General features: G+C 38.3%; 5 protein-coding genes across 5 annotated transcripts; 2 read left to right on the top strand and 3 right to left on the bottom strand.

Moving 5' to 3' along the window:
- Positions 1-17827: 17827 nt before the first annotated feature.
- map2k1 (mitogen-activated protein kinase kinase 1) lies at positions 17828-27438 on the top strand (the record flags this gene model as incomplete). Its single annotated transcript, XM_079247877.1, has 11 exons — positions 17828-17910; positions 23040-23250; positions 24306-24452; positions 24558-24635; positions 24783-24834; positions 26224-26348; positions 26455-26662; positions 26742-26806; positions 26890-26948; positions 27045-27090; positions 27165-27438. 11 exons carry the CDS (start codon positions 17828-17830, stop codon positions 27276-27278), a joined length of 1188 nt encoding a protein of 395 aa, XP_079104003.1. The 3' UTR covers positions 27279-27438.
- A 188-nt stretch (positions 27439-27626) lies between these two features.
- Positions 27627-31386, bottom strand: rpl4 (ribosomal protein L4). The gene is made up of 10 exons (XM_079247645.1): positions 31323-31386; positions 30512-30683; positions 30291-30397; positions 29929-30067; positions 29565-29689; positions 29130-29259; positions 28453-28609; positions 28164-28247; positions 27859-27979; positions 27627-27765 (listed from the first exon to the last, which is right to left on the bottom strand). The coding sequence occupies exons 1-10, from the start codon at positions 31323-31325 to the stop codon at positions 27694-27696; spliced, it is 1110 nt and encodes a 369-aa protein (XP_079103771.1). The 5' UTR covers positions 31326-31386; the 3' UTR covers positions 27627-27693.
- A 573-nt stretch (positions 31387-31959) lies between these two features.
- zwilch (zwilch kinetochore protein) lies at positions 31960-37502 on the top strand (the record flags this gene model as incomplete). Its single annotated transcript, XM_079257485.1, has 18 exons — positions 31960-32006; positions 32181-32220; positions 32316-32405; positions 33475-33608; positions 33705-33895; positions 34005-34084; positions 34163-34318; positions 34524-34595; positions 34681-34774; positions 34862-34914; positions 34946-35105; positions 35224-35303; positions 35393-35549; positions 35697-35725; positions 35811-35947; positions 36051-36146; positions 37186-37301; positions 37414-37502. Exons 1-18 carry the CDS (start codon positions 31969-31971, stop codon positions 37500-37502), a joined length of 1812 nt encoding a protein of 603 aa, XP_079113611.1. The 5' UTR covers positions 31960-31968.
- A 2765-nt stretch (positions 37503-40267) lies between these two features.
- On the bottom strand, positions 40268-44636 carry lctlb (lactase-like b; the record flags this gene model as incomplete). Its single annotated transcript, XM_079248657.1, has 13 exons — positions 44540-44636; positions 44265-44425; positions 44094-44181; positions 43894-44003; positions 43678-43806; positions 42914-43009; positions 42780-42834; positions 42529-42690; positions 42162-42445; positions 41938-42064; positions 41649-41848; positions 41505-41568; positions 40268-40383 (listed from the first exon to the last, which is right to left on the bottom strand). The coding sequence occupies exons 1-13, from the start codon at positions 44625-44627 to the stop codon at positions 40268-40270; spliced, it is 1680 nt and encodes a 559-aa protein (XP_079104783.1). The 5' UTR covers positions 44628-44636.
- A 1220-nt stretch (positions 44637-45856) lies between these two features.
- On the bottom strand, positions 45857-48055 carry snapc5 (small nuclear RNA activating complex, polypeptide 5). The gene is made up of 4 exons (XM_079255175.1): positions 47915-48055; positions 47411-47532; positions 47253-47333; positions 45857-46441 (listed from the first exon to the last, which is right to left on the bottom strand). Exons 2-4 carry the CDS (start codon positions 47498-47500, stop codon positions 46250-46252), a joined length of 363 nt encoding a protein of 120 aa, XP_079111301.1. The 5' UTR covers positions 47501-47532; positions 47915-48055; the 3' UTR covers positions 45857-46249.
- Positions 48056-72089: the final 24034 nt, after the last annotated feature.

Here is a 72089-nt window from a genome sequence, read left to right as displayed (position 1 = left end):
CAAGAGTGTACCTGAGGGAGGGGGGATTAACGTAGATCTGCGCTGGAGCTCCTGTATCTGAAATCTGCCTGAGCTCATCGTTTCTGCTCCTTGCTAAGAAGCTGTGGCTGGATATCAAGCTCAGGCAATCTATTCCCCCCACAGAGCATTGGCTGACCAGCATCAATGCCTTGCATTGTCGAATTATTAATTAAATGCATGCAAGCATAATCAGATGCAGACATGGCCAGACCTCTGGGACAGCAATTGAAGCTAAATCTAAATTGCAAACATCCTCTGGTTTTTCAATGCCAGCCAGCTAGGCTGTTTTAGGAGCAAAATCTTGTGGCCTTAAAAATTTAGCATCACCTCGCACTTATTCAACTTTGTTGCGATGCAGAAATGCACAAACACAGCTTTGCTTTGCTAAGTCAAACATAACACTTACAGCTGCCACATAAATATGTCTACCCTGGACAGACGAGACGTGGATATATGCTGGGGTATATATTGTTTTCATTCCTTCGCCACGGTTCAAAATGGAAATGGAACAGCTTTTAAAAGTAAAGCAAGCCTGGATCATGCCTCCATCTCTTTCATTAACTTTTGTTAATGTAGTTGCTATGGCTCTGGGGTATTTGCTGAATGCTCAGTGTACTTTTGCTGAAATAATAAGATCTATCAGTCATTGCAGGGCAAAAACAGCTTCATTTGCAGAATAAAGGTCAGTGAGCTGTTACTTGTGAGGGACTCTGACAGAAAGCAGTGTTTCAACACAGCCAGCTCTGAAAGGGACCTTGCCGAAATCTTACATCATACTGTTCACGAGCAGTCTTTAAAATCAGTGTCAAATTTCCAAGATGGATTTCTGATGTGCCCCTGTAATCTGGACAATCCACTCATTATCCCAGGGCACGCTGCACAGTCATTCTGCAAATCCAGACACACTGCAGAAGAAACTGCTAATGGCATATCAGACCCATGAGGGAAAACATTGCTAAACATATGCGCTGGCAAGTGTTTCCAAATCCTTTAATTCATGAGAGATTAAAAGATTATTGAGTGTGCATGAGTCCAAACCAGCAGAAGATTGAGTGCTAATTGTATTTAAAAAAGGAACAATAAACAGAAATGGCAATGTATAGACAGATATCTCATAAATATGTGTCTAATCTACCATTTGAATGGCTATATAAGATCCAATTCCTACCGTGGAAGGTAATCTCTCTCTGTTTTCCAATAGCATGTGTCCTTGTGAAGTGAGAAAGCTGTCAGCTATTCACAGATGCACTCTTTCATTAATCAGCACTAATTAAACATATTGATTGAGCCTAACACAGGGATTTCTAGTTAAAAGGGGTTTATTAGACTGTAAAATGCACACAACAAAAATTCCATAAAATGCACAAGCTACTTAACAGGTACATGCCCTCAAAGGATGCATTCCTTAGAAAGAGCAAAAGAAAAAAAAAGTAAGACAAAGAGGTGTTTGCTCCCATCTCATTATATAATGTCCCACCTTCTCAATGGCAAGCGCTGTCCTTGGCTCTGCTGAGAGCTGGAGTCACTGAAGCTGAACTCAGTATCAATTTTTCAGCATCAGTGGAAAAAAATGCTTGAAATCACAGTCCTAACCCTGAAGGACCATCAGGTGGTTTATAGCGACCACCTCCAGATCACGTGGTTTAATGAAAACCCATTTCACCTGAGAGGGAAAATAACTTTAACATTAACTGGCTTATGAGGAATTTCTAAGTTCATGTTACAGACTAAAAACAATTAATTGCAAAGCCGTATGTGGGTCTGAAATTAAAATGATTCTACAAAATAAAGACCAAAATGTTTGTCACAACTATTTCATTCTACGGTGCATTTAAATTTGTATGTAACTTTCAGCATCATCTAAATCAAGAAAAAATGTCAATGTGATCATGATCAAAATGACTTTTTTGTCTCAGTTTTTGTCTCGCTGCACTGATGATGAATCTTTGAACGCTGATCTTGAAAGACAAAAATGTCTTCAAATCTTTTGCCAAAGTATTAATTGATTTATTCTCAAGAAGCCGAAGAAAATTATATTTTTCTGTAACAGTATTTATAAGCATGACATTTCTTGAGATTTTTCACAGGAAAGAAAACAAATTTAAAATGAAAATTTGTGCTTTGTGGCAGCTTATTTGGCAACCTATAATACAGACAAACTAAAATCGCAATGGAGGGTAAATTAGATTGATTTCCATCCACACTATTTTTTGAGGAGTAGCCTAATGAAAGTCCAAAAATAACAGACCTTGTTTGTTGCTTTACTGGATTCAAAATGGTTTTGATGATGCGACTGCTCATTAGCTTTTTAATACAAAGGCAAATAATATTTGCAAGTTAAACATTAGTTTGGATTATGTGAATTATTTATTTGCAAATGTGGATGTGTTGTGTTTGTATATTCTCTGGTATGGGGGGCAATAAAATAGTGAATTGATTAAAATCTGAACATGTGTCCATTATACTTGACAATTATGGGTAATTGAATTGGCAAATGTAACTTTTTGAAAGACATACACAAAGTGTGAGTCTCAGGCTGAATACAAAACCTGCACTGCTGTGGTGCTAAGGTGCATTTGTGATAAATGACTTTGTGACAAATTGCGTTAATGCGGAGAACCCATGCAGAGCATGTGCCACAATGTATGCAGCTCCAACAGGGCAAAACAACAGCAGCTACACCTCAAAGCCAGGGGGGTCTGGCTTGTGAATTGTATGCATTTTCCAGTGATTTAATAAAAATCCTGGATTTTACAAAGGCCATCTTGGTCTGCTTATTTTTTTTCCACAAAGGAAATCAGTAACTGTAATGATTTCATTATCACACAATGGTGCATATCTGCTCACTGTAGACTAATGCAAGTTTAAACAGCTGCTTCAGCTTGCACTCTGTTGTCATCTAGTGGCTCAAAAATGTCATAACATATGTCATCTTTATGCTTCACGACCAAAGATGCTCACGGAATTACTCCCAGTTCTTGATTTTTTTTCCCCCAAAGGCAATGCATATTCTTATATCAGATAAACAGGTCTAAGACAGAGAAATGCGTTTTATTTGCACATGTGCCACTTTTATAGTGGTATAGGCAGTAAAGGTGTCATATGAAATTGAGCCAAAAGATGAATTGCGATGACCAGCCACAGACACCAAACTTATGAGAAACGGGAAAAGCTTGGCGTGAACAGTGAAACACACACACTGAAGCTGTTCATATCAATTACTGATGCCTCCTGCTGCTCACGTGAGAAAAAAGTGAGTATCAACTGAAGATTTTATCGTCGCTGTCCTCCAGCTAAAATGTAGTTTTCAAGGCAGACTGTAAAAACAGCACATTGCTGTTCATGCAGCAATAGCCAGATTTTAAGACCTTCCTGGATGATATAGCCCCCCTTTTTCCCCGTTGGCACACAGCACACATTTCCAATGAACACACTTGCCAATAGCCTAATTAAATAGAAAGCACTATTTGTCACATAAACCAACAGCAGCGCTCTCCACACGGCAAAAGACTGCGCTGCAACTTCTTGTGGACTGCTTCCAGAATATAAACAAAATATATACACATGTATTTATTTCAACAAACGTCTGTAAAACTGTCTATCGGGACAGAAAGCGTCCGGTGGTGGACTTGACAAGACTGCGACAGCATCATCAGACAGCGCGCGCGCTGCACATTTATTCTACATGTTCGGGGAAATGCATTTGAACTCACCCTTCGGAAAAACCTGACAATGAAAGTTGTTGCCCGCAAGTCAGGAGAGTTCAACGGGTTCCACTATGCAACACGGTCTTCCACTTTTAGAAAAACATGAAACTCTGGACGCAGGTAGTTTGTGGAGTTTAAATCGTCGTGCAGAAGTCAGGTGAGAAAAACCGACGCTGCTTCTTCCCTCTTCTCTCTCCTCTCCACCGGGCGAAGCGCGGCCCACTTTAAACTCTGGTGACGTCATGGGTACTGATGCTGTCCCCTCCTTACCCCCCACCCACATCAACAACTATATCACCTAACCTAACACATCCATTGGCTTCTCCTGTGACGGGGGTCGGGGGGTCCAGATAAACAACCTGTAGGAAACAACACACCAATCCTATTTTCTAACTCCATGAAGGGTTATTGCTTTATTTTTTTATCCATGGCTGAAACATTCAAAATGATATGAGGTAAATTGCCTGGAATAGCGTAATTATTATAATTAAATCCTATGTATTTCTGCAAGGATGCACTCTTCAGTTCTCCTGTCAGCCATAAAGGAAGATCATGTCACATCCAAAGGGATGAGGTTGCTCTTCAGTGTGCAAATGTTTGATCACCCGTTCTGACAGTTACAAAAGATTTTTTTTTTTCTAAAGTTTAGAGAGGACCTAAACTGAGTTAATTGCCAAAAGTGCTTTTGTATAGTTTTCCAACTCATACAGAGCACTGTTTTGTAAAAATATCACACGGCATTCCTGGTGACAGACAGAATGTTTAAGCTAAAAGCGTCTTTTTAACACAACAGTAACCTGAAAAAAATCTTATGGAAATTAAATCTGTAGTGGAATTGTGACAGCAAACACATTTAATTCACAAAACCGAAAACAAAACACATAAAAAGCAGCACTTTGAACCAACATTTAAGCTGTCAAATATTTAGCAACGAGAGCCGTTGAACAGGTCTTCTTTTACATCACCAGTAAGAAATATATGTGAGTACCACTGTAATTTTGTTGCTGCCCTCATTACAGCTCTGCTGATACTGTTGTGCCTCTTGGATGGATCAAAAACCACAAAGTCTTGACAAACTATAATTACCAAGATGTCAGGAGTTCTTTCTCAGCCCATATGTATTGATGCTAACAATCTTGGCTTTGATCCCTTTGAGTCTCAAATGGAAGCTCAGTCAGGAGGACTTTCGTCAACTACTTTATTATAATGTGCAATTAGTAGATCACGTTTGATATCGTGGTTCTGTTCTGGGACTTCCTTGCTCTCCCACATGCAAACATGGAAAGCCTGAGGCTGAAACAGCTTATATGGAGCGCCCTATATCAGATTTACCAATTGAATGTGCAGAAGAGAACCAGCTTATTGATCAGCTGATGTGGGTTGGTGTTGAGATCAGCTGATGTGTGGGATGAGCATGACTAAGTAGTCAGCTATGCTTGATTGTTTTATTTTTCTTCTGTTTCTTTTTGGATTTTTATTTCACGATTGATTTTCAACATTTTCTTGCTTAGTTGACTATAAACCACGTTAAGCCTTTGCCTCCATGGACAGAAACAAGAGCCAGTTTTAGACTCCAGACGATAGATCCAGCACACTTAACACAATTATAGGAATTTCACTCTTCAGAAGAGAAAACAACACCAGCACTTGTGTTGCAAGCAGTGACCTTGTGTATGGATTTAGGCTAGAATCATATTCTATAAATGACATTTAACTGTCCAAGTAAATAAATAAAATTAAACGTTGCTCCAGTGTGCGAATCTCCACTATTCCCATTGCAGCTGTCCCTTAGTTTGCTTGAATTTCTGCCCCTGACAAATTTACATGTTTGAGTCCCCAACTTTTGGTCTTTCTTGCTCTTGATGCAGCAAGCGGCTGCTGTTATGTGCTGCCTCAGGAGCTGCCTTTGTGTCCTGCTGTAATCTCAGATCATGAATCTCCAACTCCCCAAACAAAGTATAGTGGATGAGGCAACAAATCCACACCATCAAACAGAAGACACAGTATTCTGGTTTTGTAGCAGTGCTGCATATCCTCCATCAGTGCATTTGGGCCCGCTCCTTTTTTTATGTCTTGTCCGCAGTTCCCTCATGGACTGGCAATGTTTAATAAATAAATAGGTATCATATTATAAAAGGGTTTCTTTTGATATCACATGACAGGTTGGTGTCTTTAGTTTGCATGATGTGGGATTTGTCAGTTCCAAGATCGTCAATTAGATCCTTAATTTCTCCTCCACCCACAGACGCTGAGCGTTTTAATGTGTAAATCAGTTTCAGATTTATACAAAATTTGAGAACCACATTCAGAACCACAGCTCATTAACATAGTTTCTATATGCAGTGCAAAAGTGAGCCATAAGGACCTCAGGAATCAGCATGTCTGTTACTCTGGATAATACACAGACCACACTGTCAACACTTTTTACGTTGGAGACCTCCTAAGATATGGCTCTCATTAAAAATCTGTTCATCAAGGCCTGTGAATTATCTTGAGTATCAGGGACACTGACTTTGGCAAGAAATGTTGCTGATGAATTTTTTAAAGATGCCCCCTGGACGTTTTTAGTTATCCACCAATATTCTGTTTTGAATAACTTGTGTCTGATGTGCTTTTTTTTTTTTTAAGTGTTCAATGATTTTCTTTCAAGAACTTTGAAAATATTTAGACAAAAAACAATGTATAAATACTGCATTTGCTGCTGGACGCTAGCCGTCTCCTGCTCCACAAAAATCCTTTTATTAATGTAGCTACACCAAAGACCAAGACCAAGTTGCTGTGTTACACTACACATCTCAAAATTGGAGTCATGTTGAGCAGAGAGGCATTTTCCCCCTTCTGAAGATCATGGAGTGTGTTTAAGTATGACTTTTATCCTTTTTCTGGAGACTTAAATGTTTGCTTGTTCTAATAAGTCACATTTAAAATTTGTGTAATCTAAATGATTTTATTAACACGAACATCAACAACAACACAAGGCTTTCAACGCTGTAAAATCAGACACTAACATTTGGTTCAGAACCTGTAGCATAAACAACAGTCTCTAAGCCATGTAGGAGTTCAGTGTTTCTGTCTGCTGCTCCTCCACTGCTGTGTTTATAAGCTTTTTCAAGCTCCAGGAGTCCTTTACCACTGGCAGATGTAAGCTCTCACCTAAAGTTCTCCAAAGGACTTATTACTCTTCAATTCTAAACCATCCATCTTTTACTTTTCTAATCTTTCTGTTTTTTGGTTGATGTTGACCTTCATCTCAAACTTTTTTCTCTCAGCTTAACGGATGTACCTATGAGATTAGATAGATTTAGACTTAGGCTTTATTTAATTTCACATAGGAGAAATTCACTTGTTACTGCCGCTCTTGGTGCAATAAGGTCCAGGAAGCAGTAGGTAAGAAATAAACGTGCATCACTGCAAATGTAAGTATAAATACAAATACAACACACAAATATTCACATAAGTACAAATAAAAGTGTAAATAAAGGTGTAAATAGGTGTTTGGCAAACTGATACTACTTCACAATATTGGTGCAGTTTCATCAGAGAAGACTTGAAAGCTATTAGATTCATTTAAACAGTCAGTTGCAAACATCTTCACTTCTTGGTACCTCTCATCACAGGTGATTAATTTGTAATTCTAAACTAATATAGAAAATCTATTTATTCCCAAGACGATAAAATGGGTATATATATATATATATATATATATATATATATATATATATATATATATATATATATATATATATATATATATATATAATTTTTTTTTTGTTTTGTTTTTTTTTTTGTTTACCACAATTTGTTCATATGATTCAAATCCTGAATTTGTGTCATGTCCTTAGAAAGGAAAACTGCTAGTGTGGTGCTTTCATGCACCAGTGCTGTAGTAAAATCTTACAATTCACAAGTCCCTGTCCATATGCTAGAGTTTAAGACACAACCAATCTTGCTTTCTGTCAATCCTGGTTTATGAAGAAACAGATAATTTTGGCAGGAAGATGCTTTTGGTAAACCAGGCACGGTTCCATGGCCTTGTGTCTGTCAGGAGACACCGAGGAGACTGCAGAACAGATTGTAAAAATCGCAGCTGTTCTCACGTTCAGTTTGATATCTAAACTGCATGATACTGCCAGGCTGACAGCTGACAAATCATTCACTACAAGCGGTCTTCTGTAGGGGTAGCATTCAGATGTAGTTCGGTGTATCATCTTTTTCAGGAGGAAAAAGTGTTCGAGTAATCACGTACCCTCCTCAGCATTCTTATTTTCCAAGAACTCTAGACTACATTCAGCCATAAAAAATGAAGACTGTGATCATTTACTGCTCTATTCTCTGTTCCTCTTCCTCCAGATGATGTGCTGGTGGTCTTGCCTCAAAGTTCTCAATATTATTTTCTAAATGTTGACTAAAAAGTTAAATACAGCCAATGCTTCTGCATTACTTAGCGAAAAAACTCAGTTAGCTCAGTTAAAGTTACCATAACAAGCAGAGTGTAAATGAAGCCTGGGGATTTTTGTTGTACTTCTTAATACTTCTTTGCACCATCTCTAATGTCATCTATACATTTTCTTAACCGCTTATTCCATTTAAGAGTTACGGGGAAGCTGAAGTCTGTCCTAGCAATCATTTAGCGAGAGGCAGATTACACCCTGGACAAGTCGCCAGTCCATGACAGCCATCTGTAATGCTTTTAGTGTTTTGTGTAAAGTTCTTTTAATGGTCCTGTACATGAAATGTGCTATACAAATAAGCTTGCCTTGCCTTGACTAAAGTAGAGGCAGAGGTGTTGACCATGGACAAATTAGAAGAGGATATCACATTTCTGCAGTCATTCAGTACAGTATTCACACTGTTTCAATTACAAATGGATTTAGCTAGAAATTAAGTTTCGGAGCCGTATATGTTCTGTGTGTGTGTGTTTGATCCTGTGTAACTTGTGTTGCAGTATCGTGTGTTCAGACAGACTGTGGGGACAAAACACAAGTCCTATTTTTAAACTTAAATTTGAAGACTAAGCTTGATGTGAACATTAAGTTTATGTCGCTTGAGAAGCTTACTTAAAGATGGAAAGTACCAGAAAGCAAAAGCTTTGAAATACTTGACAGGTGATGACAAATCATAGGTTAGAGCAGTGAGATAATTACACGTTATGCGTTTCTAAAAATAAAAAAAAATAAAAAAAAGGAAACTGAAAAATCTCTTAATGAGAGTGTGTACCAAGGGCTGTATTAAAGGAAAAAATAATTTGCAAATAATTTCTGAAAATTTTGCATCATTATGAAAGTAGCCCAAATGAAACACAGTGAGTGTAAAATTCCTGCTTAGATCCAAGTCAACTACTTTCACTACGACTTTTATATTTCCTCTGTGTAACACTGTCATAAATTACTTTTCATGAGAGTGATCTACTGTCAACCTGTCTGCTAAATATCAAGAATATCAAGAATAAAACATCAAAAACTACTGCAGATGTAGACTGTCTCTGAATTTTTAGAAGCATTTCTGTTGTTGACTATTAACATTTAAAGGTATGCAATAAAAATGAAACTGCAACAAAGTTTACAGATGAGGAAAAAATAGCTGATACATAATATATTTAAATCAGGAGCATAGTACCAAACTCTGGGTCTAAATATTATATAAAAATATATAAATGCCAACATCATGGTCTCTAATCTGACCTAAAATAGTTTTCACAACATACTTTTTGGCCTTGTGATAGACTGGCGAGCTGTCCACGGTGTACCCTGCCTTTTGCCCAAAGATAGATGGGATAGGCTCCAGTTTCCCCACAACCTCTAATCAGACTAAGTGGTTAGGGTAATGAATGAATGAATGAATGAACATACTTTTTGATGTAATAAGACAAAAATAATAAATACAATATTAGTTTAACATCTAAATAGCAAAAATAATTATAAATAAGCAAAATAAAAGTGTCCAGATTTTACTGATCTTGATTTATGTTTAAAGAAAAAGAGAATCATCGTGTCTGAACAACATCTCTCTGTTGACCAGTGAGTTTCTCCCCACTTTGTTCTGGGTTCTCTGGCAGCCTCTCTCTGTACTCCTGTCCATTCCCTTTCTCAACTTCACTGCGATCAAAGCAACATTCACTTCCTCTTTTTTCACTTACATCCTTAATCTCTCCCCATCCAAGCAAATTAGATACAAGATTTTCTTAACTTGCTTATAGCATAACATACAATCAAATAAAAGCTGCTTGATGTAGGTTTTATTAAGATTCTGTCAGCTGTATTGGCTGCAGATAATTGTAAACTGACTGACTTAACTGCCTCCATGAGCTCATCATGTCTCCCATCCCCAGTGATCATTTGGGCATGATGATGCTGTTTCTGAAACTGAGGGCCATGCCATTCATGATGTTAACCTTTAATACTGATTTACCACAATGTTTCAGTAAAGGGGCAGCAACAGTATATGAGTCATGTTTTCTTTTGTAGTTCCTGTCTGACTGTGTGCTTATTTCTTATCACATGTAGGCTTCTGATGTTTGGCACTCTTCCTGATATTTTTTAGTAAGTGCGCTGGATTAAGCAATTCAGTGATAATTAGGACAAACCTTTATCGAAGTCAGATTTGTTTCATAATCTTACTCAGATTTATTAACAGTAGAAGTTATTATAATAATAATAATAATAATAATAATAATAATACTGCTTTATTAATCATGCGTTCTGATATTACAATTAGAATATTCTCCTACTATATTTTCATTTTATTCATTTAAAAATGTTGTTGTCAGCATTACAGTTCTGGGTGTTTGGTGCATCACATTTTCCAGATAACATGATGTCAGCAGACAAAGTGCAAGTAATCCATTGATCGTAAATATGTTTGAATAGATCACTGGCAGAAGGTTGCGATATCAATACAAAAGTGTTTTTTTATTACCACGGGGCCTATTAAAGTCAAAAGACTGTCTGTAATAACTGATTGATTTCTTATAATAATTATTGTGTGTTGTCCCTTAAAGAAAAGCCTTTGCTCTGAGAATAATGCTGCTGACTTCAGACTGTGTGTTAACTCAGGTGAAAGAGCTGCTTTCCCTAACTTCACATTTTCTCTCTCTCTTTTCTGTCTTTCCTTTTCTGGTATCCAAACTTCACTCTCTGAGAAAGACATATCTTTTTCCTCTGGCTGTCTAGCTGCTAGTGATGTGTCATGCACAAGAGATGTGGGTCTGAGAGCCGATGCTTTGTAGTGAATCAGAAGAGCCCGCTTCCAGTGCTCCCGTTTCTTTCTTTTCACTGCTTAGCTCTCACAGTGGGGCTGGCAGGATGGATCCAAATATCGATACTATCTTATCGTCCGATACCAGTGTGATGAGATCAATAGTTTTCTTACAGAGTGCTTTGAAGAGAAAAAGCCAAAGAATGAATGGGAGGCAGCCGATGGAAGGTTTTGTTTTTGTTTTGCTAATTTTCATTTTTAACGTAATTTTTCTCAAGAGTCATGCCGAATAAAAGGGAACAACATAGTTGCATCATTGGTTTGTTACATGCTTGATGTTGTTATTTCATATTGTTTACAAACAAAACAGCTTCAATTTAAGTTTAAGCAACTTTGTTACAACTATTCTTAAAATATTAAGGACCGTTTTCTCATGGTAAAGGTTTAAATGGTCTTTGTTTCTCCAGAAAACAAAGTTTGTTTTCTAGTTATCTTGAGAAAACAAACTTCTCCGAGATAACAAGATGATTGCAGTGGGCTAGAAAAGTCAGGGGTGTTACACTGATTTCATTGATCAAAATAATTATTGGAAGTTCAAGTCAAGTCCCAAGTCTCATGGCTCCAGTTCAAAGCCAGCTGGAGCCTATCCCAGCTGGCTTTGGGCGACAGGCAGGGTACACCCTGGATAGCTTGCCAGTCCATCGCAGAGCCACATAGAGAGACGAACAACCACTCACGCTCACACTCATTCCTATGGGCAATTTTTGAGTAACCAATTAACCTAACATACATGTCTTTGGATGGTGGGAGGAAGCCGGCGTACCCGGAGAGAACCCATGGGGAGAACATGCAGACTCCACACAGAAAGGCTACTGACCAAACCCCTCCCCAGCCAAGGATCAAACCAGTGACCCTCTTGCTGTTATGCCACAGTGCTAACCACTGTGCCACCGTGCAGCCTTTTTATTTATCATAACTGTATTGTTTAGTTTTTTTCATCATAAATTCAAATATAAAAAACTCAAGCAAATTCCAAATTTTAATTCTTTATAAATAATCAAGTTTAAATGCAACAATTGTCTACTGCTCTCTTGCTATGACCAACATGCTCACACTTTACTGACCATGCAGGTGAGGACTAAAACATCTTGCATAATTTTAAGGGGATTATGGGACCCTCAAAGAACATTTTTTATTGTTAATGCAGAATTCAGTCTCTCAGCCCCGTTATTCAGACAGACTTGAACACACAAACACACACAAAACTCTTTTTATTCCAGGATTTTCAAGGTGCCCCACCTTATAAAAAGGCCTGGATAAACAGCATTTACCGTGCCAGAGATCTGATTGCCCAATGTTTTTTTGTTTTGTTTTGTTTTTTGTTTTTTTTATTTGTTTTTTTAAATGACATCATTCTGATTAAAAAATGTTCGTGAATAACCACACTGGATAAATATGATACTGATTTGGTTTTCTGCTGCCATATGATGTTGATCCAAAACCAGCTGCAGACTCCAGGCCTATTTATTTTATATAGTTAATAAAAATGGTGTCTTTCCTGAAAAAAATGAAGGAGGCTAAGATTGTTCCACTTTTTAAATCTGGCAACAGCCATAGTCTCACAAATTACAGGCCTATATCTTTGCCTTCTCCGTTTCAAAAAGTTATGGAGAAGCTTTTGGTCAAAAAATTGGATTTTTTTCTTAAAAATATTGCTTGATAAATGATAATCAGTTTGGTTTTCATAGCAGTTGATCAACAGCATTGGCATTAATGAAAATTTCAGAGGACATAACAACATAATTGGAAAATTATCATAAAGTGGGAGTTTTTATTGATCTTGAAAAACCCTTTGATACTTTGGACCATTGCATATTGATTACAAAATTATAACCATATGGAATCAGAGATATAGTGTTAAACTGGATCACCAGCTATTTAGAAAATAGACAATAATATTTGGAGTGTGTAGATCACAAATCTGAGTTGAGAACAATTCTTTGAGGAGTTTTTCATTGCTCTTTACGTGGGCAAATATGATTGAATTTATATATTAACGACCTTTGTGAGGTATAAAAAATTTTACGTTTTGTTCTAAGTGCAGATGAGACCATTTTTTTCTGTTGGTGAAAATTTTAAATTCACTCGTGAAAACAACTGAACAGGAAATGGTCAAACTTCAGAAATGGTTTAACAAAAATAAATTGTCTTAAAATTTAAGTAAAACAAAGTTTGTTTTGTTTTCAAATAAAAAATGCCCTGAAAATGTTAAGTTAAGTTTGAATGGAATTAGTATTGAAAGGGTGTCTGAATTGAGGTTTTTAGGACTTATCATTGATGATGCTAAATATAGCATTTGTTAAAAAGAAAATTTGTAGGAATATTGCTATGTTGAGTAAAGTTAAGCATCTCTTTATTGTGCTTTCATTTTGTCATACTTGATGTATTGTTTGGAGGTATGGGATAATTCCTATACTACTAATTTAAGGCCTTTATTTTACAAAAGAGTGCAATGAGAATACTTAATAAAACTGCTCCTAAAGAGCATACAACAGAATTGTTTTGAAAGTTGGGACTGCTAAAATTGCAAGACTTGGATGTGATGAAAATGTTAATAATTATGCACAGAGCAAAAGATTTCTCACTGCTACCCGGACTGCAAATCCTTTTTATTGAAAATTCTATTCTGTTCTATTCTACAGTCATTTAGCAGATGCTTTTATCCAGAGCGACTTATATGAGAGTGAAAACAACACAAGCACAAAATCAAACAGTCGAGGACATCATAGGAAGGTGCTAGTGGACTGCTGGAGTCCAGTTGGACGCCAGTCTTGACATGTAGTGCTACAGGGGTTTTTTTCTTCTTTTTTTCTGCCCCATCCCGCAATATGACCTATGTTAAAATAGAAAGAATGAAGTCCATAATATTTGTCACAAGAACTGGGCTAAGTTCTCCAACCCTTCCAACAAATATAACTAAACTGGTGTGGAAGTGCTCCTTAAAGAGCTGAGTCTTCAACTTGCTCTTAAAAGTAGACAAGGACTGCAGAGCAGACAGCGTTTGGGAGGTCATTCCACCATTCTGGCACGACATGGCTTGTGATTTGGTCCCAAGTAGTGGTGGTAACACAAGGAGTCTTTCACTGGTAGAACATAGTTGTCCAGAAGGAGTGTAGGTCTGGATTAAGGAATGAAGGTGGACAGGAGCCGTTTGAGTTATTGTTTTGTAAGCCAGAAACAAAATGAATGAATAAACAAGTAGACAAAGTTGTGATTTTAAACACCCTTTTGCAAGAACTGCACTCAAACAAATGAGTGGTTGGTGTAAAACAATGGAACGCACACTTAGTGATTTTAAAAGTTGTTCAGATCCTTTTCAATTTAAATTCAAATATAAAGGGTGCATACTAAAAATGTAAGAAAGGAATTGTTAAAAGTGTAAAAAAAAAAAAAAAAAAAAGTATTTCTTTCCTGTGTATTGTTCTTAGTGTTTGCTGTAGATGAGGCCATTCAGTTGGTTTACTTTAAATGAGGATGGAATAGCGGTAATAACATTAATTCTTCTTCCAACTCCAATTTTCTTTTCTTTTCTTTGACATAAAATTTACAACAATTGTTGTGTTGTAGTTGTTGTAACTCTGGAGTATATTTTCTGTTTTCCCTTTTTTATTCATATCATGGAGAAGAGAAGAGAATGAAAAAAGTTCAAATGAAAGGAAAATGTAAAGGTTTTATTAAGATAAAATACAATAACCAGTTTATACCAGGAGTCTTGAAATAAGATTTCACTGATGAAGACAGTCTGAAAATACACAAAGAAACCTCACAGAGTGTAATTAGCTTGATTTGCATCAAATATTCATTTACTTAAATATTTTAGAAGAATAAACAAGACAAGTGGTCCAAATGTTATCAATCTTACATATCAAGGTCTCAGAGGTTTCCACTAGATGAGGAGCAAGTCAAGATAAACATGATCAGAAAGAAAGAGATATTTTCAAAAACAAACAAACAAAAAAAGTCCAATGATGAATTTTCTTTATTATTATTTTATTTTAGAAAGATATACTCAGGCTCATTTAGACACAATCATTTTAACACAATGAAGTATGCAAATGCTGAAGAAAAAAGATAAATTTGCAGTGACAGGAGCAACTTTTCTTTTCTTTTACATGGACTTCAGAATTATGGCAAACAGATTCTGTTTGCCATAAGTCTTAGATCCTGGAAGAAATCATTACTCTTGTATCCATATGAAGAGGAATCATCAGCAACTCCTTTTATTCCCTCTGAATGACCACAGAGAGTGAACAATAATAAAGATACTGCAAGTACAAAGGGAAGTATTAAAGAGGGAAGGGTATTGCCATAGATGGAATCAGATACTGAACCCTTGGTGATTTGGGGCTGAAATGAATAAAACAGAAGCGGCTCAGGTCCAGAAACGTGGTTAACTGAGAAGCTGATGATGGAATAAAATGGTGAAATAATTTTAAGGAGTTATCATATCAGGCCATTGATCAGTCTGTCAGAGAGAAAAGATCTAAGTGTTAGAGTGATGTGAAAGCACAACAAATACTGGAGTAGTTTGAACTGTTAAAGGATACCAGATAGTATTTTAAATTCATAATCAATGTAAAAATCTCTACCATATTGGCTTTTTAGGTCTGCATTTTGTTATTATATCACTTATAAAGTATTCCATTGTTATTCAGCATTAATGACATTCTTGTGATTGTTTTTTTAAATGAGTTTTCAACAAAAAAAGATTATTACTTGCATATTAATCACAAACTGATTACATGAAAATTATTTTATAATAACCAAAATGGCTATTTATAATTTATGAATTAATTATTTTTGACAATAGATTTGAAGCGACAAGTATTTTGGTATGTAGAATTAGATATCACCAGAATTTTTGCATTAAATTAAGCAAAATGTAAAATTTCAGTAAGGATAAAGGATGAGGATCGAATCAATGGGGCTCATTTCACCTCACATCCGCCTTTGTGATCTGCTCTTTGTTTTTTTCTTACTGCTATGCTTTATTACTTCCGCTTTGATCACTCTCCAACTCACCACATTCGTAACCTATTAAGACCTGATGTCTCCCAGTAGGGTAGGGGTGGTCAAGTCCAATCCCAGAGAAATGTGACGCTGGAGGTCTTATGTGTTTCTCTGCTCTAACACACCTGATTCAAATGAATTAGATTCAACAGCTTATCAAGTTCTGCTCAGTGCGTCATCATTCCATAGTGATATTCATATTCATCCCAGTGTTTGGTTTATTAAGGCAAACCTGAAACTCTTTTCATTTGTGCTGCATGCTATTTTTATTTATTCTTCACCAGTAAACACATGGACTGATATTTACAGGAATGGAAAGGAATCTCCCCTTTCTATGACTCAGTAGTAAAACAGATCTCATGGTTGCAATTTCCTTATGGGTATTCATGTTTTTACCTGATGCCTAAATAACACAAGGGTTTCATTTCTATCCCCTTCCTTCATCATTCGTCCACCAAGACGATGTTTCTTAACGTCATTGTTTCTAATTAATCTTTGCTCGATCGTTAATATCTGTTAATTCTATCAAATTAATCTCTCTTTATTGAAATTGTACAAGAATGTACAATTGTCCTTGAAAACATGTGACCTCATGCTTTTTAAATGTTACTTTTTAACTACAGCATAATTAGAGATCATAGTGATTATTTCAGCTGGCTGGGTCCTAGAACGTGTCCCTCTTACTTCACTTTCCAACTTAGCAAGCCAGGAGCTTGACTCTACTCAGGACTAGCCTTTTATGTGTGATCAAGGTCTTGTACACTTAAAAATGATGACAAACAAAATTAAAATCCTCAACCCTTTTCTCAGGTTATTTTAGGGGCCTCTTTACAGAACAGGAATAACATTATGGAGTGAAATATTGAATCTTTTATTAAACCAATTTCAATTTATTCACACTGTTTATTTCTCCCCCCCCCCCCCCCCCCCCCCCCCCGAAGTCTGCTTATGCAGTCTGTAAAAACGGTGGAAAGTAGCTCAAACACAGCTTCTGTCATTATATTCATTTCACATTCCAAGTTACTTTTTTCTTTCCAAGTATACTATAATCATTTTTTACTTTAATTTATGTGACAGCTTCACAGCTGTCATATAAAAAAAAGGAAAGGAAATGTTTAATAAAATTATAAATTGCATAATGTTGGACATGAGTCCACAGGTGTTTGATGTTTATCTGTCATTATACTCTATAGAATAAACAGTCACCCTCTGAGCTTTTCAGTTTTAATTTGAAGTATAAAAAAAAGAAAAATGCTACTAGGCTGAGCATTTTAAGTTATTAAAAGACTCTCTCTTTTTTAATTGTTACTACTTTAATAGATTTGTAATTGAACTAAGGACTTGAAACCACAGGAGAGAGAGAAAAGAAAAATACTTTTACATGGAAACACCAGAATTAATAAGTCCATTATTATCATATGATAATGCGCAGGGTGGGGCCACACTGCAAGCGAATAGTGATTTTTTAAATTATTATTATTATTATTATCTTAAAATATTTAAGACTCTATAAGCAATTCAACAGATCCCATAATGGTAATGTTTTTCACTTTGGTCTGGATTCAACTTTACAGTTATTTTGGTTACAGCGCGGTAATGTCAGACATGACCAGCAGAGGGCGCGCTGCACTAAACCCCACCATGCTGTCCGGAAGACCACTGTAAATATTTTTGTGACGTTTCACACACATCCACCCATTGAGGACAACATCAGCAGCTCTGCTCCTTCAGCTCGTGACAGTACTGCTCAGAGTGTCAATCTGACAAAATAGCTCCTACGTTTTCTCTTCTGCCCAGACTTGCGAGTTTCGTTTAGCTCGGTTCTTGCCACTAACATGCACAAAAGGAAGAAGCCAGAACCGATCCAGCTGAACCCGATTCCTGATGGAAACACATTCAACGGCTCCGGAGCCTCAGAGTGAGTGTGGATAATGATCTGATCTTTAAATTGATTATCATAATTTGTAATTATATTAGATTACTGACAGCCACAAACGAAAAAGAAAGTGTGCCTACCAACTCTAAGACATTCTGTACCAGGTGTGTGTTTCAAGCGCATATGTGATTTTGCAGAACCTCAGAGCTTCAACTAATAATAATTGTCGTCATTGATTCATATGCCAAGTAGTTAATAGAAAACATAATTTCGATTTAACGTTGAAGAAGAGAAATGCGCATGAAAAGGTTCCCAGAGCCAATGACTGCATACTTTGTATTTAATGTCTATAGTTGCTTTTGTCTATAGATACTTTGTTTAAAAAGTAGGGATTTGTTTTATTTTAGTAGGCATTGATAAATGGATTGGTTGGTAAAATGTCCCAAATTTTGAATAAAATTTGATGCTGAAGATTTTTTAAATGACTGAACATTAGAAAAGAAGCACACAGTCTGTCTGCACATGTAAGAAGCTGGATCCTAAATACTTGGCATTAAGCCTGGTAAAACTGCTTAACCGGTTGCCAGAACCGCTCCTGGCAGTGGGCTTAAACGACTGTTTTTCTTTTTCCTTTTACCTTCATGTGGTCATCAGAAATAGGGTTAATCTGGGAAAGTATACATTTTTCAAAAATCAGCTAATCCTGCTATTTTATAGTTCTTACCTAAAAAAATGGATCAGTTGTCAAGAAATCATAGATAATCATTTTGTCTTTAGCAAATGACTACAAGTACTCAGTATTAGGGCAGCTACTATTCTTGGGTTTGGAGTATATTCACATTTATTTCCATAATTTCTGTCAGATTTGTGGGCCTAAGTCACAAATTTCCTTACTGAAATGCTTACCTCCACCATTTTAGCATTGTAATGGAGATATAAAACTATTGTGACACCACGCTCAAGTCTAGTTCAGAGCAAAGAGAAGATCTCAGTCAATCGTACAACGGGCTGGATCAGCTGAGATGAGAATTACATAATATATCGCCTGCTGCAAGGGGTCCCTCTCCAATGTGCTGGAGATGCAGAATGGTTCATAGTTTAACCAGGCTCCCAAATCCACCCCTAAAAAGCTATCCTGCAACTATTAGAGGCATCCCATCTCAAACACACCAGATTCAAACGAGTTGACTCATGTGCATGACATTCAGCTATGCAGAGGCCTGAAAACCAGCCATTCATTTGATTCAGGTGTGTTGGAGAAGGGGTGCCTCTAAAAACTGCAGGACAGTAGATCTCAAAGGCTGGACTTGGGCACACCTGACTAAAATAGTACATCTGAAGACCACCCTTTATCCCTTACCCCCTCCCTACACACACAAGCGCTTGTGCATTGTGTGTGCATTTCTTCGTGCACACACGAAGAAAAAGCTTTGAAAATTGGTATTGTTTGGAATTTATTTTGAAAGAGAGTATTTAGGACTTACCAGGACTTTACCTGGTAGACAAAGTCATGACACGATGTTTGGCAATTTACATTCCTGCTGTTGCTGCTGCAGGGCAAGCTGTAATGCGAAGAGGAGCAATACGTTTGGGTGAGGCAGCACTCAGGAAGTCTGAAACAGATATTTGGAATCCATTTGTGTGTGTGTGTGTGTGTGTGTGTGTGCGTGCAAATGTGTGTCTAAAAGTACTTCTGTGTTGTACACTCTGACAGCATTGTGTTTCATCCGACATGTTTTGCTGATTAACACAACATATACAGTATATCATATAATAAATCTAAAACTCATCAATAAAAAGAAGATATGTATCAGATTAGCTTTAATCTTGTATGACAGAGGCAAAAAGATCGCTGACTGATGAATCCAGCCTGAGACTCAGTAAACCTAAGCAGAGTATGTTTTACAGTATTATATGCAAATACAGTCTGTGTTGCTTATTTACTTTCCTATATAATGTTGATAGAAGGGATGTGGAGTCATTTTGGAGGTCTGAATTTGTGATGGTGTGAATTGTACTGTTAAATTTGCAGGTTTGTTTTTGTGTGTGTGTGTGTGTGTGTTTTCCTCCACCCCCTTAATATCAACATGGGCTAGCCAAATTGCAGAAAAACCTGCATATAGCATAACACCATAACAACAGCACAGTAAGCTGCAGCAGGAAAATGATTTCAGCAGATGAAGCAACACTTCCAAAATGAAACAGTTTACAGCCTTCATGAATCTACAGAAGGATTTAATGCAGCAATTTTAACCTTTCAGGCGGTGTTATGTTATGTTGGTTTGCTAAATGAAGGTTTCTGTGACGGTGGCTTTAATGGTCCATTAAAAGTCTGGAGTTTTTAAATAACTACTGATTGATGAGCACGAGCAAATTTCATACATTGTATCACTTCATCTAGTATCAACACTTATCAGCCACAGCAGATTTAAAATGTGTTATAATCAAGTTATGAGCTAACCTGTATTTAAGCTTGTAAGAGTTACTGAAAAGTAATACTAAAAAAGGAATACTGCCACCCTGGTAAAGTTATCTGACAATAGATAAAAAGCGTAATTCACACCAGACAGATTCTTAAAGGAGGAAAAATGTCTTTTTGGCAGCAGTAGAGCAAGTCATGATGTAACTATGGACTTTACCTGAATGAATGTTTGGTGGTGCTTTTAAGGACTTAGTTTGGCAGCCATGTTTCTGTTAGTCTGCCCCCTGGCAGCTTTGGCTACACATGTAGCTACATGTAGCTGCTCATCCCTTTTGCGAATGAATGATGGAGTCAATGCAAGGTACTATATCCAATCTAGTATTAGTATTAATATTAGTATTAACTGCACAGCTAAACTGACATAGATTACTTGTGTCGGTTTGGTAAACCATAAATTAATTTCTTTTATACAGATACAATCAAATCTATAGTATTCTTAATAACCTTGTATTGCAAGTAGAACAGTGTGTGGCTGTACTCTCTTTCGTTGCCGACGGCTGTTTTTTACACCTGGGTGTAAGGTTCTCATTCAAGGTGTACCTTGTTATGAGACAGTGAGAAACCAGAGTTAAACCTCCTGGGAGAGGTCCTGCTTTGTATCCATCTGTTTTCCATACCAACTTATTCATGCAGACTCCTGGGGAGGCTGGACCCTGTTGCAAATACCAGGTGAGAGGCAGAGTACGCCATGTACAGGTCGAATACAGTTATGAGTTTTCAGTTTACGTTGTTTGTCCTCTTAGACTCTGCAGGCTTTTCTTATATTAGCCATTTTTCCTACTGTTCTGGTTTTTCACAGCAGAAAAGTGCCACTGTTAAGGTATTTATGGAAGCAATGATGACTCACATCCTTAAAATCTTCAGTCAATCAAAGGAAACGTGTATGAACAGTCACAGGACTGTCCCTAACTGGAATCCTGCCATCATTAGTACACCTACGCTTTTGTTGTTGGAAATACATGATTATCTTTAAAATAAAAACTTCATGTACTGGTACTCTTTGTTTGATGACCTCATGTAGCATGGCATCACCCCTGTGGCCAAATGACATTGATGAGGAGTTCCAGTTTAATACCCTAATAAGCAGTCGTGGAGGAATTCAGGTATCAATTTTTTCACTATTCACATGAAATGTTTTACAAGGACAGTTGATGGCTAAAAGTATGTTCAGTTTTTAAAAAGGTAGTGATATTATTGCTCATGTTTTTCAAACAAGTTTGGATAAGCAACCTGTTTGGAGTAAATCTGTACCACTATGACTGGATGCTGACACTTCCTGGCAAACGTGCTACATAATGGTTGTAGATGAGCCTAATCCAATCAACAAGCCTCTTACTGATCCCAGACTGCTGTAGTGTGGTGCAAGAGAATTGCCTGTTCAGTTTGTCAAATGCTTTTGCAGTGTGAAATGGCTGTCGGCCTTTGGAGAAGTCCACAAAGTGGACTACATAATTCCAGCTAAATACCATAGATATAAGAGCAAATAAAAAGAATGTGATCTAAATACACTTTTGTACATCAGTATGTCTTGCTTTAATATTGTTAGATTAGTGGATGAATATTTTCCTCTTTTGTATATATTTTTTAGGCACAAGGTACAAGTGCATATTTGTTTCCATTCCAATCCATTTTAACACATATACATAGAAATGTCTGCAACATTCCGAATCAAAAACTCATGTGTGGCTTTATTCTGTTAAACATGCCGTTCACAAACATGCATGCTTCCTTCTCTGAGGTGCTCAGAAGCAAGCTGCATAGATTTTATCTTGGTATCATCATATTCTGCTGCATGTGTCCTTGTATATTGTGTGGATGGAGCACAAAAGGCCAACGTCGTGCTCACTTCCTCTTGCACCTGAAGGGGGGCTGCAGTTGGCAGCTCCTGCAGTCCTTTCCACATTTTGTACGGTGTGTGTTTTAGGCTGCTCCTCTTCTAAGTATCTCCTGCCTCCTCCACCTCCAGCTCATGTCAACAAAACACCCACGCCACCCACATCAAGCTGAAACTCAGTCCTTCGTCTCCATGGATATGCAGGCCTGCCGTCAAAAATAAAACCACTTAACCCTCTCTTTGCTGTGTGAAGATGAGTGGAGAGGATAGCGTGCTGCCCTGCTCCAGTTGCTCCTCAGTGAATCGTGATTAAGTGCCAAGAAAAAAAATAAAAGACAGTACCACTAAGCTTGATGAAAGCCATAATATCAACTGGTAATTTTATGATAATGCAAGCTTAGCAGAATATGCTAATTTCATAGAGCAGCTAATTGCTGGAGGAGAGATGGGGAGTGTGTTTTCATGTCTCTTTTCTGGGATGTCTTAATAAAGGTGCAGACTGGTTTTGTGATTCTGTGTGGTCTGTACTGCAGAGGGTTGACAAAAGGCAAGAAGGTCAGCAGAAGTTGCTCCGGTATTCTCTATAAAATGCATTGCCATGACAACTGTTCATTTCAGATACGTTCTGCCTGTTCTGTCTTTCTGCTGTCACTCCAAGTTTTTATCTCTTCTCCTACAGAATGTAATATCTTCTGTAAATCTGGATTGCACTGGATGCCTCCTCAGAGGAGCAATTTTGTAAATAACATCTGCCAACTGCTTGATTCAGATCCCTTTTTATTTGGGGGGAACTAGATTAAAGATACAGAAATTGCTGATCGTTCTCTTTTTTTTTTTTATCACTTTCTGTGTAAGAACAAACTTGGAGGCGTTGCAGAAAAAGCTCGAGGAGCTGGAGTTGGATGAACAGCAGCGGAAGCGCTTGGAGGCCTTTCTGACCCAGAAGCAGAAGGTAGGGGAGCTGAAGGACGATGACTTCGAGAAGATCTGTGAGCTTGGGGCAGGCAACGGAGGCGTCGTCTTTAAGGTCTCACATCGACCCTCTGGTCTGATAATGGCCAGGAAGGTAAGCTGTGTGTGCAGTTTTCAGGATAAAAAACATCTCTGTCCAGCAGAGCGTGTTTAAGCTCCAGTTAGATGTTGTCATACAAACAGCTAGTTGATGAATGTCATGTAGCGATATTGAGATTTCTGTAGTTTCTTGGATATTTTTTCATACTGGGACAGAAAAATTTTACAACCTACTTCATCTTGAAAGAAAAAAATCCCAAATGAAAATGAAGAGCACCTGCTTCAGCTGTCACTCAGAGAGTTATGCTTTAGTTTTCAGATACCACTGACAAACTTCTAGCAAATTTCAGACTGATTACTTGCAGAAATCTTGCAGATGGTCCTCCTATCTCCGCATTCAACTTTTCACTATCTGTCATTTGTTCAAAGGAAATCTGTCGAAACAAATACAACCCCCCCACCCCCTCAGATCTTTCATAACACTTACTTTTCATCTTCTCTGGCTGAGATGTTGATTCTGTCATGCTGCAGTTTTATGAGTCTTGTACTGTGAAGTGATCCATGTTATAAAGGTTTGGTTGGAAAGCAAACAAACATACAAAACAACGTATTGATGTCTCTCAAATGCAAGGCTGAAGCACATGAATAATTCTGTAACTGACAAACCTGGAGCTGGATCTGTTGCTTTTTATTCTCATAAATGCGTACCTCTGTGAAAAGCTGCAGAGAATTTTTTTTTTTTTTACCTCTGTGTTCTGATGGCCTTGGGCACTGTGAAGATAAAGCACAACAGACTTGTGTTGTGCTCATACTGCACCTTTGGAGGAGGCTCTCTGAGTTATAAGCTATTAGCTGCACCATGATCATTAACAGCAGGCATTTGCAAGTAAAAAGATGTAATTTTTTTATGTTTGATGCCTGTTTTGTATCAAGTGCCTAACGTTCTAAAGATTCAGTTCTTCTGTTGCTTTAGATGTCCTTGCTTTGCTCAAAGGTTTAAAGTAAATTAGAAAAGAAAAGCCAACATGTCTACTAGATTGCATCATCTGACATTTTTACCAAGTTTATAATTATTATATGGATAAAAAGTGGAAGTGTCCTGTGTTCCAGCTAATCCACCTGGAGATTAAACCAGCCATCAGGAATCAGATCATTCGGGAGCTGCAGGTGCTACATGAGTGTAACTCCCCATACATTGTGGGTTTCTATGGGGCTTTTTACAGTGATGGAGAAATCAGCATCTGCATGGAGCATATGGTACAGCTCTTTGTTATGATATACCTATCAGTGTTTTCCCATCTGCATTCACATTTTGTCAGGAAATTTAAAAAAAAACTTTATTTCTTTCTGTTCTGGATGCAGGATGGAGGCTCTCTGGACCAGTCACTGAAGAAAGCAGGCAAGATCCCTGAGCAGATCCTCGGCAAAGTCAGCATCGCTGTGCGTAATTCCAAGACATCTCTCACCTATCTAATACTGTTGCAGTCACAATAGCCGGATGTGGTGGAATAGTTCTGTTGCAGTGTCAACTAATCTGTCATCACTCTTCTGATCACTCTTCTCACAAATACTTATTTGTTTTAACAGGTAATTAAAGGACTTTCCTACCTGCGGGAGAAACACAAGATCATGCACAGAGGTCAGTCACTATCCAATTTAACAATAAATTCCATAAATAAGAGGGAGAAATGGCACACAGAGAACACTGAATGATGGCATTTATTTCAAAAAATACTTTTTTGACATTGATTCTAATTTGATGACAAAAACACATTTTTAAAAATACTGATGCAACTGTTATGTATGTAAACACACATACACACCTGTTAGACCTCATAACTTATTTTATTTGGAAAGAAGCTAATGTCATCCAAGAGGTACTGAGTTTCTAAGACTTTCATAATCTACAGTTCATGATTTATTATATAAACTCATACAACAAACTGACATGAAAAACCAAGAGAATATTGTGTCATCACCAGTTTCTGGAGGAAAAACACAATATAAACAAAATCATACCACAAGGATGTATGAACTGTACCTGCATCTGACGGCATAACTGAAGTGAAGGAGTCAATAGTTAATACATTATTCACTTTAAACGCTGCAATGTTTGAACTAAACCATCATTAGTCCAGTTCTGTTTTCCCCCAGTCATAATGCAGGTTTTTAAATAAGTCAGTACTTCTCAAAAATGTCAGAATTTCAATTAATGTCATTTTTACAAAAAGAGCTCATTCAGCACACACAACAGCCAATGATCTCCACCACTGACAGACCCAGCACCAGTTCAACATGTTGAATGGGCTGAAAGAACATCGATGGGGTCATCTGAGCTGACTGTGTGGTACACACCAAAACAAAGTGATTCAGAGTACCATCATCTTCAGGTGGCACTACATCTTCAGCAGTATGCACAGCATACTGGCAACTGCTGTTCAGATGGCATCCTTCATTTGGAAGACCTTTATTGAAGCAAATGACACTAAACCATAACTTCCAATGCATAAAAAAACATAGACAGAGGAATATTGCTGATGTGGCCTGCCTGCAGTCCAAAACCTGTCACTAGTCGAAACATTTACATAATGATATCAAAACTACTACAAGCAGGACTTTATCAAGCACGATTTGGAAACCTATGGCAATCAAATCTATTGCAGTTTTTGTCCTCTGTTTTAAAAATGCTTGTGTTTAAGTGAATGAGAAAAAAAACAATTGAAGTTTAAACCCTTGTTATATTAAAACTTCATTTTGTCATTTAAGCAGGGTGTGAATCTTCGCATAATCCTAACCCTTTTTGGAAAGGGGTATCTTGAAAAGCTATCGATTATAAGATTTGGCCATTGAACAAGTTCATTCAGACAGACCCCCAACATATAACTATTTACATCATGAGATGCATGTAAATCTATGTTGCTAGTAATAAAATGTCAACAGACAAAATTTAATTTGCTCGGTGGTGCTTATTACCCCCCATGACACATTTACTGAGTGTTCTTCATAACAGTGCATGCTCATTTTTCAGATGTCAAGCCTTCTAACATCCTGGTGAATTCCCGTGGTGAGATCAAGCTGTGTGACTTTGGAGTGAGCGGACAGCTCATAGACTCCATGGCCAATTCCTTTGTGGGTACTCGGTCTTACATGTCGGTGAGTTTAAAAAAATCCATAAAGGTTTTTGTATTTCTGCAACAACCAAATCTCTGGTCTGCACTTTTTTGCTGTTGCAGCATCTGATAAAATCTGTGTTGTGCAGCCAGAGCGTTTACAGGGAACCCACTACTCAGTTCAGTCAGACATCTGGAGTATGGGTCTGTCTCTAGTTGAAATGGCCATCGGACGCTTCCCCATTCCCCCACCTGATTCTAAAGAGCTTGAACAGATCTTTGGATCTCCAGTGGAAGGGGAGGCCACCTCAGGCGAGTCTTCCCCCAAACCGCGGCCACCTGGACGACCTGCCAGTTGTGAGTCTCTGATGGCATTTTTAACCTAGATTATTTTTAACAGATTGAACACTAATACATAATTGCATCATTCCTGCAGCATACGGACCAGACAGCAGACCTCCAATGGCTATATTTGAGCTGCTTGATTACATTGTGAATGAAGTAGGTTTGGCAAGCATGTTTGTATTTTTTTACTCAGCTGTGCATGTGCTACACTCGGTGCTGACCCAATAATTTATTTTCAGCCTCCACCAAAGCTGCCTGCCATGTTCAGCACTGAATTCCAAGACTTTGTTAATAAATGGTAAGAACTATTTTAACAAACACTGGCAAAAAAAAATCCAATTCCACTTAATGTCATCTACTGTGTGAATGTTCAATAATTTTGTTTCTGCTGCAGCTTGATTAAGAATCCTGCAGAAAGGGCCGATTTGAAGCAGCTGATTGTGAGTGTGTTCATCTTACTGCATTTATACCATCTGAATTCCTTGTTTTAATCATAGTGAGCTTTCCTTCTCAGGTGCACCCTTTTATCAAACAGTCTGAAGCTGAGGAGGTGGATTTTGCTGGCTGGCTATGCAGCACCATCGGACTCAGTCAACCTGCAACACCCACTCATGGTACCACAATGTGAGATCCCTCGTCTACAGCAAAGCTCATATCACAAGGTCCACTGAAGACCCATTTTGTATCGTTCTTAAAATATTTATATAGTCATACGTTTTAAACTGTGCAACCTATAGTTGTACCTTTAGTTTACAAACTCACATGCCAAGTTAAATTATATCAAACTATTCTTTGGGCCTTCTCACAGGCCTACCTAAAAAGCCATCTTTTTCTAAAAGATCAGATTTTAAGAAATGCTGCTAAACTTGTGTGCTTGATGTTTTTTGTCCTCTGCCCTCAAATGCTTTTAAATTGCCAATGTTTCATCTTTGTTAATGTGATAATATTGTGAATTAAAAGTTTGAATGACACCAACTCATATTTGAAAGAACTGTTTTATTGAAATCCAGTCTGTTTCTGATTTACGCCTTGCATATATAGATTTATGCCTTGGGTTTAGCAGGTGCCGCCTTCTTTACAGGCCTTTTCTTGGGTTTCAGCATCTTGGCCTTGATCTATGAAAAAAGCAAATATGAAATCAGTGTCAATATAATCACATGTAGTTTTACATTTTTCTCCTGACATGTATCTGGACTCAAGCTACTTACAGCAGGGTCATGTTTCAGGATGGCAAGACGTCTTGCTGTCTTGGCGTAAGGGTTCAGCTTGAGCATTATCTTCAGATTCTTCAGAGGATTCTTCTTCAGTACTCTGCGGTTGATCTTCTTGCTGTAGTGACAAAGCGTGAAGGTTTAACAACAGAGACATTTCCTAAACAGTCTCAGAAGCGACTAACTTTATGCAATGCTCAGAACTTCCATTAAGATCAGGGTTCAGAAACACGGACCTGAAGTGGAAAATCATCATAGTTGATATGTTAAAATTCCTTTATATAATAAAGGATGAAACATACTTGGGTGCACGAAGTGCTTTCTGGATCTCCTCACTCTTCAAAATCCTGCTCAGGTCTGTGTTGGTCATCTTGTGCATTGGAAGGCTGAAAAGAGCATCAATAATTTAAATTAATTCTGAATGATGAAAACAAAGACAGTAGGAAATAATCCAGTATTGATCATGCTCAGAACTTCGTTAAATATCATGTAGTTCAAAAACACGGACCATGAAGTGGAAGCTCATCACTGTGATATACATATGAAGCATGCTGTGTATTGTCCATGAACTACACTGTACATAATACTCACTTGTAGCCGATCTTCATAGTGGAAGGTTTACGCCAAGTGCCGTACAGTTCATCCAGTTTGCGGAAAGCACTCTCAGTCCAGATACAGAACCGTCCAACATGACCACCAGGGGCGAGCCTCAGGAGGTTCAGTTTGTTAACGTTCTGAAGAGTGATGCCTGAACAACACCGTGCAACAAATAACATTTAAAAAGCAGAAGATAAAAACCATTTATATTAAACTGGACTGAATTGTAACAGTGAGCCATGAGATTTCTGGACACCAATGAGATTTACAAAAAAAAAGCTGGGACCTGCATAAACAGGACACTTTGCCAACTGAAATGTGTCTTCAGAAAACAAAAGACAAAAACACCATCTCTACAACAGGAATGACCAAAGTAAGTCCTTGAAGGCCGCAGTACTGTACTTCAATGCATCCCTGTTCCAACACACTTGTCTTTCATTAAAAGGATCCAACAGCCAACAAAGTTCTGCACAATGAGTGGTTTGAGTCAGGTGTGTTAGAACAGGGATACATGGAAAACCTCCAGGATTGTGGCCCTTGAGGACCAGAGCTGGGCACCACTGCTCTACTGTGACCCATTATCTTTTAACTCTGTGCAAAATATGCACGTGCTGTAAGAAAAGATCATTTGCCCTCCAAATGACTAGATTTAATGTGAGCTGGTGATTCACCTGGAATATTCCTGAAAGCTTTGGTTAAACCAGCATCCTGGTTGTAGACGATGCATGGACCTTTACGTTGGATGCGTCTACGGTTCCTCATCTTACCCTTGCCGGCACGCATGCGTTGAGAGGCGTAGACCTGAGAAAACATTTATATATCAATGTTATTCCACAAGACATTGTATTAACAAACTGGTACTTACAATGTTTTAGTTAGTCATACAGGTGGGGACAAGAGCTGAAGTTTGTAATTTCTTGAACGTATCCATTACAAATTTCCCTTCAGAGAATTTTTTTTTTTTTTACCCAGTTTCCTTTATTCATTAAATTTCAAAACTGTAGAAAAGTACATAAGCCTGAGCTAGCATGGACACTGAAGTTTCACTGTATCAAGGTCCAAGGGCTTGAGTGTTGTCACACACATTTTAGACCCACTTAAATCACCTTTTTGATGTCATTCCAGGCTTTAAGCTTCTTCAGAAGGAGGACTGCTTCCTTGGTCCTCTTGTAGCCCTCAACTTTGTCTTCAACCACCAATGGGACCTCTGGGATTTCCTCAATGCGGTGTCCTGAAAGACACCTTGACATCACCCACTGATATCTGCACACAAACTGAGTATATGCCTAATACTCAAGCCTGCTCAGAATTTCATGCACATCAATTCTCTACGACAGCTTCATGACAGCAGGCAACTGTCACTGTGCATAGAATCAGACGCAAATTACACCATCATGGCAAGACAAACTTTGAATAAAATTAAGAACATGAATACACATTTTGCCATGTATATGTATTTGCAGAGCTTACCTTTGGACATCACAAGAGCAGGAATGGCAGAGGCAGCCAGGGCAGAGCAGATGGCATAACGCTTCTGGGGTGTGTTGATCCTGCGGTGCCAACGGCGCCAGGTTTTAGTGGGGGCGAACATGCGACCACCACGACACATCTAAACTTAAGTCAAGGAAGTCTGACAGTGAAGCACATATATAGAGACAGTCTTGATACCTGCTCAGACTCAATGTTCAGCAACCAACTGTGCCAGTATATGACAGCAGGCAGTCTGTCACTAGTCACAGAGTCAGACGCAAATTACACCATCACAGCAAGCCTACTTGTTTACTTTCTTGCAGCATCAAAATGTGAAGCTTCAACTATGACCAAGAGGATACATTTCCAAAAGCACCCTGGCCAGAGCGGTGAGTGCCACCACCTCTCACACGAGGGATACGGGCCACAGCTCTTCCTGTTCCCCAGGACTCTGCACTTGTCTGGTGGCCTGAGATTCACACAATAATACGCCCAAATTACAATTATCACAAACTATAAAAACATACAAATGCAGAAATCACTTGTTAATCACTGATCAATTAGGCTAGATGAATGTACCCACCTGCCAGCTCACTGACTGCATATGGCTGGCGACTGTTTTTGCGCATGTTGGTATGCACAAAATTCACAACATCAGGGCGAATTGGGGCCCTGAACACAGCAGGCATGACTACATTTTTGCCTGAAGATTCTCCTTTCTCGGAATAAACCGAGATCAGGGGTCGGGCACAGGCCTAAGGAAAAAAACAAACATTAACCTTTCTGCACATTGCATTTCATTGAGTTTAAGATAACATGCAATTACTAGGTCTGTGACGATTTTTTTTTTTTTTACAAAATGTACTTATAGCACTTATATGTAAACCCATAAAAACAAATAAATGCCAGGCTTCAGTGAAATGTTTTCATTTGTTAAGACTTGTGACCCAGAATGTTTTCAACTATATAAATCACAAAATATGTGAATGCTGGCATTAGCTTCGTGTGTTTCAAACAAGACTTCGCTACCCCTTAGCTCATTAAAATTCCTAAAAACCTGCGGGGAAAAAAAAAACTAAATGAATTCCAAGATTTAAAAAAAAAAAGGGTGAGCCCCGAATACAACTTAGCCATTATTATAAGACACTACTAAAGTTTTGTGTTGAAAAAGGAACTACAGCGGCCGCTACACGTGTAACATCTAGACAACACTACTCGTCCAAAATGGCTCCTCGTGTTAGCTTCGCCAGCTAGGAGCGTTCCTTTCAAAGCTCAACTGAATTTAGACATCTAGAGAAAGAAAAACTAAAGAAACAACTGTGAACTAGATGGGTTGCTGTTATTTCTTATACGTTACAAAGTATGTGAACTACGATCGATGTGTGATTTCTCACCATTATCGGTACTTAGTTTTCGGCTCGCCGGGAACCACGCTCCACACGCTATGGCGGCCACAGTGAAAAGGAAGTTGGTGGGTCACCCGTAATGCTTTATGCCTCCGCCTCAGAGGAGATCACTTCCGTCATAGACATACTTTTCTCGATTCTTTTGTTTGTAATCTTCTAAGTAAAGATTATTTGACTGTAATTTATGTAAAATTGTAATTCCTGATTATTGGTGATAAACAGCCATGACACAGATAAAAATGTAAACCTGGTTGCTGCTATTGGTACTATTTCTTCACTCCATGATAACGCATTATACATGAAAGAAAGACCGAACTACTTTTACTCATTTTATAATATTTTTATATTTAATATATATTTTATAAATATATCTTGTTATTGTGATCAACATTACTCATACAACTTTGATTATTATTATTATTTTTTTTTTTTTAAATCATATTTGATTTGATGGCTATATGCAACGACCTGTGACCTGGTGTCGTCATCATTTAAGTGAGCGCGCGACTGTCAAAACGCAACAGTAGCACACATCTAACTCAGTTAACTAATACTGGATCTTTTATGCTATTTGCTCTACATACTTTGATCTGTAATTGAGTGTCTTGCATCTGAATTCGTCATGATCTCAAAGATGATATCAAATGCAAGGGAGTTTGTCAATATTCTTCGGTAAGTCATACACAGCGTTTGTATATAAACTAATGTTAGCCTCTTTAGCTTATGTATGCATCAGGTTAATGTGGGTAAAAGTCAATAAGGGAGGAAATTAGTTCATCATTTGACCCATTTTCCTAAAGTTGAGTTATCGTACTCTGCATTGTTGATCTTTTTTTTTTTTCCCAGATGTTTACAAGAGGAAAGCAGGGATTCATACACATTTGAGGTTATTTCATTTTCCATAAACTAATGTGTTTCAAGCATTTATATGTGTCTTAGTTTTATCCTAACATTATGGACTCGACGACTTTTATCTTATAGGAGGACATCCAAATCTTAAAGATGAGCGGAGACAAACTCACTGCGGTGAATATGTATTCCAGCAGCCAGACTATCTTCATCTGTGAAAAAGCTGAGTAACGATCCAACATTAACACATTTAGGATGTCTAAATATGCTAGACAATCATAAGCTTGAACAAAAATGGCTTTTACTTATTTTTGTCATATGTTAAAATGACACCAGTCACATATTAATGTGTTTAGTGAACAATCAATTTTATATACTGATGTGTCAGTATATTTCAAAACCAAACTCAAAGCTATTTTCAAAGGCAAAATTTGTGCTTTTATGGCAATTTACAAAAACGGAATCCCATCCTAATAATAGGTATTGTATAATGAATTAATAAATGTAGACTTTATGTAAAATTTTCCATCCAAATTAGAAGCGTAGTTTAGTCACTAATAATCATTACAGAATGAAGATCCTTCTTTTATATGGATTTAGATTTAGTAAACTAATGGACATTTATTCATTCATTCATTATCCTAACCACTTAGTTCGATGAAGGGTCTCAGGAAAGCTGGAGCCTATCCCAGCAGTCTTTGGGCAGACGGCAGGGTACACCCTGGACAGCTCGCCAGTCCATTGCAGAACTAGGAGATTGCTAAAGAATGGCATTCTTCTTTGTGTTGCTTTGCTGAAATTTTGGTGTTGATCTTCTGCAGATGAAATACCTGAGATCAAGTTGAGATCAAACAGTTAGCCTGAACATTGCAAAATATGCCACTTCGTAAACTTAAAAAAATCACTGGATTATTATAAGTCATCATAAGTACTACACATATGTGGAACCATTATCTTTTTTTTTTTTTTTAATAAACCCCAGATTGTTACGGGCCACATTGATGAAGAGATTAAAATAAAAAAGAGAGAATTAACCAACAACTGTTCAATAAATAGCTTTTGAAAAGGTTGAACAACATTCTTAAAGAGCCTCCACTTTAAATTACTGCAATGGTGATATGACAATAACTTGAAACGTTTAGTTAACCTTAAAAAATAACAAACACTATGACAGTTGTTTGAATTTCATATGAACATATTTGTGAATAGGAATAGGACACAATGTCTCTGATTTATTATTTTAGTTGTTACCCTCTTTTCTGCTGACCACTGTGATACGTTTTCATTTTAGGTTCCACAAATAATTCAACCAGATGATCAGCCAGCGACTGATAGATCAAACTGTTCAGCAAGTGAGGCCGATAATAGTACTTATATTCTGCAAGCAGAACTGGGACCACAGCCCCTGGCAGTGAACAAAGCAAGGTGATCAATAATGAGATGTTTTTATCCAAATAAAGCACATGCTAACAGGAATATACCAGAAATGTGTCAAATAACCATTATTTTGTCTTTGCATAGGGAATTGCTGTCTTTATATACATTATCTCAAAATGCTGGTGTGTCAGATGTGGACAGCAGTTCATTTTTACACCCTCTGTGGGTGCGATGTGACATGTCTGATCCAGCTGGAACCACTTGGTTTGGAGCTGAGCCAGTGTGTGTGGGCCATAAAAAAACTGGTGTCAAATTGTATTCCATTATCTGTAAAGGTATCATCTAGATACTTTATTCTTCTTTGCCTCTTTATGGTTATTTTCACGAGTAATGATTAATAATTTTTTATTTCACATTTGTCTTTACTAATCTTTATTGTATTAGGCTCAACTATAGACAAAAAGTCTCTCATAACCTTAGAGGAACTGAAACATGAGCATAAGAAAAGACACCACATATCCCCAGTAAGTGAGTGTGTGTCTCCTCTTGTGTGTTTGTATTGATGAATAATTTTGTGCACTTACATATTTTGATAATTCCAGATGGGGATTAAAGGAAGTGCTCAATTCAACTTGTTTGGTTCCACTGTTGTTGAAAACACCATCATTGAGTCTCAGAGCAGTGTGATAGCTGATTTCAAGTGGAGTCATGTGGAGAGCATCCTTGAGATACCACCCCTGTCCTCTACAGCAATGCTTGTATGTCAATTCATTCACATTTAATCTTTCTTTCCCACACAATGTTAACCACCTCAAATATGTCTAAAATGAGTATTTAATCTAAAATAAAACAGTGAACGCTTATGAATTCTAATGCAATTATAGCGCAATTATTCACAGACTAGAGGCTGTTTAATTTGCATTAGGTGAAACTATGATTCTGTTTTTCTCTGGTCACAAACAGAATATCAAAGTTGCCAGTGGAGACATGAGAAGTCCAATGTTTGAGATGTACAGGGAGCTAGAGTTTCTTCAGGTTTGTATTTTACTGGAAACAAGCATTACAGCAACAGTCAGTACTAGAATGATCAGCTAAATATATCAGATTCCTGTCATTTCAGACTCTCGCTGATGGTTTGAGAACTGGTGAGACTGAATGGATGGAACCACTGGAAAGTGCATCAGCTGTACATCTGACGAAGGCCTATCTCGAAGGTATCAGCATTCAGTAAAATCAGTACACCTTAGACAACCTTCAAATTGAACTATTTTAGTTAACATCTTGTTCTCTTTTTCTTTCAGAACTACAAAAGAGGACAAAAACATCACCGGACCAAGAGGCAAAAATAGCTGAGGTATGATGTTTTAAACGAGATTTATCACAAGTCCATTCATTTTACGATATGTGGCACAGACGCCTTGTGCTCTGATTTGTCTTGGAAGACACAAAAGGTGAAGCCCGAGTCTGAGACTGCAATTTTCAACGCTTTCTTGGAAAGGGGGGATTTGGATTTTGTGGAACAGCTGTGGGTTCGAATGAGAAAAAGTGAGTCAGGGTTTCTGTTTAAAAAAAAAAAAATAATAATAATAATAATAATAAAACAGCTTAAATTGGTTTGTTTTGGCATAATGAGTAGAGACAATGATTTTTCTTTCCGTTACAGGTGTGACTTCATACCAGGACATCGCAGACTGCCTGAAGTTGGTCATAGAAGCCATACGATATGGTCACATCAAGCCCTGGGTATGGAATGATTTGGCTTTGGATAACTATCAGAAATAAAACAACTTTTTTTTTGTCACTTGGTTTTTGTTTTGATTCATTTCCTCCAGATTCACAGAGACAGCTGCAGCGCTCTCAGCAAACTCATTCTGCAGTCTTACCACCAGCAGATGGAGCATGTGTCTCTTACTGGTGTCACCCCCATCAACATGCTGCTAGAAATGGGTCTGGACAAGATGAGAAAAGACTATATTAACTACCTCATTGGTAACTTTTTATTTGATTCTGCGAAGCTGTATTTAACTATGAATGGCTTTCTATCTAACACTCGACCTCTGATTAATGAGTACAAAGCCTGACATGAACAGCCAGCCATCTGCATTTTATAGACTTTTTGCAATGTTTCTTTCTCAGGTGAGGAATTGACAACCATAAACCATTTGGTGAGTATTTTTTATGGTATTTTATAACTATCACTCAATAACATTTTTCAACAAAGCACTTAGTTTGAGGGATTTCACTCCACAGCGTTACTACCTGAGCACTGAGGTTGATCTGCAGGAGCAAGTGATCCGACTGAGAAAACTGCACCATCTGCTGGAAGTAATTGTGACCTGCAGTACATACCTGGGTTTACCCTACGAACGGCTCTTCTTTCTCACTCAGTACGTTGCTTGCCCTTTTTTCAGTTATTTGAACAATTAAAATGCAGTTCCTCAAAATAACTTTGATGGAATTGAAAACCGTTTTTTCAATTTTATTTTATAGATCATGTTTGCAGCACTACAAAACATCCTCATATGACGAAGGGCATGAATTCAAACTCCAGATCAAGCCTGCTCTGATCAGCCATTTCTATCAAAAGTAAGGAATACCAGCTTTTTTTTTTCCTGTTTCATTATCTTAAAGACATAAACTGCAAGTGTTGCATTGATGTTTAGGTATTTTATAATAGATTTATCCAAAGTGAAGTTGGCTTTTATATTAGGTTCTAAATCTACTGAAATCTTTTTTTAATGAAGGTGTGACTAATCTACATTTGCATCTGCTATGTCATACCATTTGCCACCACTTGGGGAGCAGTCTCAGAAATATTTGGAACAATCTTAGCTGTGTTGGTCATTATTGTTACAATCATAGACTGCAGGTGACAAAAGCCATGGAAAAGACTTAGGTCAAGTTGACAAATGTTCTCTTTGCAGTGGAGTGAAACTTGCTGAAATAATAAACTATGTCCAGTGCAGCCATTTCTCTGCTTTTTCATCTCTGCACTTTGATCAACACAAGTATCACAAAAGTGAAGCAGAAAGTAAGAGTTAGTCAGATTTTCTTCTCAGCACTAAAATGAGGTTTTACTCGATACAAAAAATTCCAGTAAAACCTCATTTTAGTGCTGACAATACCCAACAATTATGTTGGGTACTTTGTCACTCCCATCCAGCCAGGTTATATAATTGGAAGTCTAATGTTTAATAAGTTGTTGTCATTAATTGTGTGGATTTGGTTTCATACCTTCATTTTTCTTGTGACCCTGCATCTTTCCTTGTCTTTTAAAATGGCAAAAGTAATTCAGACCCCTCATGTCTCTTTTTTCATTGCAGCAATGTGTAGTTTGACTTGTAATCAGATAATATAAATACAGTTGCAGTAATAATGTGTGTCCACAAGGAGCCACATGGACCTCATACGCTCAAAGAACAGCATCTGCAACCATTAAAATAAAAAAGTACTAACTCAGTCATTTATTTTTTTTAAATTTCTTAAGTTTCTGATGATTCTATTAGATGGTGATTTTGAGGTTGAATAATTTTGCTTCAGGCTTTTATTTGCTTTCAGTATATTCTGGTTACATCAAAATAATTTGTGCGTGTGTGTTTTTTTTTTAAATTTCTTTTTCCTACAGAGAACATCCGGTGCTGTGGGGGGTTGAGTTATCCAGTGGCCACGGTCCTCGTGAAGTGAGGACAACCTTACAGCTCAGTGACAGGCCATTGGTGGATCATGTCATCTTTGAAACAGGTTACCTTTTTTCTTTTAAAAAAAAAAAAATAAATAAATGAATAAATAAAAAATAATTTTCTCAATACTATATAAAAGACTTTTTTTCCACGTTCCTGCTTTTCTCGTTTAGATTACCCAAATGAAACAGTCAATGGGGACAGTGAGGAGCCTGCTTTCTTCTCCACTATGGTATACTGCAGCCTTGTCAGCTTTGCATGAATTTATAATCCATATCAACAAAGGAGTGTTGTTTGTTCCATTAATAATCAACAAACCCAAAGGACTTTTCTGCTTTACCTACAGATACCAGATTTTCTATTAAAATATTTCTGTTCTGTGAATTTCAGCCTTTGTGTTACTGAAAATAAAAGAATGTTAAGTTTCAGCAATTTATTGTCCTCAATGGGAAACTTGATTTCCAGACCGGTCCTTCCAAACACCACACAATAAAATCCAGTCACTCACAACAACCATAATTTATACAATTTAAAAACCATTTTTAAAAAAATATATACCGGTACTTAACAACACTTGAATGATTAATAAAAAAAATGCTACAAAGGGGATAAAAACACTACAAGAAATAGTTCACAATGAAAAAGCTTAAAATGAGTAAAATTATCTGAGGCTATTTAAAAATGTTATGGCACGGGGGATAAATGAGTTTTTCTGTCTGTTGTCTTCAGTCTTGGGGTTCTAAATCTAAAACCTGAGGGAAGCAGTCTTTGTGTACAGGGTGGTTCTGGTTTCCCACAATGCATCTGGCCTTCCTCACTACCTGCTGCTCATATACAGCAGACAGTGAGGACTGTGGGAGGCCTGTTAATTTGCTGGCCACCTTCACCACCCTTTTTAGCTTGGTGGAATCTTTTGTTGTGACACCTCCAAGCAAGAACAAGAAATAAGAAGAATGTTTAAAAAAGATTCAATAAAAGACTTATATATAAAAAAAAAAAATTAAAAAAAAGTCTTTTTTTTTTTTTTCTCAACATAAAACCTGTAGCTTCCTCAGGAAGTACAGGTGTTGACGGCTCTTCTTCATCACTGCTTCCACATTTGTATCAAATTTCAGTTTGTTGTCTAAAGCCATACTAAGCTATTTATATACTGTTCCACCTGTTCAACAACTTTATTATTTATTATGGTCTGTTGTGTAGACTGAAATGACCTGCTAACATTGAAAAGCACATCTTTGGTTTTCTCAGTGTTTAGGTGCAGATGGGCTTCATTGCACCTTCTAGCAAAGTCTACCACCACCGGCCCATGTCCATCCTCCTCACCATGAAGCAGACTCACAATAACCTTGTCATCTGTAAAATTCAGGAAGTGCCTGTTTACATACTGACTTCTGCAGATGTTGATATACAGAATGTACAGCAGAGGTGACGGGACACATCCCTGAGGAGATCCAGTGGATGAGAACAGCCTTTCTGACATTGTGACATTGAGGCCTGTCTGTCAAAAAATCTGAAATCCACTTAGTTAATATTAATTTTACAATCATTAAGCAAATTCTGCGTTAAACTACTAGGTCAGATGGTATTAAAAGCAGATGAAAAGTCTACAAATAAAAGTCTAGCGTGTGTCCCAGGACTCAAGATGTCTCAACAGCAGGTGAAGTAGAGCAGGGATCCTCAATCCTGGTCCTCAAGGCCCAGTGTCCTGCAGGTTTTCCTCGTGTCCCTGCTAGAACAGACTCCGACTCAGACAAGCTTTGCATACGTCTGTGAATACACACCGATTTGAATCAGGTGTGTTGCAAGTGGGACACTTGGAATACCTGCAGGACACTGGTCCTCAAAGACCTGGATTGAGGATCCCTAAAGTACAGGGATCCCAGCATCATCCCCTGCCAGGTCTGTAAGAAAATTGCAGTGGTCTAAAAAAGCCTGGACCTGGTTTAAAAGATCAAATTTGACCAATTTTTCAAATGATTTCATCACCAGAGGTTAAAGCTACTGGTCTGAATCCATTCAGCTGTTTGGGAGAGCTGCACTTAGCCACAGGAACAATGACAGAGTCCTTCCACAGTTTGGGGACCTTCCTCTGCTTCAGTGACACATTAAATATATCCAGAAAAGCACTGCTGAGTTGCTCTGCACAGTTCCTTAACAGTTTTCCTGTGATGCCATCTGGTCCAGGACTCTTGTTCACTTTTCAGTTTTCAAACAGTAAAATTAAAGCATTTCTCTTCAGCCTAAGTTGGCCAGTAGACTCCCAGACTGGCCTCTCTGCTTTCATCTCTGTAGAACGGTGAGATTCACATCTTCAACTCATTCAGAGCTTCAGCCAGTTCTTTATTTGTGTTATGACTCCATCATCCGCTTGATTAAAAGCTGTATGCTTTTTCCTTAGTACCCTCTTAAGGTAGTTGTGACCCAAGATTTGTTATTCAGATTCTCCTTAACAACCTTCTTGATCACTGTGTCCTCACAAAAAAACAAGGTAACTGCACACTGTATCTGTTGATTCATCTAAGTTCAATATAGAGTTGAATATAGACCAGTCATGCATCCTTGTAACATGAAAATACTTTCTTTATCCCAAACTTTAATTTCTCTACTTCTCACTTTCTGCTTCTTATTAACATTATTACTGCTCAAGATAAAATCTTAAAGAAATTTGGAAAATGGTTTCTGCCAAACAACTCAGTTTTATCTCAATAGAAACACATGTTACAATAGATATATGGGATGTTTAAATGACAGTACTCCACCGCAGCATCCTAATAGGAACATATAATATGGTGCAGGTGTATTCACACTGTTTGGGTGTTTATAAGTTTAGTATTATAATCTAGACCAATGTTTTAACTGACACTGTATACACATCAAATTAATAAATTCTGTAATCGTTCAATTCATCTCATATAATGTGTTTATCTTCACACTTAATCCATAAAAGCAATAAGGCACTTTTGATGCCTGTGTGTACAGATTGTTTGCATGTATGTTGCTGTTTGTGATTGTAAACACGCACACTTTCTAGTTCCGCCTCCGCAGCAGGAACATAAGGAGGATGGCACTGAGCAAAATGGAGAGCGTGCACACAGTGGGAACCACGATCTCAGTTACCATCTCCATGTGGCTGGTCAAAGGGTCTGCAAAGCACACACAAACACACACTCATTATAAACTCGCTTGAATGATCTTGTATATAGTCCAGACTCTGAATCTAATAATGATGCTCAAGCACAGCACTCAAAGGGTTAATATTTCTCCCCTAAATCAAATAAAATTTGATCTGATTCATTGTGAGCACAAGGGAATCCTTACCATGTATAAGTCTTAGAATATTGGCAGCAGTACTCCGCTGTTCCTCTAATAAAGAAAGAGAGAATACTTAGAGTTGATTAACGATACTTTAACCCTTTGAGAACTGCATGCAAATGCAGGGAAATAACTCAGGAAGCAGTTTTAGCAAAGCAACTATCAAACTCCAATCTGCTCAAAATATTCTCTATCATAAGCCATCAGGAGGTGTGCCTCAACATGAATAAGTTTTGTTTCTAAATTCACCAGAGGTATACACTTATGTTTACTATCTGCGTACATTTATAACTCTGCTTCATGAAATACTGTGTAGGCAGAAAGTGCTCATTGCTTATCAGTTTATCTGTTTTTGTTGAAGCTGTGATGTCAAACAGGCAGGATTAACTTGGAGCATGCCAGCAAGATTCAACAGACTGCAAATGAAAACCTTTTTGCAAGAAGCTTGTTTTAAGATTTGTAGTGTTAAACTGCAGAAGCTTCAGCCTGTTAGAGACACTTTAAGTCACACAATGACAAAGCCACAGAAGAGAAAGCAGTTACATTGACTGAGAAATGTGTCCTCAAGTTCTAAACTTCATCATGCACTGGCCAAACCTTTGGCATTTCTGCATGTTCCTTGGATTTTCTTCTAGCTGGAGGGGCAAACAAAAAAGATACCACAGATGTTCTGTAAGAGTTTCTGGGGACCGGGTTTGTGTTTCCACCATTTTTCTTAAAATTAAATTTTTTTTTAATGTGTTCTTACATGTTTGAAGAACACGATAAATATCCAAGACAATTTATAATAATTATAATTTATACTTTGCAGTATTTTGCATTAGCTATGTTTAATAGTACATATTTATATGTGTATAGATCTTTGGGTCTGAATCTTAATTTGTTTACCCCAGCTAGCAGTTTACCTCTTGTTTTTGACAAACTTCATTTGGGATGTTAAAGACAAACTGACCTGCAGCCAATAGCTGATTGCTAGAAGAGCACGTCTCAACAGCTTTCCTCCTCCAGTTTTCAACCTGTTGATGTTCACAAAACAGTTACAAATAGAGACCTTTTCACTGGGCGCAGTGAGACGGGACTTTGAAATGCCTCTCACCTCTCTTTGATTGGGAAAGCCGTTGGAGCTGATGATGCGTTTGTAAAACTGAACAGAGGCTTTTGGATACCGAGGCTTGTTTTTGTTTCTGAAGTCCACATAGTACAAACCAAATCTCTCAGAGTAACCCTCATCCCACTCAAACTTGTCCAACAAGGACCAGGCAGTGTAGCCTTTCACATTGACTCCATCCTTGATAGCTGAGTGATACAGAGAGAAGAGGAAGGTGTGATTAGACTTTGAGGAGAATTGCATGTCTTCTTTTTTTTTCTACAGCAAACTTGTTCACCTTTCAGCAACTCATTGATGTAGTCTTTGTAATACTGTATTCTCCACTCATCACACAGTTCTGTGCATAACATCTTCTCAGAAACTCCATTCTCAGTCACATAAATCATTGGGTTTCCATACTGAGTCTAGAAGGGGAAACAAAGCCGTGTAATTGAAGCAGCTTGCCAAAGTCATTTCGGGTGCAGCTTAAATCTTGACGTTTATACCGACAAATTTTGTCACCTTGACAAAGTTTAGCAGACGTCTGAATCCCCAGGGAACAGAGTAGAGCCACTCTGATCCAGGATCAGGCCACCGGGGGTCAACCAGCTCAGCCAGGTCGCGGTCGGTGAAGTAGCTGCTGCTGCTGCTGCTGCTGCCTGATGGGTTGTTTCTCTGGGTTATGTAACGAGTGGTAAAATGGCCGATACCAAGAAAATCACAGGTCCCCTTTATGTAGCTTTTTTCTTGTGGGGAAAATGTGGGCAGCCGAGACGTTCCCAGTCCCTGCTGAGCACTCTTCCTTCCTAAACACATAGTTACAAACAGCAAATAGGTACTTAGGCAAATATTAACACCATTAGTTATAAGTGTTGACGATGTAACGTACCAACAAAGTCTTTCATTACTTGAGGGTAGTCCCCATGGAAGATCGGTGTTGCAAACCAGCCCAGGTAGAACTGGACATATCTCTCAGCTGCTTCAATGTCTTTCTGGTTGCTGATGTCCACTGGCTCCCCCCAGTCTCCCGACAGAGAGATGCCAACTTGTCCTGCAGATTTGGACAACAGATTTCAGCAGTCAAACGCATTTATTGGTAAAAGTTTAGCCATTGTGTATTTATTTACACATTTAATTTACCTTTCTGTTTTCCCCTCCATTGTGTATCATAGGAATGCCAAACCTTTGCATGTGCCTACATGGAAAAATATTTACATCGCAGTTGAAGAAATGTCCCCAAACTTAGGTGTGATTAAACTTTTTTAGCGTCCTACCTTAATTATGTGATGTGCAGCTCGGTATGCACCCGTCCCTCTTAGCCTCAGTCCAGGAGCATGTTCACCTGTCTCATAGCCCTCGACTGCTACAGACTGGGTATGAAGTGGATCAAATTATACATTTGGGAGTTTGCATCGCAGGTCGGTGTTACCGGCGGTCTTTTCCTTTGTGTAAGTTTGTATATACACTCACAGAAATGTGAATACTCATTAAGTGGAATTATTCTCCCACAGAAAACCCAGCTCATAAAGGGTCTTCAATGCATCATTGGCAGCATGATTATCTACCTTTCACTGAATTTTAACTCTACAAATAAGCAGTCAGAGTAAACTGTAGGGCATCTTTAACAGACAGCAGCAAAAGCAAGCATTTTGGATAAAAGGTGTCAACCAGTACTCAAGAAGTTTATATATAAAATATTAAAATATCTCTTGTTGTGAACCTGAAGCAAAATTCTGAATCTGTAAATTTCATGGTGTAAGAGCTAATTTAATCTTAAACCTTTATAGGGCACTCATTGAAATACCTTGAAATTAGAAATTTTAACCTAAAATTGTCCTTCTGGTATGTACCAAGACCTCCATTCTGGTGTTCAAAAAGAAAAAGTTTCATGCTGACGATGAATGAAAATGAAGTGATCAAAAATAGTCACTTGCCCTATAAAGGGTTAACATGGTTGTCTTCACTATGACTTATAAAAAAAATAAAAAAAAAAAAACCTAAATAACAAGGAGGAGATAAATGATGACTGTGAACATACCCATGGATTATTGAATGTGATCCAGTACTTTACTCGGCTTCCAAATCTCTCAAAGCACAAGTTAGCAAATTCATTGAAATGATTCACTATGCTTATATTCTGCCAGCCGCCATACTTCTCTTGTAAAACCTGGAGAGGCAAACAAGACAGTATTTTATTATAAAAACCACCTAGATTAAAGTTGGAGTGGTCAATAATAATAATAATCCCACCAACCTGTGGAAGATCCCAGTGATACAGTGTAACAATGGGAGTGATTTGGTTCTCCAAAAGGTGGTCAATCAGCTGATCATAGTACAGTATTCCCTTTTCATTTATATGGTCAGCTGCAAAAGAGCGTAGATAATTACTTGCAAATGAAATCAACTATGACGGGTTAGCTTCCAATAAGTATTGAATTAGCCTCTGATACTCACACTTGATGCCAGTGGGAATGATTCTGGGCCAGGAGATGGAGAAGCGATAGTGGTTAAGTTTCATCTCATTCATCAAAGAAACATCATCCTGAACAAAACATACACAGTGAGGTGAAAACTTTATATTTTTGTGTCAACTCCTGCTGTCTGGATAGTTTTCAGACACTGCACCTTGATTTTGTAGTAGCCCTCACAGGAAGAATCTCCTGTCTCATTTAGTTGGATTTTGCCTTTCTTGTGACTGAACACATCCCAGATGCTCAGTCCTTTTCCATCTTTGTCCCAGGCTCCTTCTGTTTGATAGGCTGAACTTCCGGCACCCCATGAAAATCCTAAGAAATACAAAAATATCAGTAATAAAAAAAAAGCATACTTGACACAAGTTCTACATTGTTAAAAAGAATTTAACATTTTTCTCAATGAACCAAAGAGCAAGTGTTGAATACCAGCTGGAAAAGTGCCATAATAGAAGGAGCCGTGGTTGTTCTTTGCCCAGTCGAAGTCCTCAGTCGCAGACAGACACAGCACCAACATAAGCACATGGCACACACTGACCACACAGCGGGGCAGCATGGTACTCCTCAGCCTGCAGCACAGTTGCTGACTCGTTCTGCTCTGGTCCCTCACTGATGTCTGAACATTTAAAAAAACCATCAACATCCACATTTAATAACAACAAAATCATATACGTTACATCCAAGCCTATTAACCAAGATGCTTGCAAACAGAGTAGCCTTGAAACAAAAAAAAGGTGAATAATGTTGAATAAACTGTCATCAATTTCTGGAAGCATCCAGAGTGGTGGGCTGTGGGAAGTCCCATGTCCCAAATGCTTCTTTTCAAACTCAATGAAGTGCAAGCTCATCGTGCTGAGGCAGACAGATCCTATACAAACTGTGGTTTTACCTCTGTAAGCAAAGCTAATGCCAGAGCTGTAGATATATTTACAGTCCACAATCACAAGACAATGGACGACTGTTATAAGTAAACAGAAAATTATGATTTTGAAAACAAAATCATTGAACAAAAACTAATTTTATTTGCTGCTTAATGTTTTGTGTCCAAAATTCTTCTACAAAAAACTTTGTATCTTTCATTCTCTTCAGCAACTACAGTCTTATAGATTGTTAAACATGCTGTTTTGTAAGTAATGAGACCTTTAAATAAGAAATATGACAAAAGCATGAAAACACAACCTTCGAACTATAACATTCCTACAGTTAAATACAAATTTTTAGTTGCTTCTCTCATATATGTAATTTCCTGTTATTTTCAGTAGTCATCCTGCAAATACCTTTAAATGACTTCTGTCAAATTCAGAACAAACTTATCCATTACCTGTAAACTTTATGATGAATGCATATGCCACAAGCTTGCAAGCTGAGCCCAAGTCCGTAGGGGAACCGGAGCTCTCCTGGAGCAGCACAGCATGCAAAAAGCTGTATATATCTAATGCAGCAGTCTCTATTGTATACTCCCTGTTGTAGCACCACCCTTCTCCAGAGCTGTCCCTGCTGTTAGTGTTAAAGCTGGCCTTATTGTGAGGCTCACTGTATTGTTTTAACTGTTTAGAAAATGCTGAATGGATTTCTAGTGGAAAGTGTTTGCACTGCATTACCTATTTGCTTGGGTCAGATTGGGACAAGACTTAATATTGCCCTAATTGAATACAACATCTGAAAACAGTATTGTGTTTGGAAAAGCATGCTAGAAAAAAGGTTATACGAGCATTGATGTGGAACAAAGTCAAGTGAAACGTGTACAAAACATTTATTTTGTGCTTGTCATTTCTAATACATTACATACATATTATCCGCTCATATGGCCCAGCCATACATTTCAGAAACATTTCAACATTGGATTTTTTTTATTTTCTAAGGTCAACTATTTCTCACCTTCCAAACTCCATAATGCACAATATGTTCAGAAAACTACTTTAACACCTGAAAACACTTTTTCCACGTGGTATCAGTGACTTTTTCTACTAAATTTGACACATGAGGCAAATAGAGGGTATTGCTAGCACCCCACATAATTACACTAACTGTTACTCACTCCATTCAAATAACTTTAAACCATAATACAAATAAAACGTGTTTGTTTACTCAGAAATCACACTTCTCTTCATTAGTGCAAATCCAGATAGTCCAACATTTTCAGTAATCATCCTCCTCCTCCTCATCCTCCTCAGGCACAAGCCCAAGCTCGTCGTCATTCTCCTCATCATCATCATCTTCCTCCTCCTCTTCCTCATCCTCTTCTTCCTCTTCCATTTCATAATCTACAGCTGCATTAAGACAGAGTTTGGTTCGATTGATCTCACTCTCATCATCAAGATTAACTGGAACCTGAGTGAATGAAAATAAAAGCAGAGTACACAAACTCATGTGAATTGAAACTTTACAACCTTCTTACATGTTACTACACAGTAGTGTGAATGCAGTCAGAGTGAGAGTGTTCAGCAGATGATGACACAATAATATCTTCGCATGCACAAGTAAAATGACTCAGCAGCAAATATGTAGTATAATGTAGACATGTATGAAGTATACATAATTTACATAATGTAGATAAGCAGATTGTATGATAAAGGAAAAAAAAATTTTTTTGTAGCGCAACAACAGTCAAATTCAGATAAGTAACAAGGCTAGTTTTCTAACTAAAACAAAGTAAACCATGATATCACATAATTAATTTAGTCTTGAGGTTACTGAATAGACCAAGCAAGTTTCCACAGGCCTCTACCTCCGAGTACAGCCAAATACTGCACAATAAAGCACTGGCCAATTGTTCAATCACTGCCTCAACATAAACCTAACCCTGCAACTTTTAGAGGCAACCCTTGTCCAAGACACGTGAATCAAATAACTGAATTGCTTCTACTACGTGTCATCAAGCTCTGCAGTGGCCTGGTAATGGGACATTAAGTTCATTCAGCTGTTTTGGACAAGAGTTGCACCTAAAAGTTTCAGGGTGGTAGGTCTCAATAACTGAACTTGGGTACCCTTGATTTAGTGTAACTTGGTATTGTTGTGCACCTAAAAATGTTTTGTGTACAGGTTTTCAGGCTTATAACATGACAATGCCATATAACCATATAAAATAAACCATCCCTGCGGGGTCATGTCCCATCACTCTCTGTCATGTACAGTGATTTACCTCAGCTTCTAAGGACGAGCGTTGGGAGTCTTCTCCCTCTGTTTGAGCATTAATGATAGACTTCAAGGCCCCTTCTTCAAACTGAAATACAACGAGGACACGATATAAACCACAATCCTGAGAGCAAACACTCTTAAATGATGAACTCACTCACTCACCTTTAATCGGTTCAGCTGGTCTTGTAACATGACCTTGATTTTGAGGAGAGTCTCCTCTTCTTTCTTCAACTCCTGCAATCGGCTGTGCATGTTTACGCCCACAGTAGGACCATTCCTCGATGCTAAGAGGAAGAGAGAAATATAGCAATCAGTACTATGCCTTGTTGTCTGTTTCTTTTACACAAAGTTTCCTGCCAATATGGTTACACCTTAAGCTAAAGGACGTTTGTTAACTCGTACCAATCTGACTCCTGTGCCATGTTTTGAAATGTCAATGTACAAGATGGCATATCCGCCAGGTACCAGGAGCTATAAGAGTAATTCTGACATGTCACGAACATATTGTTGCTTTGTTATTTAAAGTACAACCAAATACAAACTGATACAGAAAACAAAATGAGCAGAAATACTGTTATAAATAGTAGCTAGCTGCTAAGACAATAATGTAATCACAATACCGACAGTTTAATTCACCACATAGAGACCGTACACCAAGACATTTACCTCTGTTAAATGCTTTTTTGCCTACAGATCCATATCAAAATTTAATATAGGTGATAAGCGGAATAACCCTCAAAGTCTTTGTTTTTAATAATAGAAACGGATGTTTTCAGCTACAACTACAGGCTACTTGCTAAAGTTTGCTTCCTGTGATGGCTATGCCATCATTTCCGGGAGAAGTGCGCTTTCAAGGACTGTCGGAAAGTGGAACCCTTGACTTTCGAGTTGAACACAAGAGAGTTTTTGGGATTTAGCACCGTGAGAAAAAAAAGAGCAATCACATGTCTACCAACTGCAGTACTTCACGGATATTTCTCTACTATAACTGGAAATTATCAGTGAACTTTATTTGAATGGATATGTGTTTTTAGAGCTCCGTCGACTACTCATTTAAATATACAGAAAGACAAGTCGTGAGTTTTGCTTATATGTGCCACTGCTTTCTCTATGCCTTCATGGTCATCTTTAAAAAAAGAACTGAAGTCGGTGTATGACAAGAATGTTAATGTGTTTCTTGAATTACTGAAATACGACCTCGCGATTAGTCGTAAAAGCAGCTTTGACAGCAGTACTCTGTTGGAAATGGCGACATCTGGTGGTAACTCTCTTGTAAATCCCGATTTATTGTTGGTGGTGATTATTTTATTACTCTGTGAATTATGCGAACGTCTCAGACACTGAGAAAACTTTGTAGTGTTTATATCTATATGAATAAACTGCAGTCGTTTATTAAGACGGTCATGAATTAGCCGACATATCATATCCATAACTATAACTGCAACAATTAATTGTCGGTTGTGGGCCGTCATTGGCCATCCCTCCTCCCGAAGAAAGGTTTGAAGTGGCAGGTGTCAACTTTACGGCGTCAGGAAGCCTAATTTGTAACACATGTAGTTCATGGTGTCAGTCTCCCTTATAAAACACAGAGGTCACCCTGATGGAGGGCAAAGCAAGGAGTGCTGGCTGCCTCACCAGACTAAGCTTGGTGTAAATTTGCCTGGCATGACTCCTAATAATAGTTTTATTACAGGAGAGGGAAGACATAAAGCGAGTGACATTTATGGATCGCAGATTTGCACATTTGTTCAATGAATAATTTTGTCATTATACCAAATATATATGCGCGTGCTGCCATTGCAGTACAAAGTACCCCAGTGTTAAAGGTAGGCCCCAAATGTTTAGCCAAGAATCTGACCTACCCCACAAGCAAATATTCCACAGTGTTGAATATTACCTACAATGCATTCAGGTTCCTCTGAATCATCCAAACCCCCACTACATCAAAAAGAAGCAAGTGAAGTAGATAACAAATTCAGTGGGAACTAAAATAAATCGCAGATGGAACCTATTGATGTGTATGAGATCTGAAAGGGCTCTTAATCAGTCTTCAAAAATGTTTGAAGAGCCCATTAGGCCCTTTATAGGGTTTCTTCACTAAGTCCATCCAGATGTGCGCCATGATAATCACACAGCATGCAGGCATGACTGGAGACTAATAATGAAGCCCAGACAATTCAGGGAACACATATATCTGTGTAAATCCATGAGAATAGGAATGCTGAGGGATTCAGTTTCCTCACATCCCCCCTAGTGTTTGTGTTTTCTAAATTTGTTTTGTGTCTTTTTTTTTAAACAGTTGAGATTATAATGTTGGGGATAAAGGTGATCAGGATGCAACATCGCCAAAGTCATTAATGTTTTGAGGATTCTGGATGCCTATGAAGTTGCATAATGCATGCGTGTATATGGATGCACTAGAGCAATAGCTACTCTTAGAATAAAAATTCCATAACCACAATATGTTCATATTGTTTTCTCAATTTTTAATATTTTTCCTAATGGCTCATGTTTAAAAATATCCTAATGACACATCCGGTCTGGATCAAACAATTTCCCCTCCCACAATATTACATTTAGACACTATGTTGTGTTGTGTGTGCTTCAGGCAAGAAGCAGATGCTGTCCAGCAACAACACAACACCACCGAAGACCCAACGGCTCTGCAAGATAACATGCAATGGTGCAACTTCTGAAAAGACAGGTGAATGTCTACATGTTTATTTCTGATTCACAACTCTGCTGTGTGCTTTAATCAGCAAACTACATCGGCACAATGTTGCCATTGCAGTACACTTTGCAGTGTAATCCCTGAATTCATTAACTGAAACATAATGGAGACATTAAATAGCTCAGATGAATTAGAGTAACAAAATTACACCAGGCTTTGATAACAAACTTGCCACAATTAAATGGAATGAATGCCAATAATACCAAAGATTTTGTGTACTCTGCAATGAAAAAGTTATTTAGTAATGTTTCTGTTGTTGCTTTTACTGTTTTGCTGCTGATTGTAACATACCAGACCTTGTAAATATTGGAATTCATTGACTTTATCTTGGCCATCTAATGGATTCCTTTACTCTTCACTACAGTACTTTATATTTGCTATGTTTCGGTATGTATCCACTTACTGAAACATTACTGGTTTGTGAGGTATGCATATCAAAAGCCTTGGGAGGCAGAAACTGGATCTGTTTGTCAGCGTAGTGGGGACCTGAAGGATTTGGGGGTCAGATGAAAAGACGCTCTAGGGCGTGTGGCCCGATATCGCAGCTGCCAGCATCCCAGCACAGACATTAGAGAGGCCCCACTGTGACACGAGGGTTTTCCTGGAGCCAGTCTCGACAGCCTGGAGGTGGCTCACACTGGTCAGTTATCACTGAGCTCCTTGAGCAAGGCAGTTGTTTTCCTCTTGTCATTATGCAGACAGTTTTGTGGCTACATTACAATTTCTCCCCAGCCAAAGCCATCCCTGGCAGGGCTTCAATCTTGTGGTGAGGCTTTGGTGGCAGCTGAGGCTGCAGCTCAGCCTCTGTACATGCTGCTGTGAACGGTGGTCTGCTATGCTTTTACAGCATTTGAAGGTGCTCTCACCATTTGTGGAATGCAGTGCCGCACACTATGGACAAGGGGCCTTCCAGAAGGGATGAGAGGAAAGGGGTGGTGAAACTAGAGAAAAGAAAAAGGAGGGGATGTGGGGTAACTGTTGAACAAAGCCATCAGGAAATTATGACTCACTTATTAAGTGAGACAGTAAACCACATAAGGTCTAAGACAAGCCTCTTACCTGATCCCAGTTGCTTTCTCGGCCATAAAAACATTCTTGTCCTTCATCGCTCTCAAAACTTTTATTTCTGCTCTGAGAGGTGAGTATCGAGGAATAAAGAGGGGTCCCTCTAGAGTAGGGGTCACCATCTCCATCTACATAGTATAGATGATGAATGAATGAAAACTCCACCCTGAAATGGACTGGCAACCTCTTTCTGGTGTATCTTGCCTCTAGCAGCTACAGTCGTTGCCTCCTGCAAGTCATACATTGCAATAAGGTGGTATATAGACATCAGATTGATAAATGGATTAAAAATTCCACTTTCCTCCTTGTGTCTTCAGAAAAAGGTCAGAACATGAACCAGATAATGCTAGCATGGCTTGTTATTTGGTTGTAATCAGTAAATTACAGCAATTTATGTTTAAACTGGATTGGGATGCACTGTGGCTCAGCTCTCATGTGGAAAGTGAAGGGGAAGTATGTGGGTGGAAGTTCTGGGAAATTTCCGCTCAAGTGTTACACTGAGGGTGACAGGAACTCAAGGTACTAAGAAAAGAAAGGGCTTGCTTGTATTTGTTACCAAACAATACCTAAACCTTTACCTTTCCTGTCCTAAACGGTCGCACAGATATTCATGCAATTGGGCATGCACGCATGGTAGGAAAAATGCATCAGAGTAGATTTGTGGTAATCAACACCATCTCCTGTACACGCGCAATGGCACAAAAATATGGATGCATACTATATGAGGTTGAATAAAAGGAGGTTCTGATAGTGAACTGTCAGATGCATTTGCAAAAATATACCAATAGACGTTTTTATCACTGCATGGGGCATCTGCTGCTAGAATAGGGAAACCCATAATGTAATGATTAGTCATCAATATGTTAGGGAAGGCATAACTGTGTGATTGGCAGTTATTTGCACAAACTTGATACTAGTCAGCTGCGTCCCAATGGGTACTCTTGTCACTAAATCAGAAAGGATGATTGATTATACTGTTAATTACCAGATTAACCACAGCACTGTGGTATGATCCACTGTGTGGTTTTTGTCAGTCAACACCAGTGTGTGTGTGTAAGTCAATAGCTGGGTGCCCACTGCAGCTGTGAGACTGTCTTTTGTCAGCTGAATGGATAATAAATTTTACAAATTTATCCCAACTTAGGACTTTTATTATCTCAAACACTTTGCTTCCAGGCTTTGCCTAAAAAAAAAAAGCGCATTTTTTTCAGATGAAATATATTTAGTTTGTATAAAGTTTTACACGTTAGCTGGTCTTTCCAGAGAGGTTCAAATATATTTAGTGAGACTGGAAAGCTTGTGCAACGTACTGTCAATAACAATAAAGTTAAAAAAGAAACTGGTGGAGGTGTGGTCCTTAGTTGTACGTTGGAGTTATGGAGCTAAAAATAGTTTAAAGAAGATTCTAGATGTGAGGCAATTCAACTTAATCACAGTAAAATGTCACTGATTGGCTAAATGGGATTGAGCATCTTTATGATACAGCCCAGGAGCACTTCAAATCGCAACATGAGGTTTAGTTCTGATATGAAGTAATTTGCTCAGAGATAGTAATATAAAGTCTGAGTTCAGGACTGTATTTCTCTGGAAGTTTTTAACTAATTGACCACCCATACACAGCATTCCTGTTTCACTGCCCTTTCTCTTGAGACAATGAACAAACCCAGAAATCAGGAGCACCTCCACCAGAACCACAGACTGTTTAATATGATTAATTACTTTTCCCACTTTTCTTCTCGCTTTCTTTCAGTTGTGCACACTCTTTCAGTCTCCTGAGCACGGTATACTGGTCTGAGTAGTTAACCTCCCTCGGTGCTCCAAGTTAAACATCCTTGTAATGTCATGCCAGCCAGAAGGAAATCCAGTGTGTTTTCCTTTTCTGCTGTCAGGTTTTTTCTTTGTGTAGTGATTCATTAGCAGTTGGTCTTCAGGCTCATTTTACTTGTTTGGTAAGCCTTCTCGATCTTGTGTATCCAATTGCCTGGCTGCAGTTGTGGTGAAAGATGTTTAGGTTCCATAGGACTGGGTGGCGGATCATGAAATTTGGGCTTTTACAACAGTTGTAGGTGGTTGGGGCTCAAGCTGTTCTTACCACTTTATCTAAAACAAATATCGATGATGGATGTTCAACCATTCTTTACATTCTTCATGAGCAAAATATTCAACACATGCTACACTTCTGATTTCTGGAATTTTCCCCTTTTCCTGCCACAACAAAGTTGGAAAGTGGTGAGGACATGGATAATGGGGGAAACTATGTAAGGTTGGTAATTATGGTGCAGCAGAGGGCCACAGTCTTGGTTACCAGACAATTGATTATACAAAAACACTCAGCAAGAATCACATAATAATGTCAACAACATAAATATTACTCTTTCATAAACATCTCCACAGCTGCAGTGTCATTTTAACTGAAAAAAGACAATATCCAATGTGCACATCAGTCATCTCGTTCATAACAAAATCCAATATCATTGCTATTGATATGGGACGAAATTAAAACTACTTATGGAGAAAAGTGAACTCATCTAAAGATACGGAATTAATCTTCCATTAAATGAGTTTGTCTAAACTGGCATGACAAATCAAACATTCTTACTTTCCCTGGACATTTCTATATTTATTTCATAGTGTCTGTGTTTAATTATGTAGAGTACACCAGAACTCTGCAAGACATGCCCAGCAGTTTGGAAATATGATAACATTTATCATATTGTTTTTCTGGAACCAGTGAATTAGTTAAATGTGGTACAACAGCAATTTTACAGATGGCTTTGCAGAAACAATGTGAGCTACTAGTCTACTATTTCCTCCAGTACTCTTTGCAAAATGTTGCATCTTGGTTGAATGAACCTGAAAAATCTTTGAAATTTGTATTTTTTGGGAAAATCAACTTCAGAGAAAAATAATTTAACACTAAAATGTATATTTCATGAGGATAACTTATGCATATTTTCAGGAGACTACATTTGTTATCAAGTCAGATCATTATTCTCTGTTATGTCTACATTTTAAAGAAGTGATGTCAGCTGCTTGCTGTCAGGTTGCAGCCAATACTGATGGAAGTATAACTCTGAACAGGTCCCATAGTTAGCGGAATGTGTGACAAAACCATTTATTTACAAGTGCTTCCACTCTGAGGTCTAGCACCCTCCGCTAAAGTGTAACTCCATGAAGAATACAACTGCATGTGAACATTGTTGGGACAGCCCTGCTCAGTTTGAGCGTCCGAACACGAGAGCGTCCCTGATCTCTAGAAATATTACCCATCTTGTCTGATAACTTGAGTCCACAAACTGAGACATTTCAGATGTGAAAACTGCCCGTGACACTGATCACATTTTGGTTTTTCAGTCTTCACTTGTAGTGGCACAGTATGGTGGGGATATGGCTGAAGGTGTCTGACTTGCTGCAGCTTCAGCAGCTGGAAGAGCAACACAGAAAACAGCACGTCCTGCTGTAGACTGTAATGTTAGAGGTGATAGGGTTTTTATGTCAACCTTCTCTTTTATGCATATACGCAATAATATACAACCTCAACAGTACAAAATAGCTTTTAATATTTCTTTTAACCATAACCCTTTGAGAAGAGAGAAGTGAAAATAACATTTCCATTTGCCAGATTAGTCACTGCATAACTGTATGATGTTAGTTTTGATTGAATGCCAATTCTGCTCCAATTTATTCAGTGGTTTTATGAAATATGTCCTCTTTCAATTCACAACTCGAGACTCAAGGAGCCCTTCATGTATTAAAAAAGCGTAATAGAAGCCCAGTGAATACTCTGTTTCATTAAACAGGCTGAGCGGTGTGCCATGGCTGATGTCATTCTGCTGTTTCCTGTCATTTTCTAAGCAAGCCGTGTTTCACATGCCCTTCTCCGATGTCGGTTCAGTCAGATCATCTCATGATTGATTCATTTACACTTCATTTGTAGCATTCATCAAAATTCCATTGAATCATAAAATTTTGCCTGACTGCAGTCCAAAGTAATCTTACTGCAGAAAACCTTGGTCCCCTGGGACTAAAATTCCCCCTGTGAACTGATGACATTTGGAAGAAAGCAGAACGACTACAACAATAAGGATCTGCAGCTATTCAGTCCTGAATTCCAAGTTGTCTCTGTTGAGTTTCTCTCTGGCACAAGTCACTCATTTTCCAACACCAGGAATGAGGATCATTTGGAAGAGGAAAGTCTGCAAAGAGTAAATTTTAGGTTGCTGAACTTGACTGTTGTCAGTCTTGGTACATTTCACTGTAATTTATGTCAGAAGTAACCTTTGCATCAAGTTCTCCATGTCTCGACTCTTTCCTGCGACACTGATGTGCATGAAGATGAAATAAATAAAACACATCAGCAGATTCAGTAAGACCACTTTCATTATCTAAGGTTCTTATGCTTGCATGTGGAAGTTAACACATGGTCATGACTGCATTAGTATGTTCACGTGTCTCATGTACTCATAGGAAGAATATTGTAATCATGAAGACACTGTTTAATTTCACTCTGACTGAAAGCTGTGCCAAAGAAAGTGGAAATTGAATCTTTTATTAGGTCATTAATGACATATTTAAAACTTGTATCAGCTCCTGCAATAAAAATACTCAAATAAAACATACTTTTGGAGAGACATGAATAACTCAGCTCTTTTAGATTTCATGAGCACATTACGAGTTGAGGCACATAATTGACTCTGTGCTTTGCAATAGGAAAAGATGATTAATGTACTATATGTTGGGAGAAGCAGTATCCATCCTTATTTCCCATGTCTGGACTGTGAGGAAATATTCTTCCAGGATTGCAGGTTAGATTGTGGGGCCAGGGAGGTGTTGCGAAGGGGCTGTGAGGGTGTTGCTAAGCAACAGGTTGGACAACTTGGCGTAATGAGCGTGGGGCTCAGGAGCTGTCTGCTCAGTGTTCCAGGTCCTGACAAGAACAGACAGGTTGGCCTGGGATGGCCTGCGTGGAGCTGCCACCACGGCCACCTGCTCACAGCAATCATCACCAGCGCTCCAGCCAGCCACCGATACAGCATACAGACCCAATTAAGAGCTCTGCATGTCCCCCTCCATCCAGCCATCACTAACACTCCTGCAAGTCTGACAAGGCTGCCTTTTTTCCCCTCAGCAAATCTCTAATTAACAACATTGGCAGTGGTGAGGCCGGGCAGTACAGAGCTGCTGAAAGGGGCTGGGACTCTGCTCGGGTAATCAGCTTAACTACAGGTTTATTTCCTGCCCCCTGTGCCTTGCTACTTCCTGCAGAGATTGCATTCTTTTATCTGTTTATCTCCAATTTCCTCTGACTTGTAACGTGTCTCTCAAACACACTGTCACTTCCACTTAGGACCAGAGAGGCTTCTCCTACGATCAGATGCTTTCAGAGCAGTGATCAGAGGTCTTGGCAGACATAGCTCTCTCTACATCTCTGTCTATTCAACTCTTCAGCACCTCATTTCTCTGTTCTTCCACCTAAAGATAATCCTACAGTCTTAGCTGCAGAAGCATTTGTTAACAAGGTTTTAAATTTCCGGGAATTTAAATTAAATTATAATATTCAGTTATTCTAGATGGGTAGTATCAAATTATAATTCACTCAAAAACAAATAAAAATGATTTGATAAAATTATAGTGTGAAATTAACTTTTTTTTTTTTTTTTATCAGGGCAGGATTAGAGTGCTGTGTTCTTGAATAGAGAGCAAAAGAGGAAGAGGAGTTTAATTTCACTGAGGAACTATTAGAGTTGGAGACTGGTGCAAAGCCACCTGATGAAACTTCCCCTTACTGACTCCAGATTGTTGCAGGAGTTTCATTCATGTTATAATATTAAATTGCCAAGTATGAGCACAGAGAAAATGCAATCTCAATCTGAATAAATCAATAGATCAGTTATTGTATGAAGGATTTATTTTTTTCATTTGTGGAATTAATATTCTGCCTTTTTCTTCTTCTCAGCTTCTTGCTACTTTAATGAGTAAAAGGAAATATAAGCACAAGTCTCTTGTGCTGTTTGGTGTCTTGTTTAGTGTTCCAAACCAGCGCATGATGGGATGGAATCAAATGCACTTGATTCAGAGGTTCATGCTTTGTGGATTCAGAGGTGGTCCAGCAGAGGGCACTGTTTATTACACAGGACGTCATGTCATCCTGTTTTTTAGGGCAACATTGAGCATTTGTCAATGTTTTAGAGGTCATTTTATGTTTTTTTTTTTTTTTTCTGTTTTATTTTTAAGTAATTTTGCCCGCAAAAGAAATAGGGCAAAAATATACTGCGTTATGTAAATACATGACAGACCACAGACAATATTTCTTCATCAATACATCTTTTATGGGTTCCAGTAACCAGGATGTATTTGTCTTAAAACGTGTGAGCCAAACCTTTGGTTAAGTTGTTTAGAGTGAAGCATTAATTTGATCTGGATAAACCCACAAAGCCTTAGGTGTAGCTAAAAGGCTTCATGGGTATAAATCAGAACAACCCACTTGAGTAATACCTGGAAACACCTCTGTGATGAGACAGCATGCAAACACACTACTTCCTGTGCCTCTGAAACACAACCAGACAGTTCCTGTGCACGCCAAATTAATCTTTCCATCTTGTCATTTTCTTCACCGATGGAAAGTTACATTTTTGGGTGTTAACCTATGATTATGACAGTAATGGGAATTATCCCCCTACAGTCTGCTGCTGTCTTCAGTAATAGTTGAGGTAGTGGGAACTTTGTGCGTATTGAGACCTCCTTTCTCTGTCTACTCTGCATGGGAACTTGTGTTTTGCCCAAGACTGAGTCTTGTATAGGCATCTGTTTCAGTGCAGGGGGCACAACAAATACTCAAACTGAGAGATTTGAGATGTGAGGCTGAAGGGGGAACCAGTCTAGCAGTAAGCCTCACTCTTTACCTGCATTAGGTCATTTGTGAAAAAGGAGAGGGCGTCCGTCACCATCTCCAATCCCCCTGAGCTCTGCTAGCCCCCACTTGACAGATTGTTCTGAACATGCAGACATTTTCTGTTGTGGACAATGAATTGAAGTACCAAGTTCCCTAGCTGTAAAGAGAGGAGGGGGGAGAGAGGGGAGGAATGATGAAAGAGGACTGTCATTTCTCCGGCTGCCCATAGACTGGCACGGTCTCCACTGGTGAGTCTGGTCCCCAGAGCCCTCGTCTCAGTTATCCCTCAATATCCCTCTTTCTCTCTCTGTGGGGCCTGTGCTGCTTTGGATGAAATTTCAGCAGACGTATGAGGGAATGGTTCATGGAGTTTAGCACCTTCTTTAACACAGGCAAAATAAATGACTCCTCCTAATGCTCTAATTGATGGCAGTTTGATGATCAAGTATCACTGGCCTTCAGGGATGAAGCACCTCGTTGTTTTGCTGCAGCTTCATGAAAGAGCCGGTCTGTGCCTGTTTTTAAAGTAAGGAGGGGAAAGCACTTGGTAGTAGGTGGTCTGCCGGGTCCTCTGAACTGTCTCTTTTCCATGAAGTCAAAGTAAAACATTTTACAATTCAAGTAAAGCCTGGCTAGAGATGTTTCCACCTATAAATCCCTCCCCCTGGCTGGGATCACAGTGTGGATTTTGAATCAAATGAGCGCTTTAAAACCGATTCAGCTTCTATCTCACTATATCCCTATCTCTTTGTGTGGTTTGTTGGGTTACTCTCTAGCCCTCTTTAGTCTGCCAAGTCCTCATCCAACGTGCACTTGCAGACCAAAATGTGGGACTGTGCAAACTGTATGGATTGCAGGCGTACCAAATGTATGTGAGCCAGGAAAACTGGAGGTAACACCTTCTCAATAAGCACATAATTAACCTTTTTTTTTGAGGAAACTGTGAGAGATTTGATATCCACACAGTTCTCATTAAAAGTGCAGAACTATAAAAACATATTTAGCATTTAGCAATATTCACCATTAGCCTGATGGTGTCGGTGTGATGTAAGAGGCCAACTGTAGATGTACATGACCATGTACACTTTTCCGCTGACCTAATTTGTAGTGTGGGTGCAGAGTAGCTCCTTCTCTGTAAAAGCACATCTTTGGGGCTGTTTGAGGACACGTTTGTCTGAATGAGATGTCAGCCACCTCATTAAAATTAGGGAATGGCACACCCTTGTTCACAAAATGATCTTTCAAATTATCCAACAAATTTTTCACTCCTGAGGAAAACATAATTTCCACGCCGAATCTATCAATTCATGCCAGAATGGGCTTATTATGCTGCTTTGCCCATAAACTCAATTAATGATCAGTGAATTAGACAGCTTGAGGACAGAGACTGAATTGAAATAGTGGCTAAAAACAGCTGTTTACTTATTATCTTTTTAGAGGGTTTAGATGTACTGCACTCTACAGAAGTCCAGTACAACTACAGCAAAAAGCTGCTGGTTTTATAAGGAGGGAAGAATGTCTTATTGCATACAAGCTTTTAAATAAAAAAAAAGATAAAATAATAATGATAATAATAATTATTATTATTATTGTCATTATTCAAAAGTAAAATGAAACATTGACTTGGCTTTTCTAAGAACATCACATTTTTGTATAGTTTAAACTGGTCACATAAAAGTTATCAGAGTAATTATCTATCTGAAACACTACTTTTTATCTATTAATAAATATGTACGACTTTTTTGCTCAACTTTAGGTATTTTCTTAGTGTGGTATATGCAAGTTGGGTTTTGAGCATTTAGCTAACAGGAAACCTTTGCACGCGAAGGACAGTGGTATAGTAGTGTCAGTGTTATTGTATTGCATACCGTATGGCTGAAGCATGTCACTTTCCATCACTTTCCCAGGTTAGCTCTGTGCAAGGCTTTAGGCTGGCCCGCTGTTTATAATACCTCCCCTTCAGCCTGCTGCTTCTCAATGAAATTTCTATTTATAGAGTTGACTGGCGTGCAGAGAGTCATCTGCTTGTTCTGAATGAGGTCTGCTGGTTTTGACAAGGTTAGCTGGATTAAAGCATTGGAGGGCGGCTGAAGGACAGGTCACAGATGCTTGATAGACTGAGAAGACCGCCTTTTTATGTATATGTGTGATAGTCATTGGCCGCATGCTATTTAGTTAAACACTGGACATAAAATAAACCATAGTTAGCCAATTATTTGCAAAAAAATATAAATAATCTTGTTAATTCACTTTATATGGCATCCATTCACATATCTCCAACACAAAGTTTGTATGATGCTCTCAAGACAGGCGATCTGCATAAAGATGGAGCTGTTCAAGCCAGTCTTTTGGCTCATGCCCATTATTGTCATTATTTTAATTTAATCCTACCTGACAGGTCCTACTAGGTCTTTTTTCTCTTGCTATTGACTCAGACAATTGCTAAGAAAAAAACGGCATCCTTCGGTCAGTATTTGTAAAATCAAAGCGTTAATAAAATGTTTCACACAGAAGTTTTGGACAATTTCTTAAAAGTTTTTCTTTGTTGCACCTTTGGACTTTTTGGCAAATATTTCTGTTTTCTCCTTTTCTCCATCTTTGTTTCAATTCTTTGCAATCTGAGAGCATTTCCCAAACAGTGGTGCTGCAGCCAACTTGCCAGCTCCATTGTGCTGCTGGCCTCTCTTTGAACCTGGACAGCTATAAACATGGCTAAGTGCACTTCATCAGAGGCAGTTTTGGAGGAGGACAATACTGTGACAGGAATTGGTTGTACACCGTGCACTGTCACACACTGGAGCAAAACGAGTTGAAATAAGAGTCTGGAGGAGGCACTCGAGTGTAGCTCAGTTACTCTGAAAATTATCCTCGAAGCAAGTCTGTGCAGGAATGTCACTACTAGCAGTACTAACAGCCAATATGAGTTCCCAGTATAAGTTCCCATTTCCTGTTACTTTGGGAAATAAAAGACTATGTCAGCTGTTGTGTAAAAGTAGTCTTCGTTCAGTTGAGAAACTTTCTCATCATTTTTTAAAAGAAATGGTCAGCTTACCCAACCAAGTGCTCATGTTTTCCTTCAAAGTATTTGCACATTTCTTCATCCTCTGTATTGTGTTTACTAAAGTTAGCGTTTGCCCACATCATCAACATACAACAGGCTCAGATGAATCTGAGAGCTCATGCTTTATTTTCTCTGGCAGATTGTGACTGCTCCTTTACAGATTTCTGCTCAGCCTTGCCCAGAACAGAACAGTCACAATATTTCATCTACAAAGGGGATATGTTTGATTGGATGATTGTGAAAAAGAATAAAAAACACTTTAGTAGATATTTTTTCTACATTTATGACTTATTTTTTATAAGTTTTGCAACTCCAAATGATAGTATGAGTAACAAATTGCAACAGAGGAAGTTTGGTTTGGGGCTCACTGATAACTCCCCGTGGAACCTACTATTTCATAGGTTGGAGATTAATCTTAATTTCTGCATATGTCTGGCAATGTTCGCGCAGCCCTCCCTTTCTTCATCTACCATGAATACCTCTGGTTTCTCAACACTGGTAAGTTCTTTACTGGACTTAATTTCATGTGTAACTGGGTTATGTTGGTCAAAACTGTAGCTGCTTGACAGGAAGGAGCATAATATCAGATTTATGTGTATGAACAAACATAAAGGCATCCAGCACACCCCAACTGAGACATTAGTTGCTTTTTTTTTTAAAGCCCTCTTTGATACATTGTCGAAACACTGTTCATGGGACAAAAGTAATTTATTTAACATTTTCACAGGAATAAATAATTTATCCCTCTCAGTTCTATCATAAATATTTAGTATATTTAACATATGATTTTAGCGGATGTTCAAACAATTAAAAGCAGACAAGGCATATTATATGTAACATCAGAGCAGAAGTGCTGCTATCAAATCTTAAACTTCTGGTACTGTCCAGTGGTATGTAGGACTGAAGCCATGTACAATACACAAACACACATATACAAACAAACACACTCAGAGAATCTGCCATTGTCGTCATCTGCTTCCTATGTTCCTCTACCCTCAGGATACACTCTTTTCCAGGCAGAGTTCAGCCAAACCAAAACAGAGATTTGATCTGTCTCTCTTTTAATATCAAAATGGAGACTCCAGCAGATCTCAGTAAGCTGCTGATTTGGTTTCAAAGATTTGGCCCTCTATCTCCTAAGTATCTCCCAGAAAAACATTGTCAATGTGTGGTCAGGATAAGCGGTGTTGGGATGAAGTGCAAATGAATGCCAGTGTGGTCATGTTTGGACAATTTAGTTAGGCTACAAGAATAAAAACCCTCAAAGTCATCCAAACATGAGGACTTTTAAATCTAACAGTCTCTCACGGGTTGGACGACAGACATAATAGTTCTGCTGTACCAATCAGCATTTCTGCAAATTCTATAAAACTGCAACCTTTTTTTTTCAGTTGATAACTCTGTGTCCTGTGTTTTCATCAATGTATTTACCTATTTATTCATTTTGTAGCGTCCCTGGTTTCTGCCTCGTCTCTAGCTTCATTAAGCTGAAACCCAACCAACTGTAAAGCTCAACCATTAAATTAAACTCCAGGAGCATAAGGGGTCTTGCTAAAGTACTCACAAATGCAACTGGAAACACATAAATATGCACTCAGTCACTGGCTGAAAATATTTTCTTAATCATGTGTCAGTTCTATCTCAAACCACCTTGTTGAGATGTAAGTCCTTCCAGTCAGAGGAGGCTTTACTCGGATCAGACAGTTTCTTTTAAGACTTCATTTAAGGTCTGAACAACCCTTGACTCATTTTCCACTCTCTAATTTTTCTAATGGCTAGGACAGGAGGCTGGGTGCAGAACAGCCAGCTCTGCACTGCTCATTAGCTCTCGCACTGCCGCCTGTGCTGCATTTAACTTAATAATGAGGCCAAATTAACAGCAGCCCTGGCCTTGCTCCAGGTGCATTGTGGGTGAGAGTGAGGGTTAGGAAGAATAGAGGGAGAGTACCTGGCGAGCTAAGGGGGTTTAAACAAAGCAAAGCTGTAATGACTGGAAACACAACATATTAGGACTGCCTTCTGAGTGGGGCTGGGGGTTATGCATGAAATTAAGTTTTGATTTTCGTTTTTGTTCTCATTGCTACCTTTATATGAATTTATCATTCATATAATCATTCATAATAATCACATTACAAAGAACTACATACAGTCATACAGAAAAGAACCGCATTGTTCACCTACAAAAGAAAGTCATGAGATTTTCTACACTCCAGCATTACTCTGTATTGTAATATAAGCATAGGTGATATTTTACACGGTTTACTCTGAACAAACTATATACATTAAATTAACATCCATTTTTCATACAATATGGAATTGATTTATTCTAAACTAAGAGCAGGACCACATGACAAATGTGGACAGAACTGATCTGTGCCTGAGGAAAGTGCTGTAAAGGGTGGTGGTGGGTTATTTGTGGATGGGTGGAGAAAAAGTCCTCATCTCTTGGTGTGTGGAAGCTACATGGCTGTGGTCATCCACCAGCTCAACCGTTTGCTGAAGCAAGTGCTGCCAAGGGCTAAGTGTTAATGAATCCAAGCAGCCTGGGAAAGAGCACAAACAAACCAAAGTCGTGCATGGCAGACACTTTCTTTACTCTGTATACGCCCTTCGTCATGGTTCATTTGTACTGCAGTGAGGACAGCATCATTAGGGCTTTGTGTTGATTTACAGTGTGTATTAGTCTTGACAGCGTTGTTTCTTATTCTTGACCGTATTGTGATCTTTGAATCTGCTGAACGAGGTTTTTCGGTTAATGTTTCTTGTGCTGATGCAACAGAACAAAGACAAATTCTCGGAAATAATAATAGTTGTACTACTACTATAATAGTAATAATAGTTTTACAGTGTCCTAGGAGTGTTTGCAATTTGCAGAAATCATTTTAATAAGGAAATGCTCCATATGGCTAAAATCATTCAGTGCTTGTAAAATTCAGCAGTAACACCAGTTTTTAGATATAAATTAATCCATTTTACTCTAAAATGAATCACCAGATGGATCAGTGAGAATAGACAGAAAACAGACAAAAACAAACAAAAAAAAGTATCAGTCTTTTGCCAAAAGTTCATATGATTGGAGAGACTCTGAAGACATGAGTCCAAATTATGAAGCGGTTGCGAGTTAATTGTTCACCTGCTGAGTTCGGCGGCCAGTAACCTTAAACATGAGATGCCAGTGATGGCATCTCATGTGACTTCTTCTTTCCAACCATACCCCTGATGTGAACCTTGACCTTGTGACAAGGCTAATGCTAATTCTCTCCGTGGAGCGTTCAGGAAACAAGTTCTCACTTTCTGTCTCACATTAACTCAGTTTTGTGACAGGATGCTCTGAATTTAGAAAAGCATGTAATTGCGTAGTTTGAAAGTGCTGCTGTTGTAACGACTTGGCACACGGTAGATTGTTAATGCAGTGCACAGACCAGAGGTGACAAGACCGTGACACACATCAGGATTTGATTTGGTGTTTGCATTTGTTTAGCCATAATTTAGTCTGACTCACTTAGGAGAGGAAATGACCATGCATGGATTGAAACTTTCTTTGTATATGTGCCCACCCAAAAAAAAAATTCAAAGAGCACACATGGACTGCTTGCAGAATTTCTTTGTATAATTTATAATAAAGACAACAATGGTATTGGACTCCTTATGTAACTGTGGTTTTCTTTGTGCTGGTCATGTATATTTTCCATGACCTGTTTTTTGTTTAACAAGCAGCCTGGCTCGTTGTAGGTAGTTGTACAATTTTCCTCTCCGGATAGACATGCCCCCCCCCCCCCTTTTCCGCCCCTAAATTAACTAAATTCTTTAATATGTAAAAGTACTTTTCATTCAAGCTTTTGATGTCTCACTATAAATGACATAGGAATATGTTTCCCTGAATAAAATGCACAGCAGCATAACACTGCAGGTGTTTCTCATTACCAAATATATAAGTCATTTGACCACTTTTTGGAAAACATAAGTAATATTCATCAGTCATTTTAATCAGTCAATCCATTTTAGCTTTAGTTTTAAGTTGACTTTTAGTGGGTTGTCTTTCCTTTTTGCTCACAGTATAATTTAGGTAGAATTTTAATATCCTGCTATGTTTTTGTATGTTTGGCCAGGAAACCATATAGTCTATAATTTCTTTGCATCCACCATATCCCAGCATCCTGCGTGTGTATAATCAAAAGTGTATGTGTATGTTTCTTTGCTCTTTGAATAGGGCACCTTGTGGTCAAACGAAGCAAGCACACAACAGTTACTTGTATAGAAAACGAATGAAAATATTCGGAAATGTTGATTTTTTTGGTCTCTTTAATGACACCAGAATGATAGCTGACATGACGAGGCCAAGCTGCTTTGTTTCTACTCTTGACATGGCCCTCAAATGGATTTTTAAGTAACCAAGTAGGTGTCTGACTTATGGGATGTTATTCCACTGAAAAGCCTCTTTGTTTTAAGAAGAACTGCACTCTGACAATATTTCAGTTCTTTTTGCTGCGAGTTGGGAATTTTTTTGCAATGTAAGAGTTCTTCTGTATTGCAAAATGAGTTTATTCCAGTCAGACTTGGATTGTAGTTGCTTTAGACAAATTTTCAAGCCCACAGGAAAAATTTTTTTACAGCTGAGCTTAGCACCAACCTCTGCCATTGTATATCCATATATTTTTCAAAAGCAGTGTGCGTGGAATACTTTTTGTAGTGTCAGCAGCACAAGGCCATTAGAGTTTGATGCACTGATATCACAGTGCTGACTCTATACACGGATTTAGAGAAAATTTTCGCTTTAACACAGTTCAATCTCTGGCACTCATATGAGTGTGAGGTAGGGAGCAAAACAGCAAGTTGAGGAATTTACACAGGATTAAAGAACTCCCTCTTCTACTCGGAGTTAAAATAATGTTGTTCTGGATATAATCATCCAATTAGGGTCAGGGAGGCATTGCTTGACTGGGACAGGGATCAAATTTCAAAGATTGGTGTCTGCCAGCCTCCATACTGATGAAAAGATAGTCAATACTTAGTGCTCAAGATTACATGCAGGGTTAGAGAAATACATGCCTGTTTGCCTGTATGGTCACATGCATATCTGTAATGTTTTCCTAGCTGTATGGAGGACATTATGTAGGTTGCACATTTTGAAAGACAACTTTGAACATTTCTCTTTCCTCTTTTGTTGCCGTGTGATATTAATTATTTTTTTAATCAATTTTCATTGCCACTGAAAATATTTTGCAAAGACATTTTATCAAAATGGTGTTTTTATTAACCAAGAACTGAAAGAAACCTTGCAAAATCCAGGAGCTGGTGTCTGCTTGCAGCCACAAATCCAACTTTGTTACACTTTTTTCTCCCACTGGAATGCAGTAACATACATAACTTTTGATGTTTAAGGGCTAAGGGCAGCATGTACCATCGTTCAGTAAAAATATGCAAACATTACAGGTCACTTCTTTACTTTGTATTTTTGAGAGCGTGTGTTTGACCTCCTTTTTCTGTATACAATATGTATAAGAGAGAGGAGGAGAGACATCCTGCCCCTGACACGTTTACATGCCACTGAGCCTGCAGAGTGCGAGAGGTGTGGTCTGATGGCAGCAGAGCTGTCTGAGTAATTACAGGTTTCCTGGTGGATATAACCGACATCCCAGAAATCCAGTCTCAACCAAGGCCACTCTCCCACTATAGTTTCACTAGAGGTATAAAAAGAAAAAAAAAGAGTCTTGACCAAAGAAAAATGGGGGGAAAGAATAAAATAAACATTTCACTTCTTCTGGGTAGAATTCAACAAATAGGGCTCTGTTTTTTATGTACAGTGGTGTTTACATTATGCTTAAAAAAGTAGCCCAGTATAGGCACATTTTTATTATCCAGCAGGGTTACTGGTATTTTGGAAATAAGGTAACCTCAGTTACCAACAAAGAGCTCCTCTCTCTTATTTGTCATCAGACAGGGTGAAATAGGAAGGAGAGAGTGGAAAGAGAGACCCCTCTGCCTGTGTTTGAAAGGATCAGGATTATAGCACATTGCGGAGAACATGATGTTGACATTATGTCAAATTTCAGTATTTAATGTTAATTTTGAAAGACATTTTAATAAATATTTTGAGACTGCTGAACATATCAGCACGCTTAAAAATCATTAGGATTATTCTTGTTTTTTATTTGGTTTTCCAAATAACAAACAGTCCAATAATAATAATAATAATAATAATAATAATAATAATAATAATAATAATAATAATCATCATCATCATCATCATCATCATCATCATCAATTTGAACAAAGTCGGCACCATGTCACAATTCATTAACTGGATTTCTAAACTTCTTGTTTCATGGCTAAAATTACATTTATTTATCATTTATTTACTAATGTTAAACAAATTTTACAAATTGTACAAAACAGTTCAAATTTTACACAATGATAAAAATGTATTTATTCTTTTATACTATTTAGTATCCTAAATTTATTTATTAACAGTATAATTATTATTTAGAATAAATGTCTTCTTTTCTCTTTTTTTTCTTATAGCTTCCAAAGAGCTATTTGAGATGGTATGAAGAACATGAAGTTAAACATAAACAGCTCCCTGATATATTGTGGAATAACAAATAACACAGAAGAACAGGGAATACATTTCTCAAGCTGCTGATTTGCTACTAGAATGTCATGTTACACATTTCATTGAATAGCATAACAGGATAAACAATTATGTCAACATTTTAAATCCAAAAAGTCAAAAATTAACTGCAGTACAACATCATTGTTTTCTATAAAAACATATTCCGGGTCATTATTTTTACAACTTATGTAGAGGAAAGGAGATTTTGATCACATTTGGTCAGGTATTAGATATGTGACACCAGTGGTGGTTCACACACTATGGTGATTATAAACTGTTGATTTTCTTGTTATTGTTTTAAAGGTATTTGCATACCAATGCATATTTGTACATCCATGTTTATGGACTCTGTTTTGTGCTAACTTAACTTTCATTATTTAGTTTACTTATTGACAAAAGAATAAATTAGGGGGTGGCATGGTGGCCTCATAGCAAGAAGGTTGCTGGTTCAATCCTCGGCTGGGGCGAGGCTCAGACTGTGGCCTTTCTGTGTGGAGTTTGCATGTTCTCCCCCATGTATGCGTGGCTTCTCTCTGAGGTACTCTGGCTACCTCCCACTGTCCAAAGACATGCACGTTAGGTTCATTGGTTACTCTACAATTGCCCATAGGAGTGAGTGTGTGGCCCTGTGATGGACTGGCAAGCTGTCCAGGGTGTACCCTGCCTTTCGCCCAAAGACTGCTGGGATAGGCTCCAGCTTACCTGCAACCCTTCATTGGAAGAAGAGGTTTGGAAATTGAACGAATGAATAAAAGAATAAATTAATTTAGCTTTGATCACAATTCTATAATTACAGACTGATGATCAAGCTCTAGGCTACAAATACAAAAATAAACAAAACAAACTCGTATATGAAGGCATCCATGTGATGTTGCAGTCTCTTTGTGAATGATCTTTAAATATAATGTAATGAGGAAAAATAGATCTTAAACTTTCTGCTAAAAATAATGTACCAAATACGTCTGTGTCAGTTTGTACATGCTGCATCGAAAGGGACAGAAGGCCTCCTGCAATGCTGACACAGGAAGCACCAGAGATGTTTGGGTTCCAGCCTTTCCTAGAAGCTGCCTGACGTCTGCTTGCTTCCTTATCTTAATGAGCATTAACTGTTTCTGCACTGTGTCAGCTCTGCAGTTTCAAGGAAGGGACAGGAAAGGAGAAAAAAAAGAGCAGGAGAGTCTGACTAGGAGGGTAAAATAGATAGTGAAGGAAAGAGACAAAAAGAGGGCCTATGATAGAAAAATTCCTGACAACTGATAAGAGGAAAAAGGAGATCCAGTTTACTGCACAGATAGGGTAGGAATGTGCAACCAGATGATGATGATGATGATGATGATGATGATGATGATGATGATGACTGGGTCCATGACTAGACCACTCCTATCTGTACCTGCCAAGACACATCACCACCGCTAGCTAGCCAGAACTATTTTCTTTTTCCAAAAAAAAAAAAAAAGAAATTGGATTTGGTATGCTCCTTCATGATTGTGCCTTTACTGTTTCTGATTTTTGCACAGCAACATCATGGACCCATAATTATGATACAGCTATAATGCTGAGTAGTCAGTCCAAAATCACTATTTTCACTGTTTTGTACCTCACAGCTCCATAATATTGTGGTATATAAAATAAAATACATGCCAGCTGTCTAATTTTAGCATGATTGGTATGCACCACAAACTTCAGGGCGAACTGAACTTTTCCTTGGAAACACACAATTTTATGTGAATTATTGTCCTTCAGCAATACAACAAAATGGACATGAGAGGAAATAAATCCAACTCAGACAGAGTGGAGTATGGCCAGGCAGTCAGAAAGGGCATTTTAGCTGTACAACTGAGCTCCCAGCTTTTTAATTTACAATAAATCAGAGAGCATAGATGTACTCTAAAAAGGCCTGCACATACACTGTCTCTCAGTCAGAGACAGAAAGAAAGAGCGGGTTGAGGCAGATTGTGTTAGTGGGAGCCAAGGTTGTGTGTGGATCAGACTCTCGCTCAGCTGTCTCCAGAGGTAATCAAACAAGCCTGTGCGGTTCATTATTTCGTCAGTCGACTCAGCAGCAGAGAGCACTGGCGACACAGCCATTTACAGGGAGTCTCCACTGATCCCGCTTAGCATGGCTACCATAGAACCAGCCGGTCAGCTGGAAAAGCGAAGGATTCCCTACTTTGAAGCGCTGCTGGTGATTTAATTCACAGCAAACCTGCTACATTTTATTCTCCCTCTGTCAAACATGTAACCTGTATATGAAGGATTATTGTCTCAAAGTTTTCTTAAATTTAGGATAGAAACAGAGAGAAAATCTCACTGCTTTCACCTCTCACTTACATTTCTGATGGAAACAGTTTGCAAGTGTGTCTTTGGCTGCTGATTGCTGGAAAGAGACTGTGGAGTTAAGGAGGGTCTGCAAGGTCAAGGTCTATATTGTTTATTTTTTTTAATATGGAGTCTTGTGTTTTGACCCCAGACTATGAGTACACTTACAGTCTACAGGAAGTAGAAGCGCAGATACTCAGCAACTTAACTGCAACTACCCCATTTTTCAGGGAAAACAAGGAAGATGGAGACATGTAGCAAAGCACGTCCCCCAGCATATTGCATTCTTTTTGGATAACAACATTACAGCAAGATAAAGTCTATTATGTGGTGGGGAAAAAAAACAAATCAAAAATAATCCACAAGTCAAATCAGGATTGTTGTGCATTTGCAAAATATGATGATGTAAGAACAGCATTAAAGATTGATTGGACAGATATAGAGGTTTGCCATGTTTTTTTTTTTCTTCTGTTCTTGTGAATCTCCTTTCCCGAGCAGAGAGCTCTTGACAGCTGTCTGCCAGCTCAGACGCCAGTCTCCACACTATCATCAGGGTGTGATGAAGCAGATAGTGCAGGGAGTGCTCACAGCTTCACAGCGAGCAGTCGAGCGTGATGATATGGGTGGAGTTGGGGGTGTGGAGGGAGGGGGAATTCAAAGATGGCTAGACGGTTTGCAATCTGCTGTGAGAAACAGACAAGAAACATTCAATCAGCTGGTGTGGAGAAGACATAATGGCACCAGCAGAGCGCCAGCAAGGCGCAAAGCTGGCCAGAGGCATAGGTCAGAAATGTTATCACTCAGCCTTTGGTGACGCATAATCTCCATCTCCATCATCAGGGTCAAGCCATTGTTTCCTTTGTCTGGGTCTGAATTGTGGCCCAGTGCGCCCATTTGTTGGTAGTGGACAAACTGGTTTAGGTGGAGTACTGAGCCTTTGGCTTCTTGTTATATTGATATATATTTTCTTTTTATCTTTTCTTTTTTTTTCAGAGACACTCTAGGCACCATGTATTACACGAGGCATCCACTGTTGCCAAGAGTGCCCAGAAGCAGTCGAAGATTATAATTTGTATGTCTAAGCACTTCATTGTTTAGTCAGGCGGCTCAACAGCAGAGAACACACGCAACATGGTCATTTAACAGGGAGTCTCCTGTAACCTGGGAGTCAGTATTTTATATTTTAAAAAAAAGAAAAAGGAAGGAAAATATGAATAGCATGTATTGTATGTACCTTTAATATTACATATAGTTAGAAATCAACGTGATGAAATAGTCTGCAATGGATTTTTCAGGAATGCTCCAGTTAAGAAAAGACAAGAAAACACTCACCATGTCTCAGAGTAAGAGTAATTTATTACTTTCTGTTATTTAGTCGTAGCGTTGCTTCAGATGCACCCGCCTACCACCTAACTGAGCATGCCAAAGAAGCAGGGGGGTTTTTAAAACAGTTGCTGCTGAGGTGTCTGGGTATCTGCACGTTGATCGTTAAAACGCTGTGAATCAGCTAATTGCAATGATAATTCAGATAGGTTTCCTCGGAAGAATCAAAGAATGCAATAAACCAAATGGGCTGTGTCGGTACTTGGCAGAACTGAGTCAGTCTTAACTGGTACAGCTAAAAAAAAATAAGAATCCCAGCAAGAGGGAAGGCGGAAAACTTAAAAGGGTAATGGGCTCACCTCCATCGCTTTGTCAAAAAAAAACCCCACAAAATACAAATAATTAATAGATTTTACTTGTTATTTCAGTGTTTCTTCTTCTTCTTCTTCTTATTATTATTATTATTATTATTATTATTATTATTATTACTTCATTTTTTTGCAATAACTGACTGAAAACTTCAGTCAGCTTCAGATTAGACTGATCTTCTGTCAAATAACTATCAAGCTTCATCCCCAATTACACACTTGTGGTTATCAAAACTACACCATTCCCCCCTGAGTTATGCATGCAAGTAATTGAAAAATTCCACAGAGAACTGTCATATCAGTGTAACAGCAGGAATCCTGGAGCCAGAGTGGAAGTGTAAGTTAATCTTGAGTCATAACGGCTGTCAGACTCTGCTGAGGCGCTTCAAGCGGGAACCCACCAGCCAGTGGCATCCTTCCAGTTTCTTTAACATGTCAGGGAATTCCCAGTAAGGGAGTCATTCTAATC

Source organism: Telmatherina bonti, assembly GCF_933228915.1.
Source record: "Telmatherina bonti genome assembly, chromosome: 2".
Classification (NCBI taxonomy): domain Eukaryota; kingdom Metazoa; phylum Chordata; class Actinopteri; order Atheriniformes; family Telmatherinidae; genus Telmatherina; species Telmatherina bonti.
This window is presented reverse-complemented; position numbering and strand designations above follow the sequence as displayed.

Coding starts and splice junctions, on each gene's coding strand:
- rpl4 (XM_079247645.1), bottom strand. Junction 29,690..29,928: donor TGCTCTTGTGATGTCCAAAG/GTAAGCTCTGCA, acceptor GGTGTCTTTCAG/GACACCGCATTGAGGAAATC. Junction 29,260..29,564: donor CCTGGAATGACATCAAAAAG/GTGATTTAAGTG, acceptor ATGTTTTCTCAG/GTCTACGCCTCTCAACGCAT.
- snapc5 (XM_079255175.1), bottom strand. CDS start 47,500: ATGCACAGCCGATTGCAGGAGTTGAAGAAAGAAGAGGAGACTCTCCTC. Junction 47,334..47,410: donor ACCAGCTGAACCGATTAAAG/GTGAGTGAGTGA, acceptor GTTGTATTTCAG/TTTGAAGAAGGGGCCTTGAA. Junction 46,442..47,252: donor GCTCGTCCTTAGAAGCTGAG/GTAAATCACTGT, acceptor TCATTCACTCAG/GTTCCAGTTAATCTTGATGA.